This window comes from Sarcophilus harrisii, chromosome 5 (genome assembly GCF_902635505.1).
Source record: "Sarcophilus harrisii chromosome 5, mSarHar1.11, whole genome shotgun sequence".
Taxonomy (NCBI): Eukaryota; Metazoa; Chordata; class Mammalia; order Dasyuromorphia; family Dasyuridae; genus Sarcophilus; species Sarcophilus harrisii.
The window spans coordinates 93,031,206-93,103,294 of record NC_045430.1 but is presented as its reverse complement, the minus strand read 5'-3'; the positions used below and the strand labels follow the sequence as shown (position 1 = coordinate 93,103,294).

The 72,089-nt window shown below is 37.9% G+C and overlaps 2 protein-coding genes and 1 long non-coding RNA gene across 3 annotated transcripts in view; 2 read left to right on the top strand and 1 right to left on the bottom strand.

The window, feature by feature from the left end:
- Positions 1 to 47,436: 47,436 nt before the first annotated feature.
- Positions 47,437 to 60,201, top strand: AQP2 (aquaporin 2). Its single transcript, XM_003770874.4, has 4 exons — positions 47,437 to 47,899; positions 57,517 to 57,681; positions 58,803 to 58,883; positions 59,320 to 60,201. Exons 1-4 carry the CDS (start codon positions 47,540 to 47,542, stop codon positions 59,527 to 59,529), a joined length of 816 nt encoding a protein of 271 aa, XP_003770922.1. The 5' UTR covers positions 47,437 to 47,539; the 3' UTR covers positions 59,530 to 60,201.
- A 10,515-nt stretch (positions 60,202 to 70,716) lies between these two features.
- AQP5 (aquaporin 5) overlaps positions 70,717 to 72,089 on the top strand; it is a 3,713-nt gene continuing 2,340 nt past the window's right edge. The window contains exon 1 of the mRNA XM_003770875.4: positions 70,717 to 71,184. Coding sequence (XP_003770923.1) covers positions 70,822 to 71,184 — 363 coding nt within the window. The 5' untranslated portion in view covers positions 70,717 to 70,821. The remainder of the gene's footprint in view (positions 71,185 to 72,089) is intronic.
- The window catches only part of LOC116419214, a 1,956-nt gene continuing 1,064 nt past the window's right edge, over positions 71,198 to 72,089 (bottom strand). Inside the window, exon 3 of the long non-coding RNA XR_004229465.1 lies at positions 71,198 to 71,214. This is a non-coding gene — a long non-coding RNA (uncharacterized LOC116419214). The remainder of the gene's footprint in view (positions 71,215 to 72,089) is intronic.

Genomic DNA, 72,089 nt, shown 5'->3' with positions numbered 1-72,089 from the left:
GATAATGTTGTAAAAAATTACCTCTGGATATGTACTGTCAATAAAAAGTTATAATAAAAAAAAAGAAAAAAAAAGAAATGAACAGAACCAGGAGATCATTAGACACAGCAACAGCAATATTATATGACGATCAATTCTGATGGATGAGGCTCTCTTCAACAATGAGATGATTCAAACCAATTCCAATTGTTCAGTGATGAATAAAGCCATATATACAGAGAGAAGCTTGTGGGAACTGAGTGTGGACCACAACATAGCATTTTCATGTTCCAAGGAGTTGAGACAAAACCCATCCTCCCAGGATAAGAGAAGTAATACTATTCAAGCACAAAACAACTCCCATAGAAATTCTAAATTATCATTCAATTCAGAAATCCTGTTCTGATCAGTTTCGGCTGTCCCAGCCCCCACCAAGATACCCAATATAACAGCTTCTCTCAAGGAAGGTCTTTGCAGATGGTCCTACGTAGCTTGCTCAGCTGGCAGGACCCTTCTGCTCACTGAGAAAGCATTCTTAGCGCCCAAACTCCATTTCCCAATAGGTCTTTGCCACTTATAAAAGTCAGTCCCTTAGCAAAATGATTTCTATCCAACAATAAATTTTCATTTTGCAACTAATAATTTGGGAATAAGTGAATTCTTTCATTCCTAAACCTGCAGCCGATCTAAAGGGGATCTTTAACAGCTCTCTTATTGCCACTAACCTCTTGACCACCAGGAATTGAGAGCATTCAAACCGCATCAATACCAAGACTGTGGTAAGAACTTCTAATGGTTCTCCCTGCCTCAATTATCTCTCCAATCTTTCCTCCAAAGTGATATTCTTAAAGCATAAGTCTATCATATCCCTCCTCAAAGAAAAGGTCAAGATTCTCCTTTGCCTCCTTTGTTTAGATCAGTTAATAAGATAACTAGGGGGATCATAGGGAGGGACAATTGATAGAAAGGGTCTGAATTATGGTCCAAGATACTCCTTGAAGCAAACAGGGAAGAGTACTGACATGATTATTTCCTTAAGTGGGTTTTTGTTCTTAAATGGCCTTTTGTCCCTTGTCAAATTCCTTGCATTGTTACTGTATTCGATCAGATGACATCAAAATATGATGTCAACCCCCAAGTTATTTTTCTCCTATAAAAGAATCTGATTGTACCCCACTTCTTCTCTAATTTATTTTAGGATTAATCCTCCAGTCAATGAGGAAATCCCCCACTAACTTCTTTAAGAATTCACTCTACCTTCTGACTTCTTTAGGAATTCAGCCTGCCTAATGGCATCCCTTTTGTTATAGCATCTTATCCCTTGTTAATTGCTAAAAATCCCTTTTGGAAATTAGCCCCCTGTCATTAGTGTAATAAAATTTTTGTCTCTTGATTTGGAGATGGTCTAAACCCACAAATTCTTTTGAGACATCTCATGACACTAGCTCCAAACGCCAATGTACTTTTGGGGTTCAACCTGGCTCCCCAACTTTGGACCATATAAGAAAGTCTTAGAACCCCACTTTGCACCTAGGTACTCCATCAGTTTCACACTCAAAGGACTTCACAATCTGGTTCCAATCTACCTTTCCCAGCTGTTGGAATCTTTACAAAGTGTTAACTCATTAGAGTTGATAGAGACAATAATTCTCTAATTTAGCATGGTTCAGTATGATTGATCTGATCTTACAAGGAGATGTTATGGGTCAGAAGAAACAAAATACTAAGTGAAACTCATAGAAACAATACTTGTGTTCACACCTTTAGAGAGCTCATATAAGCAAGAAGCTCTTAGGGCCAGAGAGCACTCTGAGACAGACACAAAGCACTCTGGGAGCTTGAGAGCCAGGAGCACTCTGGGAGATACAGAAGCCCACAAGCCCTCTCTAGGAGGCAAGACAGATTCATTCCAACTTCCACCTTGGTGCTGGCTGTAGGCTAAAGAAAGCAGAGGCAGAAGCAAAGGACAAAGCTGCAAGAGCTCTTAGAACCAAGGAGAGAGAAGGCCTCCAGAAAACTAGCCAGGCCCCAAGTGAAGGAGATAAGATTTTAGAAGAGACAATAAAAGACTGTACTTTTATCACCTGGCTGCGTTTGAGGTGATTATTACTTTTAACTGAAACTGAGGCTGCCTCCAGAAAACCTCCCCAAGAAACCTGCTCCCAGAGAGAACCATTATATTTTAAAGAAGAAGAACACCACACCCAACTTATTACACAGTACTGCACTTTGTGTGGAGTTTTATCTTTTTATTTTAGCCAAATGGACTACTTGCTGTTCCATATATATAATATTCTGTTTCCTATTTGTTCCTTTGCACACAGCTGTGCCATCTGGAATGCACTCCCTTCCTACACCTTCCCCTGACAATCTCAAGTTACTTTCAAAGATAAGCAAGTACCCCCTACTATATAACAACTTATCTCATTTGCCTTCCCAGTTGTAAAGGCCCTCTCCCCACAATTATTAAATGTTTACTATGGATACATTTTGTATTTACTTATCTATGAGCATGTTATTTCCCCTGGTAGAACTTGAAATTCTTTACAGCAAAAACTGTTTCATTTTTGTACATGTACCCCAGCATCTAGCACAGTGCCTGGCTACTTAGTAGGCATTTAATAACAACTTTTCATTTGATTAGCCATTTTTCTAAGATCCAACAAAACCACCACCATCATCATCATCATCATCTTTTTTTCCTCTTTTAAAAATTCTATTGCCATCTACAGTTAAGGAACCATTGTTAGGTCCAAGAGGCTAACACACTGCCCTCTATCCCTCTCTCTAAAGGGCTTCACTTTATCCAGACCCATACAAGATTCATTCCTGGAGGTACCTTGACTTCTAAGAACAAGAAGGCCAGCTCTCTCTTCTCATAATCTTCAGTTTTTATTAAATATCCATTCAGGTCCCCTAGAGACAAATTATTTAAAGTTTGATTTTTGGGTCATATCTGTATCTCTCAGAAACATATTCAATGTACAATATAAGATCATGGAGGAAATATTAATTTCCTATACAGAAAATTAAAATTAAAAATACTTTGTAATTGCTTTAAATAACTTTAAATAATCAGAATTTAATAACTTATAACTGAATGGGGCTGATTGGATAAAGCTTTCTCAGTTTATGAGACTAAGTCACATGATCCCTATTCCCAGACCTGGGAGATCAGGCCTTGGACTCTGGGTCCAAGAAGGACCCAAGAAGGGGGGGGAGGGGAGGGGGTCACATGATCTCTGGAGGGTCAGGCTCTAGCTTGTAGGAGGTGACAGGAAGTTATAGGAATTGATGTAACCTGTGGGAAGCAGACAACATTGATGATCATTAGTCAAGGATGGTTAAGTCCTTTTAATGTATCCAGTGAAAAGGCTTAGGTCTTTTTCTATTTAACTGGGTGTTCTACTTCTGGTTGGTCAGATTCACAAGCACATGGCAGAAGCTGAGATGGCTCCCAGGTTCCTCTGGGCCTCTCCCTACAGGGATTAAATAAATGCCTTCTCTTTGTACTTGAAGATGTCTCTGATTAATTAATTTGGGAAAGGAGGCCAAGTACTTGTCCCACACATAACTAATATTACAGTCTCTCAGCAGATTGATTCATAAATCTCATCAGAACACAGAATGTTTTTCAGGATTGTTGATTAAACATTTTACATTTTTACCTCTGCTCTGTACTGTTCAAACTGGTCATTCTTCAGCTGATGGTTAATTTTTTGTAGTTATCCTTATTTTATAGATAAGAAAGCTGTGGTTAAATGATTTTTCCCAGGGTCACACAGCTATTAAGCATCTGAGATGAGATTTGAACTAAGATTTTCCCAACTTTGGGTCTAATGCTTTGTGCCACCTCACTCTTATAAAAAACAACAACAAAAACCATACTTCCTCTGCTACCAATTATCTCTACTCTAGGGACCTGATGGACCTCTCATTCAAAAGGTCATATATAGAAAGGTAAAAATTGAACTTATGGGAGCTAATGAGATTACAATAGAAACTGAAAAGAAGAGGACCAAGGATAGAGCCTCAGGATCCACTCACAGTCAGAGAGTAGAATATGAATATACAGCCAAGGAGACTGAGAAGGAGTGTCTTGATTGGTAGGAGAACTGAGAGAGAGGGATGTGGTGAAAATCCAGAAAAGAAATGTCCCAGAGAGTTTGACTAACAGTATCAAATAATGCAAAAGGGTCCAAAAAAATATGAAGCTGAGAAAAGATCATTGGATATGTTAATTAAAGAGGAAGCTGGGTGATACAGTGGATAAAACACTGGACTTGAAATCAGGGAGATTCTTCTTTTCAAGTTTAAATCCAGCCTCAGATACATATTAGCTGTGTGACTCTGGTTAAATCACTTAACCCAGTTTGTTTCAGTTCCTCATTTATAAAATGAGCTAGAAAAGGAAATGGCAAACCATTCCAATATCTTTGCTAAGAAAACCCCAAATGGGGTCATGAATAATCAGTCACATCCATACAAATGGCAATTAAGAAATCATTTTATTAGTAATGGAGAAAAGTATAGTTTATATTGAATGATGAAGTTGGAAACCAGACTATCAGAGGATTGAAAAATTACTGAAAGTATATGCAGTAGAAGAAATGAATATAGATAGGTCCTTCTATGAGGTTGGCTATAAAAGAAGAAGTAGTAATACAGAAGAATAGTTTAAGTTTTAAATTTTAAAGTATACAGAATAAATAAGTATTAGAGACTAATTCATAAATCAGTATTCATGTGAACAGATTGTCAGAATTTGGGCCTTAATTCTTAATAGAAAATAATTCAGTAAATTCTCTTTACTCTCCTTGCATTTATTCTCTATATTTATCTCTATTCTATCTCTATTTCCTTTTCTCCCTCATTAGAATGGAAACTTTTTGCTCTTTGACCACCATTCTCATCTTATCTCCTGCCTCATCTCCTACTGCCATAACCTTGGAACCATTTTAATCTCTGATAGGTGCACGATTTTACCTGGAACCAGACCTCTATTTCACTTTCTGGATACTATTTCCAAACTTAATACTACCATACCCTCTCCCCTCTTTCTAGTTCCCTTTCATATGTTATCTTTCCCTTATTAGAATAATAAACCCCTTAAGTTCAGGGATTGTTTTGCTTTCTTATATTTATATCCCTAGTATAACAGCATAGTGTGTGGCTCAATAATATAATAATAATAATAATAATATAATAAATACATTTCTATCTATTTTTTATTTCATTTATTACATTTGTACTCCCAATGACTAGCACATTCAGTAGTTTTTGACTGATAAATTTATTAAATATGTGATTATTCTTCTATTATTCAGCTGTACTAATTCTTGACCCCTGAAGTTTGTAGGGTATGCTTATGACTTTTTTGTTAATCAGGAAATTCTTTCTACATAATTGATTATTCATGGAAAAAAGAAAAAAGAAAAGCACCACGTTTATCGAAATATTTGTAGCTGTATTTTCTGTAGTAGCAAAGAACTAGGAAAAAAATGTAGAAGCCTTTCACCTGGGGCATGGCTAAAAAATTTGTACATGAATGTAATGGAATATTACTGTGGTCTAGGAAATGATGAATGCAATGATTACAGAGAAGCTTGGAAATATTTATATGAAATGATTCAAGCAGAATCAGGTTAACAACATATCCAGTGATTACAACAATGTAAATCAAAAGAACAACAAAAAGATGGTTGAAAAAGGACACTTCAAAAAGATAATGACTAAACTTTGGTTTGGAAGAAATATAGGAAGACACCTTTTTCAACTTCATTGCAGGAATAAGGGTCCATGGGTGTAGAAACACCAGACTTTTTGATTGACTGGTTGGTATTGCAGAACTTAAAAAAATTTTTTTTTATTATAAGTAATGATTCTCTGGGAGAATTAGAATTAGAAATTAGAAAATGAAACGAAAGATATTAGCAAAAAACTTATTTTACAAAATAGCTGTTTTTTTCCCTAAATGCTAGATGGATATACTATACTACTTCCAGTCCACTTATTTGAAATATTTTTTCCCTAGATCTTTCTTTCTCTAGGAAGTATTCTTGTGGTTAGAATGCTGAACTAGAGATTAGGTCTTCATGTGACCTTGGCAAATGAAAATATTGACCTTTATACAATTCAGGCTATTTCAGCAAATGAATGAGTTGTTAAAAGATACAAAGAAATCCTTAGAGATTGAGATTCTATGGCCTTTTAAATTTTGTTGAGGTTTTAAAATATTATTAAATTATAAACTCCTTAAGGATATCCTCTATATCTTACTCATCTTTGCATATTCTCTTTTCACTTAGTATAGTACCACAAAGAGTAGATACATTCTATTTCAACTGAGTAGAATATAATTCATTCATGATTTTTTTAGGACATTGCTTTAAAATATTTCAATATGTTCAAGTATTATTAAGAGCCTACTGTAGTGTCTACTATGTACTAGACTCTTTGAGGGATATAGATACAATCAGGTCAAATAGAATTTCTCCTACCTTTGATATTTTGTTAGTTTGAGTGCTTGAATGGAATCTTAGGATCCTTCTAGATACAAGTCACATTCTGTTTTGATGACATGAACCAAAAGGAATGATTATAGGGAGACCTCTGAAAGTGATTCTGGGTTCCATAGTTCTCTGCACTTGTAATGGATCACAGGTTGCACAGAAAAAAAAAATCTAAAGCATAGAACTATAGAGACAGACTGAGGAGAATAAGGTAATATTGGTTTGTACATCATAATCCCTAAAGTACAAAATGAATTCATACCTAGAAAGTGTCCAAAACTATCCAAGCCCACTCTAAAGCAGCCTAGGATTCTGGGTGACTCAATAAGCTACCAGAGAGAATACAAAGAGATATGAAGTATTTTTATGCATCTTCCTTCCTTCCTACCTTCCTTTTTTCTTTTCCTTTCTTTTTCTTTCCTTCCTTCCTTCCTTCATCCTTTCTTTCTTTTTCTTCCTTCCTTCCTTTCTTTCTTTTCCTCCTTCTCTCCCTTCTTCTTCTCCTGTTCCTCCTCCTCCTTCTCTTCTTCTTCTCTCTATTTCTCTTTTTCTTTTTCTTTCTTTCTTTTTTTCTTTCTTTCCTTTCCATACCTGCATATCTTAGTGACACCCAGTGTTCCCTTGGCTCCTCAGAGTTGGTCATTATATCAATCCCCTGAGTCATTTAGAAAGTCATCCTTTGTAGCTTAAGGGGAATATTTAGAACCTTATGATACTAATAAAATCCCAAATGGCCCAAATAATTGCTATCTCTGCAACTCAGCCAGATACCCAAACCATGTACTGAAAAAAAAAAACCCACGGTGGATTATAAAGGAATGTATTATTTAATAGTGCAATGCACTTCCTCTTTCTCCTTGCCCTACCTCAAACAGGGACCCATTCCTAAGCAGCAAAGCCTTACTATATCAGATGTCATACAAATATAAAACTATCCTCCATTCTCTTCTCATATGAGTATATGCCTAGCTGAGGATATCCTTCAAGTTCTAGCACAAAAATTCTAATTTTTCATGAAGCCTTCTCTGATTCCCCCAGCCAGAAGTGATTTATTATTCACCTGGTCTCAAAGAACTTTTCCCTATTCTCATGTACTTTCTTTACTTTAATTTGTATTGCCACATACTTATCTGTGCATGTTTTAATATCTCTACTAGATTACTAGATAAAAAAAATTTTTAGAACTTTGAGGCAGATCCTCTCTTATCTTTTTTTAATCTCACACAGAACACAGAAATAAATTACAGGTTTTGGAATAATGAAAATTATGGACCTGAACACTAAATCTGTTACCCTCAGGACCCTTTACAGTCAGAGAAAGCCCTATCTGGAATATAAGTAACTGAGGGAGAGTAGACATTATCCCTGTCCTCAGGTAAATCTCAGTTTGATAGAGGAGATGGGTAATAAACACACAAACAGACATGGACATAATTACGAACAACTGTACAGAGCTTTAGATACAGTGTTGGGAGTGACAGGGAAGAAACAACTTGGAAGAACTTATTCAATGATAGCTTCTTTAAAGAAGAGCTTCATCTGGAGCTAAATTAGGAAGAATAGGACTAAATGGAGAAGAGAAAGGATGCTATAAGACAGGACTTAAGAAAGAACTAGGGAAAATATTTGTGGAGTGAGGTAATCAGAAGTTATGACTCAGAAAAAAGTATGGGGTGAGAAGGTAGAGGAGGGGAAGAAGTAGATCATTGTTTAAGGCATCTTGGATCTCCTGACATAGGGTAAGAGATAGGACATATGGATCACCATGAAGTTCACAAGGAATTGAAAAACAAAATAATACTGGACTAACTACCTGAACTTTGTGTCTCCAAAGGAAAACTTCGATTAGAAGGATAGTTCAAGAAAATGGCTTTAGGGACAGGACTTCCAAGAAGACCAAAGAATGATTCCAATAGTCATTAGGACATATGCTCAGGGAGGTGAAAGGATTTCCTTTCCAAGGATTTTTCCTTTCCAAGAGGATTTTGGCAGCTGTTAGAATTTGATGAGTGATGACTGATTGAGAGTATAATATAATGGTGATGGTGAGATTGACAGTCTTGATTATGGTGATGGCAGCAGTTGTGATAATGATGATTAGGCTAGAGATGCTAATGATGGTGAAAGTAATATTGATAGTACTGGTGAAGATTGTAATTTTGTGATTTTAATAATAATCTTAGTTATAATGCTGAAGCTGTTGATGGTGTTCATGATGATGAGGATGATGGAAATAATCATTAAAACCCAAGAAAACTGGCACAGAAATTTTCCTTTTCCAATATTCCACACATCTTTCATTTCTTTTTTTTTAAGCTGAAGAAGAGAAACTGAGAGCTAATGTAATCAATTGTCAACATTTAAAGTCGCACAAAGAATGTTGTTCATTAATTTTCAGTTGTGTCTGAAACTTTATGATCCTATTTAGGATATTTGTGGCAAGAATGTTGGAGTGGTCTGCCATTTCCTTTCCCAGCTCATTTTACAGATGGGGAAACTGAGGCAAAGTGGGTTAAATGGATTTGCACAACTAGTGAGTTTATGAGGCCAGATTCCAACTCAGGAACATGAATCTTCCTAGCTACCTAGCTACCCCCCCCCAACAACAACATAAAAACATTATTGACCAGCTGCTCTATATTTCCATGGATGACAGAAGAGACAAATAAGATAAAAAAAAATTACTGAAAGATCCAGGTTAGATAGCAGAAAGACAGGAGGATTTAAATCTTAGTGAAAGATAATGAAACCTCTATCACTGGAGAATTTTAGAATTAGGACAACTGGCACTGGGTCATAAGATTTAGCACTAGAAGGGATTTCTGAGATCATCAGAGATAACTAAATGGCACAGTAGATAGAACTTGAAATAAGGAAGACCTGAGTTCAAATCCTACCTTAGAATTCTGGCAAGTCTTTCTAGCAGTGTGAAATAGGCAAGTTACTTCACTTCTGTCTGCCTCAGGTTCTTCATCTGTAAAATAAAAGTAAAGCTTTTGAGAGTATAAAATGTGATGATATTTGTAAAGCACTATAAAAACCTTAAAGTACTATGTAAATGCAAGCTATTATTATTGTTATTATCATTATTATTATTAATGTGGCACAATCTCCTCATTTGCAGATGGGTAAACTAGGACTCAGTGTCATGCCCCATAGTCATATAGGTATAGGTAACTTGCCCATAGTTATATAGGTAGTAAGTATCAGAATTATGAGAGTGCTTGCTCTTTGTAGATTAGGAGATCTTCTTGGAAACAGAGACTCGGACTTGATAGCCTTGGAAGTAGGGTGGAAGATGGATTTCCTACGAATCTATCAGGATCTAGAATTCTTGAGGGAAATCTTGGTCAAAAACAAAACTAAATGTACTCTCCTCTCTGTTGTAGCAAGAAAATGCAGCAGCAAAGTGCATGAAGTAAAAGCTGATATTGTATTGCAACAAATAAGCAAGGGATTAAGTGCCCCACCTGCATTAGGCATCCCCCATTGCCCAGGAAAATACCAAGCCATTGGGCCTTGCTCCCATGAGAAGCTGGCACTTTGAGGTAATCAGGCAGGAGATTAAGGAATCACGGCCTACTGAGCTGAAGTGATGATTGAAGAGGTGGGGCAGACCCAGGAAAGAAACATGTTCTATTTACGCCCTCAATTAATCTATTCCATCCCCCTTTTCCCTGAGTTTAGTTGAGTGCCTCTGTGTGGGGACTCCTGTCTTGGGTTCTGGGGGGAAACTTGAAGGGGGAAGGAAATAATTCCTGCCCTTAAGGAAGCTTCCTGAGCTAATGGAAAAGAGAAAAGATGGTATACAGATAACAAGAAAGATCAGATTAGGAATAGTTGGTCTAAAATCACTGGATATTAGTGCCAATGGATTAGGGAGTGCCTTGGGGGAATGGAACAAAAAATATTAGTTAAGGAAAATTTCTTAAAGAAGTAAAGAGTGCCATTTGGTTAGGAAAAAGGGAAATGTTTGGCATAGGGAGAACACAAACTAGGGTATTCCTGAATGGGGGAGAATTCAGAGGTAGAAGATGGAAACTTGAGGACGTCAGGAAAGGTTTGCTCACCCAGTGAAGACAATCCTAGCTAAGGTCAAAACTAAGAAGTTTAAATTTGATCAGATCTTAGGGATCCATCCCCAACTAGCCTGTCCTATTACCCAGATAATAATAAGCACTCTTATATATGTATCATCTCATTTCATCCCATAAACATCCTGTGAAGTAGATGATGTAAATATTATCATCCCCATTTTATAGGTGGGGAAATTGAGATTAGGGTCATTAAAGTAACCTGGCAAGGTCATGTGGCTGCTAAATTGCAGAAGTCTCAGGCTGGAGATCACGTTTCCTAACCACCTAGTACAATGTTCTTTCACCCCCACCACCTGAATTGTATATATACCACCTGTGTATAAAGTGCTTCTATAGAGTGGGTATGTAGATGCTCTATGTGGGCACTCAGGTCCCCACTGCTCCCACCCTTCCTCACCAAAGAACACCAAGTACAGGTCATCCAGAATAGCTTAGTTGGCTGGGGTGGGGTCAAGGTGGCTATGACAACAGAGAGGGTGAGGAGAATGCTGAACCACTTCAGAGTTCAGAATCAAGGAGTCAAACAGGTTTGAGTGAGCCTTGGGAGAAAGGCTATATGCATGAATAAATACTGTAGCCAGCAAATTTTATTGTTCATTATCACCTCCCTTACCCAATAATTGTCATTAAGAAGTTTGGAATGTATATTGCTCCTCTCCTGGGGCCTTACACCTTTCAGGCATTTCTCCCTTTTTCTGTCATCCAATCCAGAGACAAAGTCCCTGAGAGAGGTGGGAGTTAAAGAAAGGGGAATGGAGGAGGCAGGAAGTGAAAGAAAGAAAGGCAGAAGATAAGGGAGAGAGATGACACAAGATAGAGGTCCAAAGAACTTTGTTGTCAAGAATTGAAAACCCACAGACTTGGAGGACTATCGCCCTCCCAGCTTTACACAATGGAGGAACCCAGGGCGGAAAAAGTCAATGAGTACCCACACCTACTTTGAGTGAAGAAGGGCCCCAGTATCTATGGGACTGGAAAAAGTCCAAACTGAGTCAGGAGACCCAAATTCCATCTTAGCTCTGCCATTAACTTGCTCTGTGACTTTGAACAAATCACCCCAAGTGCATATTTTTCAGTTTCCTCATCTGCAAAATGAGGAAATTTGACTGAATTATTGTTATTGCAATTGGACTGAATAAATTGTTTCTAGAATTCTCAAGCCTTCTTGAACTACTCTAAGGAATTCGCTCAAAGGAGTTCACGCCTAGAAGATGCCAACCCTTTTACTCCTTCTGAACTTTCCTTCCCTTGTTCTGAGATGCTGAGTGGCTCCCAATTGTCTCTTCAATACAATCCTTTTAGTCGGTTTTAAGATTTTCCCACTCACTGACAATCCCTCCTACTCTGAACCTTATAATATTTTCATAGATTTGAAGGAAACTCCAGAAACCAGGAAGTACATGGCATTACAGGTATGGAGGACACACAATGATCTTGAGTATGTGAGACCTTTGTACAGGGGGACCGATCACACCTTCTGAGTCTGTGCACCTCTTGTCCCCAGCATCATGTCATCCCATAGATTCTCCAGAAAGGATCTCCCCCTCTCTACCATGATCAGCCCTGTAGCCCTTGCCCTTCCTATTTTCTATCCTTTGAACTTAAAACATAATCTGGCAACCTCCTCTCTTATCAAACATTTCCCCCAAGATGCCTTTCCTTCTGCTTCTCCTGCACATGTCATTGTTGATAATAAACTTTAGCTTCTTCACTCCCACCATAAATCTCTCTATTGATCTTGGGGTCATCCACAATTATTCTTTAGAGACTGTCGCATTCATTCCATAATTCATAGTCATAGAGCATCATGAGAAAAACACTGTGTTTAAAAACAATAAAAGTTGGGTTGTTATTTCAGGGAGCATCTTGGTATCATTGAAAGCTAAGCATAATTTCCTAAGCTTAGCTTCTTCATATGGTATGGTGAAAATAGCACTAGCTATGGAGCCAGAGGACCGACATCAGATACTATCTGTGATCTTTACTACTGAGATTTACTAGGATAACCCTGGAAGACAGGTGCTATTTTTCACAGAAACTGAAATTGGGAGATGTTAAGTGACTTGTTCAGGATGACACAATTCCAAAGTGTTTGAATCAGGATTTGAACTCAGATCTTCTCGAGTCCAAGTACTATCTCCCAGTCACTTAAATCTAAACCTTGTTTTTCTCATTTATAAAATGAGTAAGTTGGACTAGCTAGCCTCTAATTATCCCTCAGAACAGATCTTCCTGTTCAATTCTGGACCCAGCTTATCTTCCATTTTCTGTTTTAGTTCAAGAAATGGACAGTCACTCATTTTTTCACTCTCAATTCACACTATTCACACTCAAATGTCCATAACCTTTTTTCCTTTCTCACCATTCCTGACACTCTTTACCTTCTTCTACTCAGAACTTGATAAGCCAGAGAAAGAGAGTAAGCTTTCTAAATCTGCTTTCTTTTTTAATAGAATTTTCCAGTTATATATAAAGACAATTTTCATTATTCATTTTTACAAAATTTTGAGTTCTAGATTTTTCTCCCTCTTCTTCCCTCTTCTTAAAATGGTTAGCAATTTAATGATGGTCACATATGTGTAATCATGTAAAAACATATTTCCATATTAGTCACAATTGTGAAAGAAGAAACAGACTAGAAGGAAAAAAATGAAAAAAAAATAAAGGGAAAATAGTATGCTTCAATTTTCATTGAGAATCCATGTTCTTTCTCTGAATGTGGATACAATTTTCCATCATGAGTAATGATGGAATTGTAATTTGTGATTTTCCATACTTCTTCCTTCTGGCAAATCTGTATCCTTGGGATACCCCTAAAGAACATAACGCAAAAAGATTAATCAGAGTCTGCTATCTTGAACCATTTACCTTGCCTTATTGGTGTTATGATCATGCATTTACTTGGAGCAAGAAGACAAATTCTGATACATCATTCACTAATTAAAATCTCTGAGCCTAGATTCTCCCTGTAATATAAGAGATTTAAACTATGTAATTTTTATGTTCTCATCTAATGTTAGAATCTTGTGATCCAAATACATATTTTTACTCTGGGGTAAGACACAAGGAAGAGTTTCCTGATTTTGGTGTGATCGTTCTTGGATTTAAATAGGGAAAGTATTGTCAATCTATAATTATTTATTAAGTACCTACTTAATATGTCAGGCACTAGGATAAGTACTGGGGACATAAAGAAAGTTCTAAAGAAGTTCCTAGTCTAATGGGAAAGACAATATGCAAACAACAAAACAAAGAACAGAGGGAAGATACTAGACTTAATGAGGAATTGCTGAGACTTGATGGAAATTAGGTAAACCAGGAGGCAGAGATGAGGAAGGAAAGCATTTCAGGAATGGAAGACAGCCAATGAAAATACCTCAAGTAAGAAGATGGAGTCTTGCGGTAGGCAAAGAGTGCATCTAATAAAGAAGGTGAGGAAAGGGTAACAAGACTGGAAATGTAGGAAGGAGTTAGCTAATGAAAGGCAAAAAGAATTTCTTGCTGAACCTAGAAACAGTTTATTGAATGGGGAAGGGTAACATGGTGAGATCTACATTTAGGAGAATTAGTCATTTGGCTAAACTGTTTGGAGTGGATCTTTCAGGAATCAGGGAATAAAAATGGTCTCTTAAGGTCATAAATTCAATTCAATCCAATCCAACTAGTATTTATTAAGCACTTACTATGTTCCTCCTATTGGTCTATAGAGGGAGAGAAAAGAAGAGGGCCCAAGAAGAACTCTAAGAACATTCTCAAGACATGGCCATGACCTGGATGAATATTTATTTTTTGAATATTATTTTATATTTTGCTATCCACATTGAAAGAAAAAGTTGATAGAGTCTGAATGCAGATTAAAGCATATTATTTTCACTTTGTTTTTTCATAGCTTTTTTTCCTTTTGTTCTGTTTCTTCTTTCTCAACATGACTAATATGGAAAAAGTTTTACATGATTGCACATATTTAACCTGTATCAAATTGCTTACCATCTTAGGGAGGAGAGATGAGAAGGAGGAGGGGAGAAAATTTGGATCTCAAAACTTCATTTAAAAATGAATGTTAAAAATTGTCTTTACATTTGATTGGAAAACAGATTATTTAAAAGAAAAAAAATATTTTGTTTTTTTTTCCTGACATGTAAAACCAATTTTTAATTTTCATTTAAAAATTTTGAGTTTTAAAATCTCTATCTTACTCTTTCCTCTTTCCTCTCCCTGAAATGGTAAGCAATTTGATATACGTTATACATGTGCAATCAGGCAAAACATATTTCCAAATTAGTCATGTTGGGAAAGAAAACACATACCAAAAAAATGTCCCACAGAAAAATAAAATGAAAAATAGTATGTTCTGATAAGCATTCAGACTTAAGCAATTTTTTCTTTGGAAGTACATAATATTTTTTGTGATAATTTCTTGAGGATTATCTTGGGCCATTTATTGCTAAGTATAGCTAAATCATTCACAGTTAAGCATCATACAGTATTTCTGTTACTATGTACAAGTGTCCTCCTGGGCTTAATTTTATATCAGTTCATGTAAATCTTTTGGATGAATATTTGACAAAGGAGCCTAAAGAGAGGTCAGATAGGTTAGGAGAAAAAAAAAGAGAAAATTAAGTTTCAAAAACCTAAAGAAAAGAGAATATCAAAAAGAAGAGAGTGAACCAGGAAAACACAGTAATAGCAATATTGTGTGGATGATCAACTTTAATAGACTTTGCAATTCTCAGCAATACATTGATTTAAGACAGTTCTAAAAGATTCATGATGGAAAATGCTATCCACATCCAAAGAAATATCTATGGAGTCTGAATGCCTATTGAAGATGCTATTTTTATTTTGCTGTTGTTTTTTCTTTCTCTTGATTTTTTCCTTACATTCTGATTCTCCTTTCACAACACGATTAATGTGGAAATATATTTAATATGATTGCACATGTATAACTTATATCAGAATGATTGTCAGGTTGGAGAGAGGTGAGGATAGGGAAGGAGAAAAATGGAAAACAAAATGTTTTATAAAAGTAAATGTCAAAAGCAAATAAATAAATTTAGGGGAAAATAAGAAGAAAGATCACTACAGTGTCAAAAAGTTGCAGAGAGGTCAAGGAGAATAAGGATTGAAAAACCGTCTTTGAATTTGGCAACTAAGAAATACTGCTAACTTTGGAGAGTAGTTTTGGTTGAATGATGAGGTCAGAAGCCAGACTGAAGAGAGTTAAGAAGAAGAAAGGAGAGGAAGCACCTACTGCGGACTCTTAGGGACTGAGAATATTTGGCGAGAAGTCTAGGCTGTGATTTCATTGATTTAGGGCCCATATTCTCAAACTGTGGTTCAAAATCCCATCTGCAATCTTGTAACTGAATATAGGGTTCATGAAATTAGAAGTAAATGTTTTATTCGTGTATCTATTTTATATACCTATATACCCAGAGTCACATAAAAATTTCTTAGTCAAAAAAGGGTCATGATCGGAAAAAAATTCAATAAGTCCTGGTTTAGGAGATTCCCTTAGCAAAAACAAACAAAAAACCCAAAAACCTGACAGTCAATAACTTTATAGTAAAATATAATACTTGTATATTTCATTTCAAGCAGTAAGAGGTTAAAAGTCTTTCCTACAGATACACTAGTATGTGTCAGAAGCTAAACTTGAACCAGGTTTTTTTACTCAGAGGAAATTCACTGTTCTTCCAAACTTTTTTTAAAAATCCTTTTTCAAACCTCTTATTACTTGCTCTCTCCTCAGTCTCTCAACTTAGAACTTTGCCTCATAGTTTACTAAAAAGAAAAAATAGATCATTTGCCAAGAACTCCCTCTTTTTCCTTCTTTCTCATCTCATTCACTCAGTTTTCTTTTGCCATTATCTCCTCTTTTATCCTCAACTCACATAAAGAGATAGTCCTCCTGTCAAGATAAATTCCTTTACCAGCACAAAATATTATAAAAGTAAATGTCAAAAATGAATACATAAATTTAGAAAAATGAAAAGACTTCAGTGCTGTATCAAAAAGGAGAATGAAGCTTGAAAATGATCCCATTTCATTCTTATTCTCCCAACAAATGATCCTCTCTATCATTCCCCACTCTCACTTCTCTTCAGTCTCTCCCTGTCTCTTTAATGCTTCCCCATACTATCTTACCCACAAGCCACATCTCCCTCATCCTAACAGAATCCCCTTACTTAAACCATCCATCTCCTCTAACTGAGCCCCAAGTGAAGGAAACAACACTTTGAAGGAGACAATAAAGGATTTCGACTTTAACTCCTGGCTGCATTTGGGGTGATTACTGAACTGAAAGGAAGGCTGCCTCCAGAAGCCCCCCAAGAAATCTGCTCCCAGAGAATATTACATTTTAGAGAAGAATATTACATATTAGTATCAAGGACAACAGTATCCTCCTAGTTCCTTTAAGTATACAATATAGGTGTCATCTTCACTAATTCTCACCTCCATATCCAATTTATTACCAATTTGTTACCAATTTATTACGTCTGGCCACAAGTCTACTCCAATCCATCCTCCATTTTGTTGCCAAAGTGATTTTTTAAAATCTCAAGTCTAACCATCCTCTATTCAATAAACCCCAGTGGTTCCCAATCATTTATGAGGCATATAAAGCCCTTTCTAACCTAATTCCCACCCATATTTTCAGTTTCTTACACACACACACACACACACACACACACACACACACACACATACACACACACACACTGCCATGCAGTGATACTGGTTTCCATGCTGTTCCTTCACAAGACACCACACAGCTCAGCTCCAGGAATTCTCACTGGCTTTCTCCCTTGCCAGAAATGCTCTCACAACCTATCTCTACCTCTTGGCTCCCCTGGGTTCCTTTAAGTTCCAGTTAAAATCCATGTACTGCAAAACAGCCTTTCCCAATTTCTCTTAATTGATATTTCCCTTCTGTTGACTGTTTCTTATTTATGCTGTATGTAGCTTATATGTGTATAGTTGTATGCATGTTGGCTCACCCATTAGATTGTGAGATTCTTGAAGATAGGAATGCTATCTTGTCATTATTAATATTACTGTCACTTAGCCTAGTACATAATAGGCATCTAATAAATTCTTATTGACTGATTATCTACCTATGGGCCTGCAACAGAATTCAACTCTCTCTCCTCCTGCTTATACCAGAGGAAACAGAAAACTTACTAGCTGTGTGACACTGGGCAAATTGCAACCCATCCCAGCATTTTTGCCAAGAAAGTTCACATAGTTGGACATGACTAAATAACAACAAAAAAAATGGAGAAAAATAAGGAAAAAAAAAAAAAAAAGACTGCAATTACCAAAGATTTCAGGAATAAAATTGAGTTAAAAACCTTAAGAGTAAAAGAAGGTATTAATGACAAAATGGGGATATGGCCTCCATATCAGCCAGACATCTATAAATAAATATTGCAAAACAAGGGAAAATGAATATATAGCTGATGAAACAGGATTCTATGAATTCCCAAGAGATAGCATAGTAGGATGTTCCTGAATAATTTAAAAGATAAATAAGAATTGTAAAAAGCAGAATATATGGCCTGCACAGGAGAAATAATTGTCAGACTAGAAAAATGTGGATGCATATACAAAAAGATGAAGGACAATCTGAAAGAAGAGAAATTAAAATAAAATGTTATCCATGCAAGCAAAATACATTAATCTCTAAAATAGGACACATGAAGATTATAACTTTCCCAGATTGACATGACAAATCTAAAAACCTGAATGCTTTAATGCAAGAAGTAGTACAAGAAAACTGCCCAGAACTGCCAACCATGGGAAAAAAAAATGCCAATTGAAAGAATCTACAGATCTCCTTCCCCTCCCCCTGCCACGACTACCAACTCCACTAAAAAAAATCCTCTGCTGAAAACTATAAGATGCATAGTGATTAAATTAATAATTCCAATGACAACAAATGTTCTAAGTGACCAGAGTAAAGACTCTGGTCTTTCAAATATAAAGGAAAGGAAATTCAAATAACAAAAGATTTTTCTGCATTTACCAGAAACTATAAAAAGGAATAATGTTTCAAAGGAAAGGGAACTCAAGATGAAACCCAACAAACCTTAGTCTAACCTAATGAAAAAACCATGGAAATGTAATTTCTAAAAAAGGCTTTTGAAGCATTCCCACAAAGAACATCAGATCTGTACAAAGTGTATTCTTTGCAAACATCCAGCCAACAGAGACAACGAGAGAGGTGAGCAAATACAACAACCAAGGAAAACACAGATAATTAAATTATTCCAGAAAAAGAAAGGGAAAGAATTAAGAGAGAACATCTCTACCATAAAAGAGTTTATATTCTACTAGTTGAAATAACAACAAAGAAAGGAGTTTATAATTTTACAAATTAGGTAGATATATGTAGAATCAAGGGCATCTTGGGTACCCTGGGAAAGATATATATGTGGCAGACATCGTTTCTATCTTCAGGTTCAGGCAGAGAGAAAAAGATAGTCCAGTTACTCAAGCTCAAAACCTCAGTCATCTTTGATGCTTCCTTTCCCGACAATATACTAGATCTGCAACGAGAGGCAAGTTAACCTTCCTCTCTATAAACTAGAGATAAGAATATTTAGATAGTTGTGAAGAATGTAGATCCAAGCTGCTGTAGAAATGTGTACTTGACACTCATTCAGTAGAACTGATCCTCTTTACCTCTTACCCAAACTCTCTCAGCCTTCCCCTTCTTCTAGGACTTACTTCTAGCTATTAAAATCTTTATCTTCCTTCAAAATCTGTCTCAGATGGATGACCATGAAAGACACAGGCTGGAGTTCTGAACCCACTGATGGAGAGAACTTCTCAGTAAAGAATTTCCTTCTGCCAATGTAGGTCGACAACTCAGAATCTTAAAGGGTTTATTATGGCAGTGAGAGATTAAGTGACTTGCCCCTGCTATCACAGCCAGTATATGCCAGAGGATGGATCTGAACTTTGGTCTTTCTGATTCTAAGACTGGCTCTTTCTCCACTCACTATGTCATGATACCCTTCTCTCTGATGAAGACTTATGCTGTTCTCCCTAGCAGAAAATGTTCTCTCCCTCTTCAAATTTTCTTAGAGCATTTTGAATCTCACTTTTGATCTATTGCATTTTATTGAGTATTATACTCATTTATAAACATACCATATTCTCCTTATTAAAATGTAAGTCTCTTGAAATCAGGGATGGTATTGTTTTTAATATAAGCAACCACATGGTAAAATAGATAGAATACTGGAAAAACCTGCCTCCAACAGGATTTTAGTTATATGATTCCGGACAAGTTACTTAACTTGTTCAGTCTCCATTTCCTCAACTATAAAATGGGGGATAATAACAGCACCTATCTCGTATGGTTGTTGTGAGGAACAAATGAAATAATTTATATAAAGCACTTTGCAAACCTTAAAGCACTATGTAAATGTTAGCTCTTATTTTCATCTTTAGAACAGTGGAACTACATACGGAGGGCTCTAAATCAGAGGCTCTTAACCTTGGAGATTAAGATTTGAGGAAGTCTGTGAACCTGAGTTGGGAAAAATACATCTTTATTTTCACTAATCTCTAACTTAAATTTACCAATTTTTTCAATTATTTTGAGAAGGGGTCTAGAGGCTTCACCCAAGGTTAAGAAATGCTCTACATAAATGTTTATTGAATAAATAAGTGGATAATTAGAACTTATGATTCCCAGGTCTTTACAATCTATCTCTCTTGAGGCCAGGGAGATCCAAAGCTGGTTTCTGGACAAACCTTTCTAGATATTTCACATCTTGATTGATCGCTGTTTTAAAGATTAAAGGAAGGAGGAGAAGGATTTAAGGAAAATCCAGAAAAAAACAAGATGAGGTGCAATGGAGTAAGAGAGTACCCAAGAAGAGTTAGCCAAAATGTCTTATCTTTCTGTCCTCATACTTATTTGTGTCTGTGTCTTAGACACTTTCAGTAACTTCTCCCTCTGAATGTCATGTGCACACCTCCCCTCCCTACTAATACTTCCCGCCTTTAAGCAGTTCCTCTCTAAATTGAGGAGAGCCTGGGTATAGCTAGGGTATAGCTTCGAGCCATCCTCATTTGTAAATTAGATATGCCTTTCTTTTTCAGACAGATAATTTGGACCAGTGTGTGAGAAAGTCCTTCTAATTCTAAAAACACCTTCCCCACATTGATGTCCCAAATTCCATTATGAGCTCACCTTCTTGTACCAAACATTGTTCTCTTTCTTTAAAAAAAAAAAAAACAAACTAATTTAATAAATAAATAATATATAATAATCAACAATATATACTATAATAATAAATGCAATAATATAATATAATAAATTATATATAAATATTTAAAATATTATCACTCTTAAAAAAGCAAAACCTCTAACACCCAAGTATGAATGAATTTCATCAGATTTATCAACAGTTGAGGGTCAAAAGATATTTACTTGAAAAAGAAGAAAAGACATGGAACCAAGAGAAAGAATGCTAAAGACAAATTTGACCCACTTCATAGCTTTATCCAGTGCTGAGTTGTCCCTGGTGCCACAGACACAATAATCCAGAGCAAGAATTCTGAATCTAGATTTAGAGTCTATGAACTTGTTTTCAATATTTTGATAACTGTATTTCTGTGTTATTGGTTTCCTTTGCAATTCTGTGAGTTTTACTTTATGCATTTAAAAACATTATTTGGAAAAGAGATCCATAGGCTTTATCAGATGGATATCAAAAGGGTCCGTGGTAAGAATCTTTGATCTGGTGAAAGGGGCATACACAGTTTCTCTCCTTGAGGAGCCCCCATCTGATAAAGGATATGGGACAAATACCTGGAACATAAACAGATATAGGCACAAATGTAAACCCAATTATGGAAAAGAAAAGGAGTCTGGGGAAAGGCAGAACAGAGTGGTGGGAAGCTAGGAGTTATAGAAGTCTTTCTAGGAGAGAAGAGCATGAAGCAGTGTAGAAAAGAAAGGGAGAGAAATGAAATATGGAGATAGAAATAGTGATAGCTTATGTGAGAGAGGAAGAGAATAAATTGTACTGTCAACAAGTAAATTAATATGGAAAGAGGAGAGACTAAATTGGAGATTTTCAACAATGCAGTAAATCCAACAATTTCAACAAAGCAATTCCAATAGACTTGTAATGGAAAATGACATCCACATCCAGAAAGAGAACTATAGAGATTGAATGTGGATCAAAAGATAGTATTTTCACTTTTTGTTGCTGTTGTTGTTTGCTTATTTTTTTTTCTTTATCGTGTTTTTTCCGCTTTCATCTAATTTTTCTTGCACAGCATGATGAACATGGAAAAATATGTTTAGACGAATTGCAAAAATTAAACCTATATTGAATTGCTTGCTGTCTTGAGAAGAGAGTAAAAGGGAAGAGAGATAAATTTGGAACACAAAAATTTTGCAAAGGTGAATGTTAAAAACTACTTTTGCATGTATTTGGAAAAATAAAATACTACTAAAAAGAAAGAAAACCCAGTTCTGAGGCTTAGACACATGCTACAGTTTTGAAGGTAGATCAGCTGTGAATGGTTTTATTTTACTAAATGTTCTTTTGGACTTTGAGTTTGGAGGACAAGGAAACAGAGAAATGACTCTGACATGGATCTCAGCAGACCATCCCTCTTTTGTCTTCTGGGGATAGAGCATAGAGCAGGATGTAATTTGCTTAGGAATGACATAGAAAGCAGGAACTTAGAACATTATTTCAATGGGAAAATAGTAAGGCATGAACCTTAGGATGTGGTAGCAGGAGTGGGAGGAAACTCAGCTGGAATTTTAAATCCATAGAACCAGGTTATCAAGGGATCTTGGCTTCCCTGAGGCTGCACAGCTCACTAACTCGAAGAAATGTCCCAGCTCAGTTGCCCAGATAGGTCCAGGGATTGGAGGGTGGGAGGTGCAGGCATTAGGATCCTGGTCAAAAACCTTGTAATGTTAATGTTTGAACTATGGAGCAGCTTGGTGTACAGTTGGGAATTGATATTGGAGAGAATTTCCCCTCTATCTTCCAAGTATTAGAGCTTCAAAGAGCTTTTGAGAAGTCCTAGGAATATGGAGTTTAAATGGGGAAGGGACATTATGCATTACCTAGGAGAGAGAAAACCTATCTTAGTTGATAGAAATGGATGTGGAGACCTGCTTCAAATCCTACCTCAGATACTTAGCTGTGTGACCTTAGACAACTCACTGAAGCACTCTCCTTATTGGCTACTGATCAGGAAGAGCCAGAACTCAGTGACTCTTTAAAAAAGAATAATTTATAAGACAACTATTAGATACCACTACACATCTCTCAGATTGGCTAAAATGACAAGAAAAGATAGTGGTAAATGTTGGAGGGGATATAGGAAAACTGGGACACTAATACATTGCTGGTGGAGATGTAACTGATCCAACCATTCTGGAGAGCAATTTGGAACTATGCCTAAAGGGCTATTAAACTGTGCATACCCTTTGATCCAGTAGTGTTTCTACTGAGCCTGTATCCCAATGAAATCATAAAGAAGGGAAAGGGATCCCACATATGCAAAAATGTTTGTAACAGCCCTTTTTGTGGTGGCAAAGAACTGGAAATTGAATGAATGATGATCAGATGGAGAATAAGTGAATAAGTTATGTTATATGAAGATAAGGGAATATTATTGTTCTATAAGAAATAATCAGCAGAATGATTTTGGAGAGGTCTGGAGAGACTCACATGAACTGATGTTGAGTAAAGTGAGTAGAACTAGGAGATCATTGCACACAGAAACAACAAGATTATGTGATGATCAATTCTGAGGGAGATGGCTCTTTTCAACAATGTGGTAATCCAAGGCAATTCCAATAGACTTGTGATGGAGAGAACCATCAGCATCTAGAAAGAGGACTGTAGGGATTGAATGTGGATCACAACATAGTATTTTCACCTTTTTTGTTGTTGTTTCCTTGTTTTTTTTTTTTTAATTTTCCATTTTTTTTTCCTTTATGATCTGATTTTTCTTGTGTAGCATGTGGAAATATGTATAAAAGAATTCCACATGTTTAAATATATTGCATTTTTGCTGTCTGTTTTGCTGTTTGTTTGGAGTGGGGAGAAGGGAGGGAGAAAAAATTGGAATGCAAGATTTTGCAGGGGTAAATATTGAAAACTATCTTTGCATGTATTTTGAAAATAAAAATCTATTATTAAAAAAAGAAGAACAATTTAAGTGAGTTTAACCAGGTTTTCCCAACTACCTTTTAAATTTGTGCTTCCTTTCTTCATTGAGACAATGTTACATAATAGATAGAGAGTTGGCTTCAAAGTTTAAGTTTTATTTCTTTGCACATGTTTAACCTATATTGGATTGCTTGCTGTCTTGAGGAGGAGGAAGGGAGGGAAAAAAGTTTGGAACACAAGGTTTTGCAAATGTGAAAGTTGAAAACTATTTTTGCATATATTTGGAAACATAAAATACTAGAGTAATTGTTAAAAAGTTTTATTTCTAATACATATTGCCTGTGTCTGTCTCATTTGGGCAAGTAACTTCTTGGTACTCTTATCAACTATCTATTGACTATAAATTGCAAAAAAAGTTGCTAATCTGATTTAGTAAAGTAAGCTTTTCCACCTCTTGAGTTCTCTATGCTGATGAAATCCCAACTCCAGTTCCAGTGTCAGTCTGGTTTCTGAATATTAGTGTCCAAACAAGGTGCTGAGTATATGTCCCATTTAAGAGACAATCTTGTGAATCCAGAAAGTTGCTGATCTTGGAACTGACTGGTGACAGAAAATATTTCTGCATTAAAAAAAATACTACTAATAGTAAGGAAGATTCATTCTCTGGCCTGGCTTGTCAGAAGAGATAAATTTGGTGAAAATTATTTGGACAGTGTAGAGACAAGGTGAAATATAAAAATGTCTATTCAGTAGTCCTACAAAATGTTTTGTGCTTTGATTTTTTTTTTTTTAAGTCAATCTCCCAGAAAAATATAATGACAACTTGCTGAATTTTGTTATAATTTTTCTAATTCGATAAAGTAATCCTTTGGTATTATAATTGGTGTGATTCTTAATAATTAAATTAATTTAGTTTAATTTTATCATTTTTTAAAAATCATTTTTATTATTGTAACAGCCTATGGTGTGAGCAATTAATGTTTCTCCAATTACTTAGTTCTATCCTTATTTGTGTAAAGAGTTCATCTGGGTCTCACATGTGTTAAGCAATTCTTTTGGGTAAGGCAGAAGTTCTTAATTTGGTGTTTATGAACTTCCTTTTCATTGTATTTTAATAACTTTATAACTCTAAGTTATACATGTAAGAAAATTTTTCTGAAAAGTGGTCCATAGGATGCATTAGGCTGTCTCTCTCCCATCTCCTTTTATTTCCTTCTCCATCCTTCTCCCTTCCTCTCAGTAAAGTTTCTTAAACTGTGGGTTTTGACTCCATATGAGTTCTCATAACTGAATGTGGAAATCATGAAATTATGATTTATGCTTCATTTGTTTGCTTATTTTATATGTCTATACATCCAGGTTGTATAAAAATTTCTCAGACAAAAAAAGGCTCATGAGTGGGAAAAGCTTAAGAAGAAATAAATAACTATCCCATCTCTGATCCGTATTATACAATGAGTACCTTTCTACTTTGGATAGACTCTAGACATGAGTTAAACCTAAGGTGTAAGTAATGTTTCTTCAGAACTTTCCAGTGGAGTTTAGGCAGAAAGATCCCTCAGTGGAATCTCTAACTGGTGACAGTCCTCTCCTTAGTTGAAAGGGAGAGGGTATATCATTCCAGCAGTTCTAATTGTTGTTATGGACTGGGTTTATTTCAAGGAAGAAATAGGTAATTCAGAGCCTCCTAAATGATCTTGTTGCTTCGATCTCCTCTCTACTCAAATCCATCCTCCAAATGACTGCTAGAATGATTTTCGTTAATCACAGATCAGACCATGTCATTCTTAATAAATTTCTGCGGCTCCCTATTTCCCTGTCGTCAGGAATTTGTTAGTTATTGTTTATCTTTCAAAGGTCTTCACAACTTCTCCTCGACCTATATTTCTTTTTTTTTATTATAGCTTTTTATTTTCAAAATACATACATGAATGATTTCTTAAGGACCAAATTCAATGGTCTTTGACAGGAGTTCCTAAATTCAAATCCAGCTTCACACAGTTGACACTTTACTAGCTGTGCGACTCTGGATAAGTCATTTAACTCTGCTTCTCAAGGGAAAAAAAAGAAAGAGCATTAAAGCATATAGCTTCAATTAAGTGATGAGATAAGAAGTCAGATTTCAGGGAGCTGATAAATGAAGAATTAGGGAGAAAGTGGAGATAACTAGTTTAGATAGCTTTCTTAGGCTTAGATTTGAAAAGGAAAGTTATGGGAAGAAAGATAAAAGGGATAGTAGGATTAAATGAAGGATTTTTAAATGTGGACAAGGTGAGATCAGGTATCTGTCCATTGTGACAAGAAAGGTCACCCCTTCATCTTCAGTAAGTGAAGTAACTAGAGTATATGATAAATGTAGAACTAGTCAAAAATAGAGTAAAAGAGGGCCATCTGATCTATATTTTGTAACTACAACCAGATAGCTCTGGAGAAAAAAGTAGGACTGGTGACTTTGCATAGTCCTCCCTCACTTAAGTTCAATTCACTTACATATTATGGCAACACCTCCTAATGTTATAGTTCTCTTCAAAGGACAAACAATAAGAGGAATTCCTTTGTTGAGAAACAAGGAGGAAGAATGGGAGACTTGATTAAAGAAGAGAAGATGTGTTGGGGGAGTTTTTGAGGAAATCAGGGTAAAATGACTTGCCCACAGCTAGTAAGTATCTTAGGTCAGATTTGAAATTAGGTACTCCAGACTCAAAGGCCATTCAGCTGCTCAAGAAGAGATGTGGAATAGCTGCTGTGAGGAATCTGATCAAAAATCAACTAGGGAAGAACTAAAGGATTGCCTTTCTATGGTAAAGGCCTAGCTGATATCAAATCACATGAATTTGAAGTAAACCTAGCCAACATTTGGGTTCAAGTTCTATTTCTGACTATATATAAAACCTTAGGCATGTCACCTAATAGGTAAGTGCCCCAGGTAATTTTCTATAAAACTATAATTTGCTGAAGAGTTGTTAATCAGCAATGACAGATAAAGTTATTTCATCAGACTTGCCATTGAAATCAAAAGTCCAATCCTTCCCCTTTCAAATTCACATAAATAATAAGCATATTAATATTAATATAATGGATAGGCTTGTTTTTCATTGCAAAATTTTTCTAAATATAATTTCAGTGGCAAAATTGTAATTCTTTTTCAAACACTAATCAAGATTAATATTTTGTCTTTATAATAGCAGTAGCAGAAAACTACACACACACACACACACATACCCAAAATGTTGCATGCATATGGTGATAAAATTTTTACTTTGGTAAATGAAAAAAAAATCTTTTTCATTTTTAACCAAGACAAATGAAAATTCTCAGATGCTTCAACCTTAAACAAGTTAACTTAAATCTATGAACTATTACAAGTCTGTTATTACAAGATTATTAAATGTTCTTGTTCAAACAGAATAAGATCAAATACAACATATTTATCCATGACAAATGACTTCAACATCTACTTATATTTTAAAATATCTAGGTATTTAAAACAAAATAAGATATATGCCAAAATATTCATCACAGCATTTTTGCTGTGGCAAGGAATTAGAAATGAAGTAGAGCTCCCACTGATCAGAATGTTCTGCAATTAAACAAATTGCAGTACATAAATACAATGGAATATCACTTATCTGTAAGAAATGATAAAAGTGATGAATTTAGAGAAAGATGAAGTTATATGAACAGATGTAGAGTGAAGAAAGCAGAAACAATAAAATGATATATACAAATACTATGATATAAATGAAGGGAAAACCCTGAACTGAATACTGTGTGATTATGATGACCTAGTTTGATACCCCCTCCAAAATAAAAAGCACTTCTCCCCTTTCTTTGAAGAGGTGGAGGACTGTGGATACAGAATATTGCATACCTTATCAAAAGAAACTAAAAGGTGCAGTGGATAGAGTATTGGGGCAGGAGTCAGGAATCCCTGAGTTCGAATCCAACTTTGGACACTTCTAGCTGTGTGACTTCGGTCAAATCACTTAACTCTTTTTGCTCAGTTTCCTCATCTGCAAAATGAGTTGTAAAAAGAAATACAAACCACTTCAGTATCTTTACTGAGAAAACCCTAAATTGAGTCCTGGAGACTTGGGCAGGACTGAATGACTTAATAACAATACATTATCAGACTTTATTTATAGACTTCCTAACTTTGCTGAACTGCTTTTTTCTTCTTCTTTGTGTCTCTTTTTGAAAAATTCTTCATTACGACTTCTGGGAGCAGAGCCAAGCTGGTGGAGACAACACACATTTCTTTCTAAACTTCTACAATCCTCAGACTAATTAGAAAATCCAGCCTCTGAATTAGCTCTGGACCAGCAGAATGCACCAATATTAGGAGTGCAACAAATTATTAGCAGAAGATAAACAGACCAGAAAAGGTCTGTTTCAATTGGAAACAGGAGGGAGGCAGCCAAGCACAAGCAACTGAGCACAAAAGCCAGCATAGACAGTGCAGAGTCCCGGGGCAGTGAGGACTCTGCCAGCTGGTGCAGACTCCATGTGGTGGAGAATCTATGGGGAGATATCTACAGGAATCTACACGAGTGTTGGCCACTCTGCCTTGCTTGCAAGCTAGTAGATGAGCAGAAAAGTTATAAAACATCCAATACAAACACAAAAGGTAAATAGTGAACCCCAAAACACAGTAGTCTCACAGGACCTGGCCACACCCACCCAGCACCAGGAATTACGCAGAACAGCCTCAATGGCTTATAGAAGAAGCCACAGCTTGAAGAGGAAGCTTGGAAAACCTCCCGTGCCCTAAAAGCAGACCTTAATTTTTTTTTAATGATTAAAAAAGTAAAGATAACTCTGATGATAGACAAATTTTTATGGTGAAAGAGAACAGATATCAAAGCCAGAGGAGACTAAAGGCAAATTGTCTCCAGATAAAGCCCCAAAAGGTGATATTACATGGTTCCCCACCACACAAGACTCTTCTACAATAAATTAAAAAAGGATCTTTAAAAAGAGCTAGGAGAAAAATGGGGAAAGGAAAGGAAAACTTTGCAAAAGGATTTGGAAAAGCCATATAACTCATTAAAAGATAGATGTGATAAAATGGAAAAAGAAAACAACTCCCAGAAAAACAGAATTTGTGAAACACAAAAAGAAAATAATCTCTAAAAAACAGAATTTGTGAAATGGAAAAAGAAAATAACTCTCTAAAAAACAGAATTTGTGAAATAGAAAAAGAAAATAATTCCTTAAAAAGCAGAATTTGTGAAATGGAAAAAAATTCCATAGAATAAAATAACTCATTTAAAAATTCATTTGGAAAAATACAAAAAGAAGTAAGAAAAGTAAATGAAGAAAATAATTCACTAAAATTCAGAACTGAACAAATGGAAATGAATGACTCAATGAGAAAACAAGGATCAGCCAAGCAAAACCAAAAAAAATTAAAAAGTAGAAAAAATGCAAAATACCTAATTGGGAAAACAACCGATCTGGAAAATAGATCGAGGAGAGAAAATAAGGATTATTGGACACCGTGAAATACATGATGAAAAAAAGAGCCTAGACACATTTTTTCAGGAAATCATCAAAGAGAACTGCCAGATGTCATAGAATCAGAAGGTAAAATGACCATTGAAAGAATTCACCATACACCTCCTGAAAGAGACCCCAAAATTAAAACCCCAAGGAATATTGTGGCTAAATTTCAGAACCATTGCATCAAGGAAAAAATATTACAAGCAACCAGAAAGAAACAATTCAAATACCAAGAAACCACAATAAGGATTACTCAGGATCTAGCAGCTTCTATTTTAAAGGATCGAAGGGCCTGGAATCTGATATTCCAAAAGGCAAAGGAATTTGGAATGCAGCTAAGAATAAATTACCCTCCTAAAGTGAACATTTGCTTTCAGGGAAGAAGATGGAATTCATGAATGAATTAAGCGAAACTGGTGAACTCCATTTATTTTTGATGAAATGACCAAAGCCAAACACAAAATTTGGCCTCCAAATATAGGACTCAAGAGAAGTATAAACAGGTAAAAAGAAAAAAAAATTTTTAGAAATATTTCTGTTATGGGTATATATAGAGAATACATGCATAATCTGATTTTACTGTTACAATATAAAAAAAAAACTAGAGGTGGAAAAGGGATTGTAACAAAAAAAGGAGGGTAAAGGGGAGGTAAAATGAGGGAAATTATATCTCACAAAAAGGCAAAGAAAACTTATTATAATTGAGGGAAAGAAGGGAGGGTGACGAATATTGTGTGAATCTTACTCTTATCAGATTTGGCTCAAAGAAAAAATATTAGATATATTTGGTTTCACTGAGAAACTTCTCTCATCTTATAGAAAAGTGGGAGGGGAAAGGGGAAAAGGAAAGAGGTAGGCTAAATAGAAGGGAAAAGAGAAATAATAGGGGAAAGGTATAAGAAAGGAGGGATCTCTAAAGGGGAAAAACTGCTTGAGGCAAGTAGTGCTCATAAATAAAATACTGGGGAGGAGGGAAAGGGGAAAAGGAAAGAGAAAAGCATAATTTGGAGTTAATAAGATGGCAGGAAATACAGAATTAGTAGTTTTAATTGTAAATGTGAATGGGGTGAACTCTCCCATAAAATGTAAGTGTATAGCAGACTGAATTAAAAGTCAGAATCCTACAATATGTTGTTTACAAGAAACATATTTAAAGTACAGCAATACATACAGAGTTAAGGTTAAAGGCTAAAGCAGAATCTATTATGCTTCAGGTGAAGTAAAAAAAAAAAAAAAAAGCAGGAGTAGCATCCTGATCTCAGATCAAGCAAAAGCAAAAACTGATCTAATTAAAAGAGATAAGGAAAGAAACCATATCTTGCTAAAGGGTACCATAAATAATGAGGCAATATCAATATTAAACACATATGCACTAAGTGGAGTAGCATCTAAATTCCTAAAGGAGAAGTTAAGAGAGTTGCAAGAAGAAATAGACAGCAAAACTATAATAGTGGGGGATGTCAACCTTGCTTTCTTAGAACTAGATAAGTCAAACCACAAAATAAATAAGAAAGAAGTTAAAGAGGTAAATAGAATACTAGAAAAGCTAGATATGATATATCTTTGGAGAAAACTGAATGAAGACAGAAAGGAGTACACTTTCTTCTTGGCCTGTTCATGGAACCTATACAAAAATTGACCATATATTAGGACATAAAAAACTCAAAATCAAATGCAGAAAGGCAGAAATAGTAAATGCATTTTTTTCAGATCATGTTACAATAAAAATTACATTCAATAAAAGGCCAGGGGAAAATAGACAAAAAAGTAATTGGAAACTAAATAATTTCCTCCTAATGAATGAATGGGTGAAACAGCAAATCATAGACACAATCAATAATTTCATCCAAGAGAATAATGAGACAACGTACCAAAATTTGTAGGATGCAGCCAAAGTGGCAACAAGGAGAAATTTTATATCTCTAGATGCTTAGTTGCATAAAATAGAGAAAGAGAAGATCAATAAATTGGGCTTGTAACTAAAAAAGCTAGAAAAAGAACAAATTAAAACCCCCCAATCAAATCCTAAACTTGAAATTCTAAAAATAAAAGGAGAAATCAATAAAACTGAAACTAAAAAAAACTACTGAATTAATAAATAAAACTAAGAGTTTGTTTTATGAAAAAACCAACAAAACCAAACCTTTAGTTAATTTGATTAGAAAAAGGGAAGAGGAAAATCAAATCATTAGTCTCAAAAATGAAAAGGGAAAACTATCCATTAATGAAGAGGAAATTAGAGCAATTATTAGGATTTATTTTGTCCAACTTTATGCCAATAAATTTGACAATCTAAATGAAATGGAGGAATACCTACAAAAATATACATTGCCCATAGTATGGCAGAAACTAGGCATTGACCCACACTTAACACCGTACACCAAGATAAGGTAAAAATGGGTTCATGATCTAGGCATAAAGAATGAGATCATAAATAAATTGGAAGAGCATAGGATAGTTTACCTCTCAGACCTGTGGAAGAGGAAGGAATTTATGACCAAAGAAGAACTAGAGATCACTATTGACTACAGAATTGAAAATATTGATTATATCAAATTGAAAAGTTTTTGTACAAACAAAACTAATGCAGGCAAGATTAGAAGGGAAACAATAAACTGGAAAAACATTTTTACAATCAAAGGTTCTGATAAAGGACTTATTTCCAAAATATATAGAGAATTGACTCTAATTTATAAGAAATCAAGCCATTCTCCAATTGATAAATGGTCAAAGGATATGAACAGGCAATTTTCAGATGATGAAATTAAAACTATTACTACTCATATGAAAAAGTGTTCCAAATCACTATTGATCAGAGAAATGCAAATTAGGACAACTCTGAGATACCACTATACACCTGTCAGATTAGCCAGAATGACAGGGAAAGATAATGCAGAATGTTGGAGGGGCTGTGGGAAAACAGGGACACTGATACATTGTTGGTGGAATTGTGAACACATCCAGCTATTCTGGAGAGCAATTTGGAACTATGCCCAAAAAGTTATCAAACTGTGCATACCCTTTGATCCAGCAGTGTCTCTACTGGGCTCATACCCCAAAGAGATACTAAAAAAGGGAAAGGGACCTGTAAGTGCCAAAATGTTTGTGGCAGCCCTGTTTGTAATGGTCAGAAGCTGGAAAATGAATGGATGCCCATCAATTGGAGAATGCTTGAGTAAATTGTGGTATATGAATGTTATGGAATATTATTGTTCTGTAAGAAATGACCAGCAGGACGAATACAGAGAGAATTGGCGAGACTTACATGAACTGATGCTGAGTGAAATTAGCAGAACCAGGAAATCATTATATACCTCAACAATGACGCTGTATGAGGATGTATTCTGATGGAAGTGGATTTCTTCAACAAAGACAAGATCTAACTTAGTTTCAATTGATCAAGGATGGACAGAAGCAGCTACACCCAAAGAAAAAACACTAGGAAATGAATGTAAACTGCTTGCATTTTTGTTCTTCTTCCTGGGTTATTTATACCTTCTAAATCTAATTCTCCCTGAGCAACAAGAAAACTGTTCGGTTCTGCACACATATATTGTATCCAAGATCTACTGTAATCTATTTAACATGTATAAGACTGCTTGCCATCTTGGGGAGAGGGTGGAGGGAGGGAGGGGAAAAATCGGAACAGAAGTGAGTGCAAGGGATAATGTTGTAAAAAATTACCCTGGCATGGGTTCTGTCAATAAAAAGTTATTTAATAAAAATAAATAAATAAATAAAATGTGAAAATATATATATATATATATATATATACATTGCCCAGATTAACATAAGAGGAAATAAATTACTTAAATAGTCCCATTAAAAAAAAAAAAAAAAAGAAATAGAACAAGCTACTAATCAGCTCCCAAAGGAAAACTTCCCAGGACCAGATGGATTTACATGTGAATTCTACCAAACATTTAAAGGACAATTAATTCCAATACTATATAAATTATTTGAAAAAATAGGGAATAAAGGACTCTTACCAAATTCCTTTTATGACCTAGACATGGTACTGATACCTAAACCAGGTAGGATGAAAACAGAGAAAGAAAATTATAGACCAATTTCCCTAATGAATATTGATGCAAAAATCTTAAACAAAATATTAGCAAAGAGATTACAGATAATCATCCCCAGGATAATATACCACTACCATGTAGGATTTATGCCAGAAATGAAGGGCTGGTTCAATATTAGGAAAACTATTAGCATAATTGACTATATCAATAACCAGATTAACAAAAACCATATGATTATCTCAATAGATGCAGAAAAAGCATTGATAAAATCCAACATCTATTCCTATTAAAAAAACACTAGAGAGGATAGGAATAAATGGACTTTTCCTTAAAACAGTCAGTAGCATCTATTTAAAACCATCAGCAAGCATCGAATGTAATGGGGATAAACTGGAACCATTCCCAATAAGATCAGGAATAGAACAAAGTTGTCCATTATCACCATTACTATTCAATATTGTATTAGAAATTCTAGCTTTGGCAATAAGAGAAGAAAAAGAGATTAAAGGAATTAGACTGGGTAATGAGGAAACTAAATTATCACTCTTTGCAGATGATATGATGGTATACTTAGAGAACCCTAGAGAATCAACTAAAATACTATTAGAAGCAATTTTCAACTTTAGCAAAGTTGCAGGATACAAAATAAATCCACATAAATCATTAGCATTCTTATATATCATAACAAAATCCAACAGCAAGAGATACAAAGAGAAATTCCATTTGAAATAACGGTCAATATTATAAAATATTTGGTAACCTATCTGCCAAGGGAAAGTCAGAAACTATATAAGCAAAACTACAAGACACTTTCTACACAAATAAAGTCAGATCTAAGCAATTGGAAAAATATCAAGTGCTCATGGATAGGTTGAATGAATATAATAAAGATGACAATACTGCCTAAACTAACCTATTTATTTAGTGCTATACAAATCAAACTCCTAAGAAACTATTTTACTGACCTAGAAAAAATAATGACAAAATTCATCTGGAAGAACAAAAGGTCAAGAATTTCAAAGGAATTAATGAAGAGAAAAGCAAATGAAAGTGGCCTAGCTGCACTAGATCTAAAACTATATTATAAAGCAGCAGTCATCAAAACCATTTGGTACTGGCTAAGAAATAGAGAAGTTGATCAGTGGAATAGGTTAGGTTCCAGAACAAAATAGTCAATCATTATAGCAATCTAGTATTTGACGAACCCAAAGGCCCCACCTTTTGGAATAAGAATTTTCTATTTGACCAAATTCTCTATTGAAAAATCAAAAACTTGATTAAAATCAAACTTGATATAATCGAAAGGAAAGGGACACATATGTGCAAAAATATTTATGGCAGCCCTCTTTGTAGTAGCAAGAAACTGGAAACTGAGTGGATGCCCATCAAATGGAGAATGGCTGAATAAATTATGGTATATGAATGCTCTGGAATATTATTGTTTTGTAAGAAATGACCAGCAGGATGATTTCAGAGAGGTTTGGAGAGACCTACATGAACTGATGCTAAGTGAAATGAGCAGAACCAGGAGATCATTATACATTGCAACAGCGATACTATATGATGATCAGTTCTGATGGACGTGGCTCTCTTCAACATTGAGATGATTCAAACCAGTTCCACTTGTGCAGTGATGAAGAGAGCTATCTACACCCAGAGAGAGAACCATAGGAACAGCGTGTGGAATACAACATAGCATTCTCACTCTCTCTATCCTTTGCTTGCATTTTGTTTTTTTTCTCAGTTTTTCTTTTTCTTCTTTCTTGATCTGATTTTTCTTGTGCAGCAAGATAACTGTATAAATATGTATACATATATTGGATTTAACATGTATTTCAACATATTTAACATGTATTGGACTATCTGCCAGCTAGGGGAGGGAATGGGGGGGAAGGAAGGGAAAATTTGGAACAAAAGGTTTTGCAAGCATCAATGTTGGAAAAATTACCCATGCATATGCTGTGTAAATAAAAAGCTTTAATAAAAAAAATTCTTCATTACAAGTGATGGCTTAGTGTTGAATGTGGAAATATGTTTAGAAGAATTGTACATGTTAAATCTATATTAAATTGTGTGCTGTCTTTGGGTGGGAGGATGAGGGGAAGAGAGAGAGAACAATTTGGAACATAAGGTTTTGTAAAAGTTAATGTTGAAAACTATCCTTATGTATTTGGAAAAATAAAATATTATTTTAAAAAAGAGATGGCTCATTGGGGAGGGGGACATATATATTTCAAAATGAACATGATATAAAAATAAGATATGTCAATAAAAACTTTTAAAAATCAAATATTCCATTCACAGGGCTGACATTAAAAAATTGAAAACTATATAAAATTTTATTTTATTAATTTATTACCCATTGTTCCCACTTTTCCATAAATTCCATTATTTTGTCTTTTTGAATTCTAATACTCCAACAAGGGGCCTTAGGTTTATAAGGATGTAGGCTCAATCCTGAGTAACCTGACCCTAAAGAACTTATTAACCATGGTAATTTAAAATTACTGTTGTACTCTTCTGAGAGGATCATACTTAAAACACGCAAATGTGAGACATTTTGAGAGGTGGCTAAATTATCATTTCATTTTCACTTTGGCTTAATACTGTCTAAAAAAGCTTCATGAAATCCATGTATTCTCATAATCCAGACTAGGACTCCTTTTCATAGTAATCATTCAAAACCAATGTTATTTCAAAACACTTCTGCTAATACTGCTAATAAGTCAGCTTTGTCTAGCCACATGTTACTAACATCTTGAACTCATGGGATTGACTCCAAAGTTGGATATGTTTATCTCAAGATCACAGCTCAATCACCTATACTCAGAAATACAAAATAGATGAGGCAGTTAGAAGCCCCAGGTCTAGAGTCAAGCTTGCTTTAGCAGGACACATGACCTTTAGCATCTGCTTGAGGTCGTCAAGATCCAAATTTGCCCCTCTTTGATATCTCAAAAAGAAGTCCTAGAGTTATTTAAGCCATGTGTATTGGAGAAAGAAATGAAAAGAGAGAGTGGAAGTTGTTTTTCATTTTAAATTGACACACTGCCAAAAAACATTTGATAAAATCCAACATCCATTCCTATTAAAAACACTTGAGAGTATAGGAATAATTGGACTTTTCCTTAGAAAAGTCAGTAACATCTATTTAAAACTATCAGTAAAAATAAAAATTAAAAAAAACTATCAGTAAGCAGCATATGTAATGGGGATAAACTGGAACCATTCTCAATAAGATCAGGAGTGAAACTAGGTTGCCCACTATCACCATTACTAATCAATATTGTATTAGAAATGCTAGCTTCGGCAATAAGAGTTGATAAAGATATTAAAGGAATTAGAGTGGGTAATGAGAAAACCAAATCATCACTCTTTACAGATGATATGATGGTATACTTAGAGAACCCAGAGATTGTACTAAAAAGTTATTAGAAATAATCCACAACTTTAACAAAGTTGCAGGATACAAAATAAAGCCACATAAATCCTCAGCATTTTTATACATCACCAACAAAATCCAACAGCAAGAGATACAAAGAGAAATTCCATTTAAAATAAGTGTCAATAAGTATAAAATATTTGGGAATTTATCTGCCACAGGAAAGTCAGAGACCATATAAGCAAAATTACAAAATACTTTCCACACAAATAAAGTCAGATCTAAACAATTGGAAAAATATTAAGTTCTCTTGGATAGGCTAAGCAAATATAATAAAGATGACAATACTACCTAATCTATTTATTTAGTACTATACAACTCAAACTCCCAAGAAACTATTTTAATGACCTAAAAAAAAATAACAACAAAATTCATATGGAATAATAAAAAGTCAAGAATTTCAAGGGAATTAATAAAAAAAAAAATCAAATGAAGGTGGCCTAACTGTACCTGATATAAAACTATATTATAAAGCAGCAGTCACCAAAACCATTTGGTATTGGCTAAGAAGTAGACTAGTTAATCAGTGGAATAGGTTAGGTTCACAGGACAAAATAGTCAATAACTATAACAATCTAGCATTTGACAAACCCAAAGATCCCAACTTTTGAGATAAAAATTTACTATTTGACAAAAACTGCTGGGAAAACTGGAAATTAGTATGGCAGAAACTAGGCATGGACTCACACTTAACACCATACATCAAGATAAGGTCAAAATGGGTCTATGATTTAGCCATAAAGAACGAGTTTATAAGTAAATTAGAGGAACATAGGATAGTTTACCTCTCAGACTTTTGGAGGAGGAAGGAATTTGTGACCAAAGATGAACTAGAGATCATTATTGATCACAAAATAAAAAATTTTTATTATATCAAGTTAAAAAGCTTTCGTACAAACAAAACAAATACAAGCAAGATTAGAAGGGAAGCAATAAATTGGGAAAACATTTTTACAGTTGAAGTTACTGATAAAGGCCTCATTTCCAAAATATATAGAGAATTGACTCTAATTTATAAGAAATCAAGACATTCTCCAATTGATAAATGGTCAAAGGATATGAACAATTTTCAGATGATGAAATTGAAACTATTTCTACTCACATGAAAGGGTGTTCCAATTCACTATTGATCAGAGAAATGCAAATTTAGACAACTCTGAGATACCACTACACACCTGTCAGATTGGCTAAGATGACAAGAAAAAATAATGATGAATGTTGGAAGGGATGCAGGAAAACTGGGCCACTGATGCCTTGTTGGTGGATGAATGGATCCAACCATTCTGGAGAGCAATTTGGAACTATGCTGAATGAGTTATCAAATTGTGCATACCCTTTGATCCAGCAGTGTTACTACTAGGTTTATATCCCAAAGAGATATTAAAGAAGGGAAAGGGACCTGTATGTGCAAAAATGTTTGTGGCAGCCCTTTTTGTGGTGGCTAGAAACTGGAAGTTGAACAGATGCCCATCAATTGGAGAATGGCTGGGTTAAATTATGGTATATGAATGTTATAGAATATTATTGTTCTGTAAGAAATGACTAACGGGATGAATACAGAGAGGCTTGGAAAGACTTACATGAACTGATGCTAAGTGAAATGAGCAGAACCAGGAGAACATTATAGGCTTCAACAACAATACTATATGGGGATGAATTCTGAGGGAAGTGGATATTTTCGGCAATGAGAAGATCCAATTCAATTCCAATTTATCAGTGATGAACAGAATTAGCTATACCCAGAGAAAGAACACTGGGAAATGAATGTGGACTGCTTGCATTTTTGTTTTTCTTCCCAGGTTATTTTTACCTTTCTAAATCCGATTTTTCTTGTGCAACAAGAGAACTGTATAAATATGTACACATATATTGTATTTAAGATATACTTTAACATGTTTAATATATATGAGACTGCCTGCCATCTAGGGGAGGGGGTGGAGGGAAGGAAGGGAAAAGTAGAAACAGAAATGATTGCAAGGAACAATGTTGAAAAATTACTCATGCATATGTTCTGTCAATAAAAAAGCTATAATAAAAAAATTTGACACACTGCCCATGTACCACAGCTATCATGAAGTAGAGAGGAGTGAAATTGAAGGACTGCTCAGGATTTATTATGTCATTATAAAGCATCAAGTTCTTCATAGCTGAGCATGTTTCTCCAGAAGGAGCCAGAAAGCATATTCAGCATATGTTTCAAGCAGGTAGACCACAGGAGCCTACTATGTATTTTCATTATACAAGCACAATGTTTTTTTTATCTCTATCATTAACAGTACTTGTGAATCCTAATGATAACATAATGGATTGTATCTTCTGAATTTAGGTTTTCTTTGTGTTTTTGTAATTCTGTACTTAAACTGACTATTACTTTTGCTTGTGTAATATTGCCTTCAATAGCTTCTCCTACAGAAACCATAGTTTCATTATTGTATCATTAAAAAAAGCAATAAAATCCTGACTTATTTCCAAGATGGCTTCTTGAATAGGAGGATGACTGCCCAACTCCCATATCACTACTATAGCAAGACCCTAAAGTTAGAACCAGACTGAATAATGATCAAAAAATTCAATAAGAAATTATGTTTCCTCCAATTTAGAATTACACAAAAAAGCCAACCAGAAGTTCACAGAAAATAGTAAAGAGCTCTTGCCATTGTACAGTACATTGTACAATGGTACAGTACTCTCCCGTTCTGGCCAGGGACACATGTAGTCTGCAAAGCTCAGTGTCCAGAGGCAGCAAGAGCAGAGTCCTCTGAAAAATCTCCAAAATTGTTCTTTGTCCTTGATTCTTGAAAAGAACAGGAAGGTGATGTCATGACTTGCAAGTGAATTGGATTTAAGTGGGGCACAAGTGACTTGTGCAAAGTCACTAGCCTCATTCTCCCCTCCTGAGCCATCCACCAAAGTAAGGACTTTGAAAGACTCAGGCAATTACCAATATGATATATTAATACTCAGGGCAGAAAACCCCTGACCCAGTGGCATTAAAGTTCCTAACAATCCCTTTTGAGATACCAGAGATGGTTTAAAATATGCAGTGCTCTGAATCTGAAAGATCCAAGGAGAGAAGGGAGGGCAGGAAGTAAGGGTCAACATAGGAACCTAGGGGATCTAGAAACCAAGTTTGATTGATGAATTCACCCAAAAGCTCAGCAGAGGGAAGAACCTAGCCATGGCACAAAGACTGAATTCAGGAACTAAAGCTGAAGAGATGAATAAAGCAAAGACTATATTAATCAATATGAAAAATTGTTGCAAATCTAGCGATGTCAAAAAGAGAGTAACTGTAAACATTGCAAGCAGAGACTCAAAGAAAAAAATGAATTTTCCACAAGAAAACTTACATGAATACCTAGAAGAAATAAAACACAAAATAGAACATGATTTAAAGGCTCTGGAGGAAAGAACTGTGAAGAGGATAAGTCATTTTGAAGAGAACAAAAGGTACTCAAGAAATGGACTCCCTAAAAACTAGGAAAAACCAAAAAGAAAGAAATTATTCCATGAGGTGGCAATAAATGCCAGAATACAATAAAAAAGACTAAAAAAAAAATACAAGAAACGTGGCATCAAAAACAACTGGCTTGAAAACATATCAAGAAGAAAGAATTTAAGACTCAATAGACTTTCTGGAAAATATCAAAAAAAAAAAAAAAAAGCAAAAGTCTAGACACCATATTTTTTAAAATCATAAATGAAAATTGCTGAGGTTTATTAGAATCAGAGTGAAAAATAAAGGCAGAAAGAATCTATCAATAACCTGAAAGCCAATAACCTAAATGCCAAAAGAAAAACACTCAGGAATATCATAAGAACTCCCAAGTCAAAAAAAAAAAATACAGCAAGCATACATATAGAAATTATTCAAGTACCAACAAAGTAATCAGGGTCACACAAGACCTGGCAGCATCTATTTAAAATGAGAGGGAATCTTGGAATACAATATTCCAAATGGCAAAAGATATGGTCTTACAACTGGTTAGCTAATTAGTGTTTATTAAATGCCTACTATGTGCCAAGTATATTCTCTTATTGGACTCTATGAATAAAAGGGTCACTCTGATCTCTCAAAATAAGTGAGACAAAAGAAAATATTGTTTATGCTGATTAGCTTTTTTGAATGCCTCTGTAGTTTGTTCAATAGTTCTTCAAGTCAATCCAGGGTTAGTTAACTAGAATCAGTTACAGGATGTCTTCACAATCTCCACAGGTTTCCCCCAGGTATTTTCTGTACACATTATCAAGATTCTTCTGGAATCAAGGTACTTAGCCTCTCCACAAGAAGAAATGATGTCACAGGCACTCTGAACATGTGCCAGACTTCCAATTACAAGTGTAATTATATATATATATATATATATATATATATATATATATATATATATATATCTTGCTTGTAGTTTCATATACATTAAAACAAGAAGTATAAAATGGGAATTTGTGGTTTATATAAAATTCTCTTATTGTATTTTGTTATATGTATGGAAATGCTGAGGGATTTTGGTGCTTAAATTCAAAATAAAGTGTTTTTTTAAATGGGTAATAGAAATTTGAGAAATTGGCATGCTAGAAAAATTGTAACATTTTATAGCTGATGAGAGATTGAGTGAAGTACAAAGAAAAAGCAAATGAAGGGAACTTTTCATCTGTTTGTCCTTTTAATATTTATCTTGTGTAGAAACACAAAAAAGCAGCATTCTAGAAAAATACTAACTGCTATCCTGATGATGTGGTGCAGCCATTAGGAAAAAGTATAGCAATAACCTTAAGGTGAAATGGCCTTGGAAGTGATGTAGTTGGAAATGATATATTTCTTCCCCTTGATTATTCTGTCCCAGTTTACTCTATAAATTACTCTATATATTTTACTAGGATGCTATGGCCACAAATATTTCTGGCTATTAGATAACAGTCTGTTTGTTGATCAGTGATTACAGAATTTCTGAGACTATTGAGCAACAATAATGAAGTGTTTAAAGTTGACACAGGCACAGAACAAAATTGGGTATCCACCAGTTGATCTGATGACATTTCAGGCCTAAAAACACACCTCTGAAAAGTTTCCCTCATGAGCTCTGCCCAGAAAGTTACAGAAACTATACTTGCATACAAAGTCAGAACCAGACCACTCCTCAATTCTACCTCTAAGCCATAAAATTGGCATATCAGTAACATGAAGCATCTGCTCTAATTTTTCCCTATAAATTTATCTTCTTGCTCCTGGTTCTTTGCTAACTTCTTTTGGAACTTAGCTCACTTTAATTGGTGAAAAATTATAACAAACTTTGCCCTTGACCTGGAGATGGGTACAAGTCTGCAAATTCTTTTAAAACTCTTTGTGATGCTGGTTTGGAACCCAAGTTTTGGGGGGTACCTCTTGATCCCCAAACCTAGACTGAAATAGTGAGATGATGTTCCAAAAGCAAAGAGAAATTAAGAGTGATGGTTAGAGGCAATTCTAAATATGATATTTCTCATGGCTAAAACATTATAAATAATTATATCTTCATTTCATCCTACATTATACTATTAGTCAATTACATCACCAGTAACTTTAATGTTTAAGACATTTTTGATGCATATAACAAGATGAGCAATGTTTATAGACAAAGGATTTCCTTAGTTCGTTAAATAAATAATATTTAATACAATGAGATGGGGTTTCAGAGTTAATTGATTGCAATTTTAGCAATTGATATGGAAATATCAGGACACTCTGCTTGATTATTATATAACCCAGGATAAGAGAATGAATATGATAAAGAATCATATAGCAGAATGAATAGTGATCATCTCATATAGGTTATACGTGAGTATCTTTGATCTTAAAATTCTAGTATACTACTTTCAACTAGTATACTAGTTTCAATTGTTACAGTAGGTTTTATAACTTGGTTATGTCTTTATTAATGAATGAATGGAAAAAGCATTAAATATTTATTATGTACCAAGCACTATGCTTAGAAACAAAAGCAAAAATCAGTCCATGTCTGCTCTCAAGGAGTCTATATTCTAATAGGGAAGTTAGTACACATTAGAGACTATTGGTCAGAAAGGAGTATTTTGTTTTAAAGTATAAAAAGGGTAGTGAGGAGAGTCATAAAATAGCTATGTGCATACCCCCTTATCATTAGCAGTAGTAGTGTTGATTTGATTATAGTTTCATAATTGGAAAGTGAAGAGAGGGGGAGGAAGTGTTGAACCAGCAAAGTAGCTAGCAAGACAATGGCTGGGAGTAGAGTGAGCATGACTGGTTGTCTCAGTCAGTCACTAGTTAGGACCTTAAGGGCCTCAGGGAGGGACTCCTGGAGTTTCAAAGATTAAATTCTCCAGGTCCAGGCAGTAAAATAACTGGTGAAGGGATGATGAAGAAATAAAGTGAAGTATGTCTGAAGCAATCAGCCTGATATAATGGGCTTTAATTGAGTTACTCACTTATCAGGATAATGGAACCTCACAATAAGGCTCAGAACAAAGAAATCTTATTTCACTTTTTTAAAAATTAGAGATAGAAGGGACAAAGGGAGGAATATAAGGGGAAAATAATGCAATATAAAAACAAAAGATATCCAGCAAAACTTTGTTTTTTTTTAATTAGAAAGAGAAATCAAAGATAATTAATTTAAACCATTTAAAATTTGAAATAATTATCCATAATTACTCTGGACTCATTTTCATTTTTTTTAAGTTGCAGATTTTTTTGGAAACTAACTTATTATATTATGTCATTCTCTTCTTACATGTAAGGCTCTGGTTTTGGACTTCATCAGACCAGATTCAGTCTTGGGTGAGCCTGACTTCAAAGAAGGGAGTGGGCTTTTTTAATGTTCATATCATGCCCTGAGGAAAAATTTCTTTAAAAAGAAAACAACAAAAAATATGGCTTATGTCTAGAGTTTCCCTAAAAAGAATCAGAACTGTCCCTTTTAGAAAAGTTATTTTAATGTACAAAGTAATAGGTATCAGGAATAGGATAATGATCTATTTCCTCTACAACAAAATAAATGCTTTAAACACAAAGGACTATAAGCACTCATTTACAAGTATTTAAAATATGCACCATAAGACTAATATATATGTATTAACACATATTTAAAACATACATTATAATCCCTCACCTCTAATTAAGTCTCCCAGGCATTAAAAAACTCCCAGAAAACTTGTGAATAGGTATTGCAATATTCACAGTAGATTTGTACTATGAGTAGCAACTCAAGGTTCATATCCTCTGGCCAACCAAGCATGTGTGATTTACCTTCTCCAAGGAAGGAGCACCCCCGGCTGGGCAATGCAATTCAGGGAGTCTTCTTTATTTTTCAAACTCACATGGTAGCCATCTAAAACTGGAAACATGCATTTCTCAAGATTGCTATTCTAGGATTAATAGTTAGAAAAAGAAATTCAAAACAGAAAAGGTAGCTATCCTGGAATGACTCTGAAGTTCTGTTTCAGGCTTTGCTAGGCAAGTACCTATTGGTCATTATTATAATGTATTTAAGCTGTGGGTTTCTATTGCTGTTGGTTTTGGACAAAAGGAGTGAAAACTTTTCCACTGAAGTCCAAGGGAGAACTGATGTTGACTATATCTTAACAAAGAGGCTACTTCAAAAGGAACCAAAACCATCTTTCCTTGAAGTCCAAAGAGTGGGCAGCACTTCCTAGCTCAATTGGCAATCCTCTTTGACACAGTCCTTTGCCCATAACAAAGACCAAAAGACCCAACATCTATTAATCATGTGTATTCTTTAATAAGGTGCTGGAGCCCATCTGGTCCCTTCAGGTTGAAGAGGGGACCCTGAAACTCTAAAACTCCTTGAAAGAGAAAATCTTCAACTCTGCCTCAGTGAGGGACCTTGCCCGAGGGAAACAAGACAGTTAGTTTCATTCCGTTATCTAGGTGAGGTTGGTTCAGCAACCCTGAGCAAAATAATTCCAACCCTATTGAATTAAAGAAACTCATTCAATTCTATTCAAATTCCAGCTCAAGCTGAAACCCAGCTTGTAGATGAGCCAACTTGGGCTGTCCCAGCCCCCACTGGGTCTGACCTGCTTGGGCTGTCTCAGCACCCACTGAGACCCAATATAGTAGCTTCCTTCAATGAAGGTCTTTTGCAGATGGACCTTGGTAGCTTCCTTTGCTGCCAGGACTTTTTGTCCTCTGAGAACTGCATTCTCAGTGCAAAACTCCATTTTCCATAGATCTGCCACTATAGTAATCAGTTTCTTGATAAACTGATTTCTATCTAACAATAAACTTTCACTTTGCAACTAATAATTCGGGAATGAGTGAATTATTTCACTCCTAACACCTGTGGCCGATTTAAAGGGGGTTCTTAGCAACTCTCTTATAGCCACTAATCTAGACCACTCAAACAACATCATATTTATGGTTCTCTGACTGGGAAATCGACCCCGGGCCCTTATGGTGAGAGTGCTGAATCCTAACCACTAGACCACCAGGGATCTAGACCACTCAAACAGCATCAAGGTGACGGAGACACCGACCCAGTCCTGTGTTATGTGTATGCTTCATGAGATGACTCCTGATAGAATTGTATTTATCAAGGTGAATGATATTGAGAAATAAAACATATACTTTTACAAAAGATTGTTTAGTTTTGAGATTATGTACTTCATACTGAAATGCTACAGATTGCATAATTCATCTGTGCTACGAGCTTAACAAAAACTGATAATAATGGTGACAGGCTGTACCGAAGTCAACATTTAAGATTCAACAAACTCTGACTAATCAACCTCATTTCACAGACCATTTTAAATAATAACTATACTGCATTCACTGTCAGTAGGAGAGAATTCATCATATTAGTCTTGCTTTTACTGACTTTGAACTTTGTTTTCTTTGAAATAGTGGATCTGCAATACAATGATCCATGACAATTCCAAAGGATTCATAATGAACAATACTATCCACTCTGAATACAGATTGAAGGATGTCTTTTCACTTTATTTTTCTTGGTTTTTTCTTTTTTAGCAACATGGCCAATATTGAAATATGCTTTGCATAATTTCATATGAACATAATGCTTGCATTCTGGAAGTAGCTGGGGGAGAGAAAAAAAATTAAAACTCAAAATTTAAAAATGAATGTTAAAAAGAAAAAACCTATGCAACCACTGACAAAAGGAAAGAAATCTGTTTGTGTAAGAATTATACCATGAAATATCCTTCATTTTAGCTATTTTTGTATACCCTCTTGGATCCCTTGTCCCCTGTGTTCTACTGTCAATCAAACCTTGACAAACATCAACTCTTGGTCATCCCAAACATCATCCTTCCCTTGTCTCATTCACTGCCACAGAATACCACTACAGAAAATTGCAAAACATTGCAAACTAGAGCCATTATAAATTTATATTACCTAATCTCAGCTAGGTCCTCACAGATGGAAAACAATCCTTTTATTCTTCCCTAATTATCTAATACACTTTCCTCAGGGACTCTTACAAACTCTTCTCTCCCAAGTCTCTCTATACTATCCTTTTCTTACTTCCTCAGTAAAAAGACCACATTGCTACTTGCTTGTAAAAAAAGAGTTGATCCATCTCAAGCTCTTTTTTTGTCCCTCAAAATCTGCTGTCATTTCCAATTCTACCCTCTTTTGCCCTAATTTCTAGGGGAAAAGCTCTAGGCAGCTATTTTTCCTTCCCAAAGTCAATACCTTTACTTTTATTCTTGATTCCACCTTCTCCTCTCTTAATCCCCAATTGTCTAGGAACTTGCCTTGTGGAGCATCTTCAATACATCCGTATTCACTTTCCCTGTTGTCTATAAACAAGTATCCACCACCCTTAAAACAAAATTAAAAGATAATTTACTTCACCTTATCATTATTTCTCCTCTCTATTTCCCAGCCAAACCACTGGCAAGGATCATCTCCACTCATTGTCTCCATTTCTTTCCCTTCCACTCACTTTTTAATTCCTTGCCATATGATTACTAAACTACTCTGCTAAGTCTGCTTTGTTTGCGGTTTCCAAAGTTATTTTAAAAGCTAAATACAGTGACTTTTTCTCAGTCCTCATTCTACTTGACTTCTCCAGTTTTTGACACTGTCATAAAAAGGATTGGGAAGATATCTTCCGAAATCTTTTTTCTTTGGTTGGCTTCTGTGACACAACCCTCTCCTCTAGGAATCTGGCTCCCAGGATGTAGTAGGATTCTCACATTCCTGCTATTGCTTTGTATTTATTTGTCTGCATAAGTTTAGAATAAGACAATAAAGTCCCTTTGCAAATTTTAAATGTGAACCTATTAAACTCTGTGAAAGAAGGGACTGTTTGTTTTTGTCTTTCCATCTAGAGAGCCTAGTACAGTGCCATGCATGCAGCATGCACTTTTCAAAAAATGTTGAATTGAATTGAATTGAATGACCTCCAGAGTTTCTCCTTCACTGGTATGTACTGGGGAGGAGGGAGTGCCCAGGGAGAGAGGGCCAGAGGCCATCCAGGGCAAGAGAGGAGAACAAACAAGGAAAAGGGGGAGATATTACAGTGATCTAGGACTTATTAATGGGGAACTTTAGTCAGCTGTGAAGGCTAAGATGAGGTGATAACCATGCTGGCAGGAATCAAGGGGTGGGGGGGGTGACAGTGGCTACCAAAAGGCCAGGTTATTGGGTACCAGCTTTATTTCCCGCCCCTTGTGTTTTCCCCTGTGCCCATACTTGTGCTTTAGATGGCTCTATAAATGTCCCAGTCACAGTTTTCCCAGGGACTGGCTAAAAAGCTTCTGTTGTTTCATTCCTTCTGCGCCTCTTGCTACCTCCAACTGAGGCTCCAGGACAAGGATGTGGGAGTTGCGTTCCTTAGCCTTCTCTCGGGCTGTCTGTGCAGAGTTCTTGGCCACACTTCTCTTTGTCTTCTTCGGCCTGGGGTCAGCCCTCGACTGGCCTCAAACTCAATCCTCTGTCCTGCAGATTGCCCTTGCCTTTGGTCTGGCCATTGGCACACTGGTGCAAACTTTGGGGCATGTGAGTGGAGCTCATATTAACCCAGCTGTGACTGTAGCCTGTCTGGTGGGTTGCCACATCTCTTTCCTCCGGGCTACTTTCTATGTGGCTGCCCAGATCCTGGGGGCTGTAGCTGGGGCTGCCCTTCTCCATGAGCTTACCCCATCTGATATCCGGGGGAATCTGGCCATCAATGCGGTGAGTAGTCCAGAAGCCTTGCTCCTAGGCAAGTGATCTCATCGTATAATAAAAATAATTCTAGAATAGGGATCAAGAATTTCAAGTCAGCTATTTTACTAGAAAAAAACTATTTCAACTAGAAAACAGTTCAGTATAGTGGAAACACAAGGGTTTTTGAATTTAGTAGAGATTTGGGTTTGATATTCACTAGCTATGTGATCATGGTCAAATCATTTGACTTCTTTGTTCCTCAGTTTCTTCATCTGTAAAACAAATAATAATTCTCATAGAATCTGTCTCTCTGAATCATTGTGATGATCAAATGAGTTAATATTAAGTTCTTTGCAAATTTCAAAGGGCTTTATAAATGTCAGATGACACTGGGGTAGTTACTTTATATCTCTAAACATATCTCCTCATTTGTAAAATTAAGACAGCCATACACTATTGACTTCCTAGGATCTAGGATCTTTTTAAGTTGAAAAATTATTCTTCTTCTCTATCTCCAGTAACAGAAAAAGTCCAGGAAAGGCTTCTGCTTTTTATTGGGATAAAATAGTCTAAGATTCAGGATTCTGGGTTTGCCTCTGAGACTCTAGATTTGTTGTTATTGTTATTTTAATAGAAGTAACTAGAACAGTCTACGTTTAGTGAGAAATTCAAGCCCCAGGTGGAGGCTCTAGCCAAAATCAAAACCAGGGTTACAAATATAATTAAAAGCTATCAAAGGTCTAAATTATTCTTAAAGATGAGGTTAGTGACAGATGCATAAATTCAAAAGTGTTGTCCTCCAAGGAACAACCTTAGCAATGAGCAACTAGAGACAAGATTCTTAACCTTTTTTTCCCCTTCCCATTCTGGCCTCTGTTGGCAACCTGGTGAAGTTATCTAACTTCTTCTCAGAAAAAGATTTTTAAATGCATAAAATAAAATATGAAAGAAACTAGTTATATTGAAACCCAATTATCAAAATAGTATTGTTGTTGTTTAACTCAAGTAAGAATTCCTGTTGTAACAGAAAACGTGCTAGATTGTTCAGTTGGCGAGCTGGGTTCTAGTTCTAGTCCATTTAGAACCAAGGGGAAGGAGGTAGATATATGGCTTCTGAGTAATCCTGATGAGGACTAGTGGAGGTTACAGGTGGGGCAATCTGGGAACATGAGAAATCTGGGGACTCTGATTTTCCCCTCAAGAGTCAGGTAAGGGAATCTACTAAGCTGCCCACTACAGCTCTTCTGCTCCTTGCTCTTCTTTCTCTGAGTTCATCCCTTGTCCCAGTCCTTCTGTTTCTGCCTACCAGGGTGTAACATCCCTCCTCTCACCTTCCTATGCATATGTCTACTGGCACAGCCTAAGTAGGAATCACCCATTTGCACCAGATACACAGGTATCTGTCAGGGAATCAATTTCTTACTTTAGCTATGTGTAACCCCGTAGAAATCACTAAATCTCAGTTTCTTCATTTATCAAATGAAATTAATAATACTTATGCTACCTAGTTCAAAGGATTGCTCTTAGGGGCAGGTAGGCCACATGAGAGATTGAATGCTATTCCTATAATCAAGAAGACTTGAGTTCAAAACCAACCTCAAATAATTACTAGCTGTATGACCCTGGGCAGGACACTTAATATTTGCTACAGTTTCCTCATCTGTAAAAAGGGGATTGATAATAGCATTTGCCTCCCAGGGCTGCTGTAAAAATAATATTTGTGAAATGCTATATAAATGTTAGTCATTATTATTGAAGGCAATATAAAAATATGATGTTTTTTTTATTTTAGAAATGAGCAAACCAAAGCCCAGAGCGTCTAGTTGGTGACAGAGCCCTGTTTTCACTATGTTTCATACTTCTTGCTAAATTATTAAAACTAATAAGAAATGCAGGCTACTTTTGTATATGTAGTACTGCTTAGCTGTGGGGTTTGTGAGTAGAAATAATTTGTGTAGTTGGAACAGATGCTGGCCATCATCATCTGGGGAACCCTAAAAAGCTCGAGTGCTACTTCCAGACACAGCCATAGAAAAAGTCCCAGAGAAGGTCTTAGGGTTAATAATAGCTTGGAATTGCAAACTTGATTCTATTAAAGGCACTGTGAGATGTTACAAAGGGCTCTAGCAATAGAGTTAGGAGCCCTGCATCCATGATTTCAAACAAATACAGATTTTGTTGAGGTCTAGATTTGGGGTACCTAAATGAGATTAGGGTTTAGTTGAGGTCTAGTGGCAGGTTTGGGGTACAGGGAGTCAAACAGAGCTCCCTTGCAACCCCCTTGGATTCAGTGCAAGGATATGGCGGTAAATGAGGTCTAGTAGCTGTGCGAGTCCCCAATAAAAGCATTTATTGGCCCGAGAGCTAGATTGATAAAAGAGGTTTATTATTGGGTTTGGAAGTAAGGAGATAGGTGAAGGTAGAGATAAGGAGGGCACCAGACAGAGGGTCCAGTGGACAGAGGGTCCTCCCATGGCTACCATGTTTGGAATCTCTTCAAAGAGGGGGTCCCAGCATCTCCCTTTTATAATGGGAGATTTAGCTCGAGGGGCTTTTGGGTGTAGCCCCCAAATTGTCTCAGATCCGGGTGGGGCTGGGACAGGTCCGGATCTTCTATTGGAATTCAAAGGGACCAGGATTTGTGAGTTAAAGGGTAATTTACATTAACTAGGAGGAGGTCGGAATCTAGAAAGTAATTTTTTCCAAATCAATTTCATTATCTTTGGAAAGTAATTGAACGTCTATGAATTCCTCATCTGTAAAAAATGTATATAATAACTATCTATCTCACAGGTGATTGTAAAGAAGGTCTTTATGAGCCTTGAAGATATGTAAAAATGTGTGCTATTATAATATAGTGATTGGTTCATTTTCAGACATGGAGAGAGCCAGTATTGGAAGAGCCCAAAATATGCCAGGCACACATGCTACCCCTCCCCACATACACTGGCCACAACTAATGGAATGTAATCTCCTTCATGGCCAGGTCCCCAGATTTCCCAAGGCTTTCCATTAGTATCTGACTCAGAGTCCTAAAGTAATTCATTGTGACAGTGGAAAGAGCCCTGGATTTGGAGGCAGAAGAGTCAGATTTGAGACCCAATTGTTGTTTACTTCTTATATGATCCTCAGCCAATTCATTCATCTGAGGTTTTTCTTCTGCAAACTGAGGGGCTTGAATTCTCTGTCCACAGGAATCTAGGAATTGGCACATAATTCTCTCAGGATCCCTAACCACAGACTCATTGTTAGAATAGAAACAAAATCCAGGTCATTTAGGTTCTGCTTCTCTGCCTCAATTTTCTCCAAGCAGTGATACTGGAATCCACTTTTTGGCCCTCTCTGGACCAAAGAGATAAATGGGATGCTCCCAAGAAATATCCGCAAGACTGGGCCCTAAGAAAGTTTGCCCCTTCCAGCTATCATTTGCAGAGAGCACAAAGCCAGGTGGATAGCTAAATACCCTGAATGACAGTATCTAAAATGTTCATTATGGCTTAGAAAATTAAGCCAAATCTAATAAGATGGAATTTAAAAAGGAAAAGAAAATGTTTTACACTCAGGTTTAAGGAGTTGACTTTGAAAGTCATAGGGAGACATAGTAAGACAATGGTTTATTTGACAAAAGTCTTGGACTTTTTAAAATGGACTGCAAGCTCAACATGAGTTAATAATGTGAATTTGATTATAAATGGAAAGGAGAGAGAGAGGGAGAGAGAGAGAGAGAGAGAGAGAGAGAGAGAGGAGAAGAAGAAGAAGAAGAAGAAGAAAGAAGAAGAAGAAGAAGAAGAAGAAGAAGAAGAAGAAGAAGAAGAAAAGGAAAGAGGGAAAAGAGGGAGGGAAAGATGGAAATGAAATAAAGGAAGAAGAGTGGAAGAAAAAGGAAAGGGAAAGGAAAAGGGAAAGGAAAAAGGAAAGAAAAAAGGGAAAGGAGAGGAAAGGGAGAGGAGAGGAAAAACTCAAGATTTTAATGACCCACTTTTGCCTCCAAAAGATAAGAAAATGAATCTCTCTAGTTTCTTTGTAAAGAAGGAAGACTATGAGTGTGAAACATTGTATACATTGTTAAATTCCAATAGTGAATTGGTTAGTTTTTTTGAAGCTGTGCTGTCTCTGTCTCTGTCTTTTACTCTTTTTCTCCTTCTCCTCTCTCTGTCTCCCTCCCTCCCCCTTTCCCTCTCTTTTAATTTTTCATTTGCAAGGAATGTCTCTGGAAGGACACAAGGGAGAGATAACCTTTGAAAATAGAAGTGATGTAAAAACAACAGTTATTGACACAAATTTTTAAAATGTGATTGACAGACCTACAAGCTAATAAAATATTGGACTGTTTGAAGGGATAGAGCTTCTGGGAATTAGGAGACAATAGATTCCATATAGTGTAGTGTTGTCTGATATCATGGAAGCATCTAGGTCATTAGGTTAAGTTCCAGGCCCAGAGTTTTGAAAGAATGCTGATAAACTAGAGGGGGCCCAGAATATAACTCAGAGAAAGACCTTAACTCCATGGCTTGTGATTAGTTGAAAAAATTGAGGCTACTTAGCCTGAAGAAGAAAAGGCTCAGGGGTGACAAAATAAGAGTCTTCAAGTATTTGAAGGGCGTCTTAGAAGATGGATTAGAGGAGTGATATCTGGCCCCAAAGGGCAGAATTAGAAGGAATGGGTGGAAGCAGAAAAGAGGAAAAATTAGGCTTGAAGACAAACTTCCCAACTATTAAATCAGCCTCAGAGTGAGCCAGGCTGCTGCCTAAAGAGCAGAGAGGAAAAGGGGAGATATTCTCACTGGAGATTTTCAACCAAAGGTTGAATGACTACTTTTTAGGCTTGGTATACTGGAAATTCCTTCTTGGATATGGATTGGATAAGATAACATGAATAACTAATACATAGCATTTTCAAGTTTGCAAAACCCTTTACATTTTTTATTTCATTTGATCTTCACAACGTCCTTGGAAGACAGGAATTCTTATTGTTCCCATTTTAGAGATGAAGAAACTGATATAGTCAGCGGTTGTGATTTGCTGGTGACTCAAGGTCAAATATGAACTCAAATTTTTCTGGCTTCAGGCCCACTGCCCTATCCACTGCATCACCTATACTAGGATGTTTTTAAATTTGAAATTCCTTGATTCTGTGAGTTTTCCCTTCTTTTATGCTCACTAGATCCTCCCTCCTCTTTGAGGAGTAGGGGGAATATTTTTCCTTCAAGATGGAAATTACTATGAAAAAGGATGATTACCCTTCTACTGAGTGATCTGGGGAAAGAACTCTCATCCAAAAAAGAGATAGGGGTAAAATTGGATTAAGCATTATCTTCAACTTTTAGGATACTTAAGATGAGGAGCATATTATTAGATTTATTTGTATTCTCACCAAAGTGAACATTTTTCCAATTCAGCAAACATTTATTAAGTGTCTATTATATACATTTCAGGAGTTACTTGAAGCTGGGGTTTGAAATGTTTTTCATCATTGTATCCCCAAGGGCCTAACAGAGTACTTTGTATGCAGTAATAACAATAACAATTATTATTGAATGATAATAGCTTACATTTATAAACCAGTATTTATATGTTTGCTTAAGCTGTAATTGATGTACAACAAAGGAGGAACTTATTTAGTGCATTTATTAGAGAATAACAAATTAAGATCTCCTAATAAAGGAGAGTTGTATGGAATCAACTTTAATAAAAGTATTAAATACTAGAGGAAAGCTTCAAGTGGCCAGAATGGCTTAGAAACCATCCTGACCCAAAGCAGGATAATAGATGCTATAATTCTTTCCAGAGATTCTGAGGAGTCTAGGAGTCTCCGTATGTCCAATAGTGACTCTGATCACCAATAATAAATTAAGAAACTAAGTTCTAAATAGCCTTAGATGCTCAGGTGGCCCACTGTAACCTGGGATAGGAGAGGGAAGAAAAGAAAAAGCAGGCTGAAACTCAAAGAAGCATGGGGACCTCTTACTGGCAGTTTTTCCATCCAGACCAATGCCCAATCCCTGGGGGCAGGGAGAGGCTTGGCAAAATTAGTGGCAAAAACTAGGCTAGGCATTAGGTGTGGCTACGTTATGAAATCAACCTTTAGCTCTTCTGCCTTAGGCTGCCCTGTTGGCTCCCACCCAGTTTGGCACAGGGGTGAGGTCAGTGCTAGGAGCTATACTAGGATGGATGGGGAGACAGCATAAGTAGAGAAACCGAGCTAAGAGACAGAGTGGATATAGGACAGGAGTACATAGAGGAATAGACCAACACTGGGAAACAGAGACATACAGTACCAGGATAAAATCTTAGTTCATGGAAATATTTAGGGAGTCAGAGTAACCTTCCAAAAACTTTTCTCCTTACCATAGAAAACTCTTCCAAACCTGAGATCTCAGCAGTCAACCAGTTTCCCTAAAATCTGGGGAAAGAACTATAAGTTTAGCTTGTAAAGAAGTTATAATTCTAGGGGCAGCTAGGTGGTGCAGTGGGTAGAGCACCAGCCCTGAAGGAGGACCTGAGTTCAAATTTAGTCTCAAGACGCAACACTTCCTAGCTGTGTGACTCTGGGTAAGTCACTTAACCCCAATTGCCTCAGCCAGAAGAAGAAAAAGAAGAAGAAGAAGAAGAAGAAGAAGAAGAAGAAGAAGAAGAAGAAGAAGAAGAAGAAGAAGAAGAAGAAGAAGAAGAAGAAGAAAGTTATAATTCTAAAAAAGTATAGACTTAGGTGCCAAACTCCCCCAAAACAACTTACCCCCTCCTCCTAACCTTCCCAAAAGTAAATCTCAGAAGGAAATGCTACACAAGGTCCTCTGATTTCCATGATAGTCCAAGTTTTTTTCCTTCTGTCTAATCCAACTCTCTTCTCCTGCATTGGAAACCCTGTGCTCTCTTTTCCTATAATAGAGAGATCCCACAAGAAGCCTGTACTTGTATCATGATCCCAATATAGGCATAATTTGGAGATACTGCAGGTTCAGTTTCAGATCACAGCAATAAAACAAATAATGCAATAAAGTAAGTCACATGAATTCTCTGGTTTCCCAGTGCATATAAAAGTTATGTTTACACTACACTGTAGCCTAGTAAGTGTGCAATAATGTTAAGTCAAAGAAAACAATGTACATATCTTAATTTTCAAATACTTCATTGCTAAAAAAAAAAAAATGCTATCATCTCAGGTTTCAGTGAGTTGTAATCTTTTCCCTGATGGAGGGTCTTGCCTCCATATTGATGGCAGCTAACTGCTCAGATTGTGGTCATTGAAGGTTGGGGTGGCTATGGCAATTTCCTTAAATAAGACAGTAATGAATTGTCTCATCTATTGATTTTTTTCTTTCATTTAAACATTGTAGGGTTATTAATTAGCTGAATTTCAATATTGTTGTTTCTCAGGAAATAGGGAGGCTCAGGGAGAAGATAGGGACTGTTTGTCAGAACACACATAGAATTACTCGATTAAATTAGATCTTATATGGGTGTAATGTTTGGGTTAGCTTTCTGGAGGTCTTCTGGAAGGGCCTTGGTCTCAGCAGGATAGACACCATGAGAATGGACAGAATAGAGTCCAAAGTCTTTATTGTCTCTTATACAGTGTGCCTCTGTCCCTATCTCAGTTTTAGTGCAGGAGGCAGGAGGCAGGAGGCAGGAGGCAGGAGAGCCACCACAAGGATGGTCAAAGATAGAATGTCTCTCTTCCAGTCCTTCTTAGCCCTTATATACTTTATTGTAATTACATCATTACAGCATATGGATTATGTGTGAACTAGAGAACCATGACATCACCATACTAAGTACTAAGTTCAGCCTCTCTACATATGGGATTAGCTTGTGGTGTCCCAAAACAATTACAATAGGGACATCAAAGATCACTGATCATAGAGCATCATAAAATAATGAAAAAAATTGGAATATTGTGAGAATTATCAAAATGTTGGAAAAAATGGTGCCAATAGATTTACATGATGCAGGGTTGCCATAAAACCTTTTGCAGCAACAACAAAAAAAGCAGTATCTGCAAAATGTAATAAAATGAGGTATGCCTGTATCTCCCACCCCTACTCTCTTCTCAAGCCTATACAATATCACTTTTTATCACTGTTCCTATTCACGGTCTAGCTTCCAAACATTTATACTATGAAAGTTATTGCCCTTTGTTTCATTGGATACATCCCTACTCCAGGTAGGGACACAAAGTAGAGAAAAATTATGAGCTTGGGACTAGGAGGATCTAGATGTCTCCTAAGTATGTATCATTCTACATTATCCCTGAATAATGGTAGCAGGGCAGAAGGAATAATATAGTATTTTGGAAAAAGAGAACTGGACTTGGGAGTTCCCACAGGTTTGAGATCTATTCCTTTGAAGCATCTAGGTGGCACATTGGATAGAGCACTGGGCTTGGAATAAGGAATCCTTGTGTTCAGATCCCACCTCAAATAATTATTAGTTCTGTGAACTTGAACAAGTCAATTAATCTCATTCAATCTCAGTTTCTGTTATTTGTAAAATGGGGATAACCTACCTCACAAGGTTGTTGGGAAAATAAAATGAGACTATGTGTAAAGTTTTTCAAATTTTAAAATGCTATATAAATGTTAATAACTATAATTTTCTTGCTTAGTGGCCTTGACCAAACCAAAAAATATCTGTAGGTTTTATTTTCTTTTGTTGTGCCACAGTTCTCTTTAATTGTCCTGACTCAGTTTCCTTAAATTGTTCTGCCTGTTTTCCTAATTGTTCTGCCTGTTTCCCTAATTGGTGCTGCCTCCGTTTCCTTAATTGTTCTGCCTCCGGTTCCTTAATCGTTCTGCCTCAACCTCCTTAATTGCAACCCCCCAACACCGCCCTCTGGTTTATAAAGACTGATATAACTCATGGCTATTTGCTCTAGGGTTATAAATTGTCAATGTGTAAACTCAGAAAGGGATACTCCAACCATATTGTCTGGAGTCTGACACAACTCCCAGCTTGTTAGAATTTATGGTCCTACCCCCCAACCTGTCAGAGCCAAGTTGATGGTTCCTGCCTGGAGATTCCCACTCACCAGAGTTTGGACTCTACCCCCCTGCCTTTGTTTAGCTACTGTGTATAAATATGTTATGGAGAACTGGCATTGGCTGCTGGATGCTGGCTGGATTCTTGGAGATGATAGCCTCATTCAGCTCTGGGACCAAACCATGGATCCATTTGATCCCAGTATATCTCTCCCATTTAATAAATTATTTAAAATTCTCTAATCTTTATCTTGCCTTAGTTTCTCTGGCATTACACTCTATTTGTATAGGAGGACCAGAACTCTCAGGTCCCTTCCAGTTACAAAGCCTTGTAAACTTTCAAGAAAGAGGGAAGGAAGGAAGAAAGAAAGAAGGGAAAGGAGAAAGGGAAGGAAAAAGGAAGGAAGAAGGAAGAGAAGGAAGGAGGAAAGGAAGAAGAGAAAGAGAGGGAGGGAGGAGGAAAGGAAAGGAAGGAAGGAAGGAAGGAAGGAAGGAAGGAAGGAAGGAAGGAAGGAAGGAAGGAAGGAAGGAAGGAAGGAGGGAGGGAAGGAGGGAAGGAAGGAAAGAAAAGGAGGAAAGGGTGCCTGCCTGCATTGGTGTTTAGGGCCCTACCTCTTCAGTTTCCTTCAGGTCACCCTTTACCCCCTGACTGTTCTCTTTCTCCAGCTCAATAACAATACCACTGCTGGCCAAGCTGTCACCGTGGAGCTCTTCTTGACCCTGCAATTGGTCCTATGTATTTTTGCTTCCACTGACAACCGTCGAGAGGACAACATTGGCTCTCCAGCCCTCTCTATTGGCTTCTCAGTGGCCCTGGGCCACCTTTTGGGGGTGAGTCATAGCTCAATTCAGACCTCCTGATAGAGGGTAAACACAGAGATAGCCTTCTCAAGGAAAAAAAAAAAAAAGACATGATCCATACTGCCCTCCCTTAAAATGTACTCTGTCCATTCCAATAGACTTTTTATGGAAAGTGCCATCCACATCCAGAGAGAGAACTATGGAGACTGAATGTAGATCAAAATCTATTATTTTCACTTTTTTTGGTTGTTATTACTTGCTTGTTTTCTTGTGTTTTTTTTTTCCTTCCGATATGGTTTTGTGTGTGTGTGTGTGTGTGTGTGTGTGTGTGTGCGTGCACACACACACAAGTGCACAGCATGATGAAAAAGTATGTTTAGAGGAACTGCATGTGTTTAAGCACTATCTGATTGCTTGCTGTCTTGGGAAGGGGGGAAGAGGGGAGGAGAAGGAGAAAAATTTGGAACATAAGATTTTGCAAAAATGAATGTTGAAAACTATCTTTGATTGTATTTGGAAAAATAAAATACTATTAAAATAAAAAAATTACTGTGCCTCTCCCCACTATCAATTTCCTGTTGGGAAATAAAAGACTATAACGATGATTTAAGAATAACTGGCATTTATAACTTGGACTTTAAAGCTTACAAAGTATGTTATTCATACCATTGTATCCTCACAGTTTGACCTTCCAAGACGGGCACTGTAGTACCTACATTACAGTGACATATGGTTTGGAGCAGGGGTAGTAGTTCCATGAGTGCTGTATGTTTTGAAAGGGGAATTAAAACTTAGGTTTCTCCTACCTAGAAATCTAGTTCTCTTTTTATGACAGTTCCCCTTCAACAGATTTCATAGGGTGAGATCTCTATTCTTTATCCTGCTCTCTCTGTGCCTATATACACATACACCTGCGTTGGCTAACTGGAGTCAAAGTGATGGATGCGGGGGGAGAGGGGGGAGGAGAGGAGGGGGAGGATACCAAAGAGGAGGAGGGAGAATAGCAACAATGAGGAATTGAGGAAACCCTTAGTGAGCTCAGGCTGAGGTCAGACATGAAGGGAAATCCTCAATCTTGCTGCCTTATAGCACCTATTTAAATCCTGCTCTCCTTTTACTGATCAGATTCTCCATGTTTTTTTCTCCTCCAGATCCACTATACTGGCTGTTCCATGAATCCAGCTCGTTCCCTAGGTCCTGCAATCATCGTGGGCAAATTTGATGACCACTGGGTAATAGCTAAAAGCCTAGCCCTTCCCCACAAAAAATCCAGAGATCCATGCAGGCCAGTGTGTGGAACTTCTGGGAAAAGGGAATTGGTTGAGCACTAAAGGATTAATGTCATGGGGATTTCCCAAAGGAGTAGGACTCAACTACTCCCCAAGGGGCTCTGATGCTTCTTGAACATAGAACCAAGTCAGGTCTAGATGGTTCAGTTAGTTCAGATCTGTCAGTCATTTAAGAAGTGGAGTTCTGAAGGTTCACCTTGACATCCAACTGGAGAATCTTTCAGGATCTTTGTCTAACGAGTGTCTGAGGTGAGAGTAGGGAAGAAACAAGATAGTAGAATCCTGCAATTCCTCTTGAGAATGGCTTAGAATCATGGAACCACTCCCTTCTGCTGGTGCAACAACTCCTAAACACTCTCCTCTCTCTATTTTCTCTTAGGTCTTCTGGATTGGACCTCTTGTTGGTGCCATTCTGGGATCACTCATCTACAATTATCTCCTCTTCCCTCATGCTAAAAGCCTCTCCGAAAGGCTGGCCACCTTGAAGGGGAAGGAGCCAGATGTAGACTGGGAGGAAAGGGAGGTGAGGAGGAGACAATCGGTGGAACTCCACTCCCCCCAGAGTCTGCCTCGGGGCAGCAAAGCCTGAGATTCCTTTGGCCCTCCACCTTCCCTCGCCCCACCAGGCCTTCTGGGGCAAAGAGAATGAACCCCAGAGATAGAACAGCTAAAGGAACCTGGAGCTGTTGACTGGGGGGGAAGGGTCAGCGCTTATGCCCTAAACTGGAGGGGGGAATCTCCCATCCACACATTACTTTCCTATCTGGATAGGAGACAACCTGCCTGCTCCCACCTGCATTCTCATCCTTCCAAGGCCAGAAGGTGGCCCCAGTAAAGGATCAGAAAGTTTACTGCACAGGATACATATTGGGGATGAGGGAGGAGAGCAGCAGGTCCTGGTAGGTGTAAAAAGAGGGATGAGGCAAGGGATGAGGTCAGCAGAAGAAGTAGCAAGAGCTGCTGAGTTATTAGTGAAAAAGAAGCTTGATAAGTTCCCGAATTTGACCCTAGAAGGCAGAGTTAATTCCCACCTATTTCTATAATTCTCCCTGCTTTCCTTAAGATGGCTCAGACCCTACAAATCCATCTCCCCTCAGTTCTCCAAGTATTTTGATTCCCTTAACTACAGCTAAGAGCCCAGGGGCAGAGGGATATTAGAAGCTAAGTCATCACCTTCTGGTGGGTTTGTGTTTCTGGGATTATGTGTATGTATATGTATGTGTCTGCACATTACTTATGTAATATATGTGTCTGCACATTACTTCAAAGTGCGTATTTGTATTTGCACGGGCACATTTCTGTGCTCATTCGCATGTGTTTGCACATGTGACTGCGGTTCTGTATGAGTGTGTGTGAGTGTACACAGGCATATTTGGGTGTGCCCAGGGATAAGTGTGCATTCTTGATTGTGTATTTTTGAGGGTTAATGTCAGAGTCCCAAGTGCCAGTGCTTGCTTCTGGAAGCCTCTCTGAATGGGTGTGAGTCAAGGACCCCTCCCTCTTTCACTGATTTATCTCACCTCATCTGCTATTGCCAGACCTTTGACCATGCTCTTTGGGCTCACACCAATCCCCTGCAATAAACCAGATTCCCCCTCTCCCTCTCCCCCTGCCCCCCCCCGTTAGAATCCTTTGATGTTTTATATCATCCAAAAAGGGACACCAAGTAGAAACTAAATAAGTTGATGCTGAATGGGGTGAATAAGTCAAGAAAAAGTTGGAAAGACCAAGAAGGTGGGAACGGTTAGAGATCAACTGGGTGAGAAGGAGTGAATCGGTGAGAACTGAAATAAATTGGAGAAAGGCCCTGAATTTTACCCACTTTACCTAGGAGATTGTTCTGACTTGTCTCAGGTCCCAAACAAGAAGCTGCTGATCTGGGTCACCCACCTGCTGGAACTGCTGATCCAGGCTCCTCAATGACCAACCACAAAGTAGGCACTCAGCCAGCAAGCATATGGAGTTTTCTTCCCTAAACCTGGCCCCCCCGGACACAGAGAGGCTCTGGGAGGGAGGGAAGGAGAGATGGAGAGGGGAGGATACTAAGAATATTATCCCAGATTCCTTCCCTTTCCCCAGCATTTGGCATTCAGCTCCAGTTAAGGGGTTAGATGGAAGCTCTTTTCTGAGGGCTGGAGTATGCATGGATGTACGAGTATATTCATCACATAGGTCCCGTCCCCCAGATAGGAAACTCGAGGAGTTTCGGTGAGAACAAATGCATTTTTGTGGCCCCTTGGCCTTTGTCTTGAGGGAAGGGGGTTGGTGGTGAAGGAGGAGGAGGGAACCTTTGCAAGGAGACACTTTTTGAAAGGGGACACTCATTTCGCAAGGAAGCTCTCCCGCCCAGCACACACACTGCTATGCTAAGGAGAGATACTGGCACTAAGCAACACCTTCCTGTTCCTCCCAACCCTTTTCATCTACCTGCCTCCTCCATCCCCCAAGCACCCAGCCTCCCACACATAAACCCAGTGGCCCCTCCCACCCAACAGTCACTTTGGCACCTATCTCTTCCGGTCTCAACCTCTTTCAGCCTCCTCTCCTCAAGCTCTCTCCATTTCTTAAGAGGGAGGGAGAGAAAGCATGACCATCTTCTGAGCCCAGTACTGAGATTTTATTTAAGGGAAAAAGAAGGGTAAAGACTGAGAGTCCTGGATCCTAAGGAGGAGCAAAGTAGTAGTTGTTCTCTATGTGCTTAACCCCTATGCTGATAGGAATTTCAATGACCATCCAGTCCAAGCCCCTCATTTTACAAATGGAGAAATGGGCTCAAATGACTTGCCTAGGGTCAAAAAACCTCAGAAAAGAGTTCTGACCTCAGGTTCTCTGACTCCAAGCTTATTATTATTTTGACTGTATATTCTTGCTTCCAAATTTCAGCCAGAGCAATGTGCTGATAACCCCTCACTCACACTTTGATCTTTGATCTGCACACAAGACTATTTCTATCCCTGAGGTATGGCTGTTCTTACCTCTTCTCTTATTAGCTCTGATCATACTTTTTCTACCATTTTGTTCCACTCTCTTAGGAAGTTTTCTAGATTTAACCTTGCCTCATTTTGCTCATTTTTACCTTCTCTGTGATCTTAAGTCGCTTAACTTCTTACAGCCTCATTTTTGTTCTCACATTTGTAAAATGGATCATCTCCAAGTTTCTTCTGGGTATGATAGGCTGGGATTCCTTCTCCCCTGGAAATACCCCCCCACCCCACCCCCACCTCAAAACTCAATAAAGAATTCTGGTCATCAAGGATCTTTAGGACAAGATGAGAATAAGTGACCTGCTCTTTGTTTCCTCACATGCTCAGTATATACAGAGAGGGTTCTCTTCTGACTTGGAAACAGCATTATAGCCACTCTTGATTGGTATCTCACACATCTCACACACACACACACACACACACACACACACACACACACACAAGCTTCAGGGATCTGAAGTTTAGCCTCCCTTTGGGGGACAGAGAATGCACTACTCAGTGGCAGAGATGGGGAGACACATCCTCAGGTTTTCTGGGCAGTTGTATCAGCAGCCAAGGCCCCTTGTGAATTCAGATTTTTATAGAGGGCAGGTTCAAGTAGAAGTCAGTGTGATCTCACCTTGACACAAGCTATTGGGTGTGCTGCCTAATTTGCTGAGTGACTGAATAGTTCTAAGAAAGCAGCTGAGTTCTAGATGTTCTTTCCTTAGGGCTCCCAACCCTTCTGGGTTCCTGGCATCCTGTCAAATTGATGGGGACTCTCCTAGGTGCTGACGCAGAGCAAACACCAAGTTTGGTCCAAAACTAGTCTAGTGCTCCCACCTCTTCCTCCTAGGAAATGGCCCTCATCTCAGTTCCCTTGCCCAGAGCAGGAGGCTCATGGAAGCTCAGAGGTCAAAACCAGGAGAACAGGGAACTAAACTTGGAATGGGTCATAGAGATCATCTAATTCAACCCATTCTTGAAGTACAAATCCTCTCAGGAATCAGAAATCCTCAATTCCTCCAATTCCTTTTCATAAGCAATACTATCTTGAACCTAAAGAAGGCCTTGAATCAGATGGAGATGGAGGAATAAGAGGTGGTAGCTAATCCTACTTCATCAATCTCCACTTCCTCTCCATCCCCTTCACAAACCCCTAAAAAAGTCAACTGTTCACTGTTCTCCAATTTACACCTCTCTAAACTCTCTCCTTTATCTTCTTTCTTTCCCTCTCTCCTCCTCACACACTCTCTTGGCTCTTTCAAAGGATCAGGCATATCCCGAAGAATCCTCTGGCCACTGTTTTAAGACTGCTTCCTTCCCAAAATAAACTAGTAACCAACAGAGAGGAGAGGCATAACGTTCTGGGAACAGCATTCAGACATATACATAGGAGGTATATTCCTAAAGTGTGACTCTAATAATTGAATTGTTGGGAAGGGAGATGCAAGTAAAGAGGGCCTGGGTCTGTAGAGACCTCTTGTTGTGCCACAGGTCTCTTTTATTGTCCTGACTCAGTTTCCCTAGTTGTCCTGAGTTTCCCTAAATTGGTCCTGTCTCAGTTACCCTTATTGTTCTGCCTCAATCCCCTTACTTGCAAACCACCCCCCCTCTGGTTCACAAAGATTGATATAACTCAGGGCTATTTGCTCTAAGGTTATAAATTGTCAATGTGTAAATTCAGAAAGGGGGATTCTAGACATTCTGTTTCTAGTCAGACACTTTCTTAACTCCCAGTTTGTTAGAATTTATGGTCCTACCCCCCAAACCAAGAGCCAAGTTGATGATTCCTGCCTGGAGATTCCCAATCACCAGAGTTTAGACTCTACCCCCCTGCCTTTGTTTAGCTACTGTGTATAAATATGTCATGGAGAACTCGCACTGGATGCTGGATGCAGGCTGGATGTGGCTGGATGCTGGATTCTTGGAGATGATAGTTTCATTCAGCACTGGAACCAAATCATGGATCCATTTGATCCCAGTATATCTCTCCCTCTCTAATCTCTATCTTGCCTCACTTTTTCTGGCATTACACTCTAAGCCCACAGAGTCCCCTTCCCCATCTTCTAGAGCAATCCAGAATCACCCTGACCTGAAAACTCCTGACTTGCAGAGTCAGTCATTCAGTCAAACAAACATTTATTAATATTTACTGTAGAATAAGCCTGTGCTAAATGCTGTAAATGTACAAAAAGGAAAGGAGGAGAAAAAGCAGCATGTGCTCTTAAGGAATACAAATCTAACAAACAAACATGAGGCAGATAGAATAATTTAGAGAAAATCTTGAAATTGCTAGCATTTAGGATTCCAGGAAGGGTTTGAATTGGGATCTGAGGGAAGCCAGAGACAGAAGTAAGGAGAAGCCCATTAGAGATTCTGAAGTGAGCCCAGGAGGAGTAAATAAGTCTCTGCTTTGAAGCAGCCCTCAATCTGATAGGGAAGACTGGTGGATCCTACACCAAGGTCACAAACAGACACTTAGACACAGAATTCAGCAAGACTGGCATAGAGCCTTGAATATTATTAGTACCCTGGGCTGAGGATTATAGGAGATAAAATTGAGCCAATAATGATCAGGAGGAGTCTGTTCCTTTTTGTACCTACAGATGTTTTGAGTCATCCTAGGTCTTTTCATATATTTACGGAACCTCCCCCAGCTAGATTATTCTTTGAGAATTTTTTTTTTGTCTGTACTTCATCCCTAATCTGCACACTTAGAAGAATGAACCTGGAGTCAGGTAGATCTGAGTTCAATATGGGCCATACTAAATATCTTGTATGACTCTGGGCAGATTACCTAATCTCTGTTTCCCTCAATTTATTCATCTGTAAAATGGGGATAAAAGCCCTTATGTCACAGAATTGTTGTAAGGATTAAATAGTATTTGTAACATACTTAGCACAGTGTCTGGCACATAAGGTACTTCATAAATCCTTCCCCTTTCATAGCAAGACTTTGATAGATGGCTTTTTGATCTATTGATGAATGCTAGTCTTTCTCTCAATTTAGAAAAAAGTCAGCCCATGTGGGTCACTTATCAATTTGCTGAATGAATGTCCTCCTACTGGTGTAGGTCTTCTCTACCCCCTGAATCAATGAAAGAGAGACAGAGACAGAAAGACAAAGAGAGAGGGACACAGATGTGGTGTTCTTTAAAATAATAAGATGATTCTCTCTGGGAGAAAGGTTTCTTGGAGAGGTTTTCTGGAGGCAGCTTTAGTTTCAGTTACAAGTAAATAATCACCCCAAATCGCAGCCAGCTGATAAAAGTTTAGATCTTTTATTGTGTCCTTCAATATAGACCGGTTAGGTCAGAGGCCTATCTCTCTGCTTGGTTCTAAGAGCTCTTGCAGCTTTGTCCTTGGCTTCTGCCTCTGCTTTCTTCATCCTCCAGCCAGCACCAAGGTGAATCTCTCTTGCCTCTGAGAGAGGGCTTCTGGCTCTCAATCTCCCAGAATGCTGAATCTCTGACCCCTGGGAATGTTCCCAAGTAAAAAAACTCTCAAGTGGTTCACTGAAGCTGTATTTATGCTGCTTCTCCTAGAGTGGGATTGTGGGATATCTCCCAGCATGCTCTCTGGCCCTAAGAGCTTCAAGGGAGGTGTGAATTCAGATATCTCATACTAAACCCTGAAATCTCCCAAACGTGTGAACTCCAATGAGTACTTAAATACTTCTTGCTTATAAGAGCTCTCTAAAGGTGTGAACACAAGCATTATTGTCTATCAGTTGTACTTCTTACCTTGTTTCAAGTTCTGGCCCATAACATCTCCTTGTAGGATCAGATCACTCATACTGAACCATGCTAAATTAGATAATTATTGTCTCTATCAACTCTAATGACTTAACAGTTTGTAAAGATTCCAACACACAGAGACAGACAGAGAGAAAATGAGACAGAGAAAATGAAAAAGATAAAATGAAAGGGATGAGACAGAGACACACAGAAAGGAGAGAGACAGAGAGATGGAGGGAGAGGATGACAGAGACAGCGAGATAAATATAGAGAGATAGAGAAACAGAGAGGGACAGAAAAAAAGAGAGAGAATGAGAGAAAATGAGAAAAATGAGAGAAAGGAGAGAGAGATAGAAAGGAGAGAGACAGAGAGAGGGGGAGAAAAAAAGAGAGTGAGAGGAAGAGAGGGAGAGAGGAAAGAGACAGAGACAGAATCATAGACAGCAACAGAGAAAAAAAAATGAAAGACACACAGAGAGAAAGAGAGACAGACACAGAGACCTGCTTGAATCCCAGGGAGGCCTGGGGTACTCGGGCATCATCAGTACTCACTACCATGTCTTGGGGCTTTCCTCACCATATTCACCAGGACCCCCAGCTCCCAGTCCCCTGCTAAATTACAATCTATTCTCAAACAATTCCCTGCACTCTCTGGACTTCAGTATCCCTACCTGTAAGATGAGAGGGTTGTACCAGGTGGTGTCCTGGATATCTGCCAGCTCTGAAATTCTAATTCTATTGTACTTAAGTAATACAGTTGGTTTATTGTACACACCAGATAGTGGTATAAAGGGAAGGAGAAAACAGTAATGCAATAGAGTACAGAGTTCAGAAAATTTGTCTTCTCCATTTCCTGGCCATGTGGTTTTAGAAAGTTCTTTGGACCTCGGTTCCTCCGGTTCTCCATTTCCAAAATTAAAGATCATCCATTTAAAAGAGATGGACTTACAGGTCTTCTTCCCATTCTAAAATCTTGCTCTTCTAATTCCTAATCTTTTTTTTTTCTGAAACAATTAGGGTTAAGTGACTTGCCCAGGGTCACACAGTTAGGAAGTGTGTGTCTTGAGACCAGATTTGAATTCAGCTCCTCCTGACTTCAGGGCTAGTGCTCTATCCAGCACCACCTAGTTGTCCCTCTAATTCCTAATCTTGAATTTCCTTTCTCTGGACCTTAGTTTCTTTTTCTGTAAACTGGAGGTGGGGGGGGGGGCGGGAACACAAAAGGTCAAACTAAAAGATGTCAAGGTTTCTTACATTTCTAACATCATGTGGTGCACACTGAGATTGTCTGAAGCCTTCCAGTCCTACCAACAAGGATAGCTCCTATCCTATTCCAGATCAAGAGGCCTTTGGAACTGGACAAGACTGGCCTGGGAAGGGAATCTTGCTGAGAGCCATAAAGATCTCAGAAAGATAGCAGAGCATGATTCTGAGGTGGCTCTCTACTTGGGATCATAATGCTGTATGAAATTTCCCCAGGAGACAGATGAGAATCTTAAATCTCTACAGGAGGGACTGATTTCATTGTTGTCTTTATTAACCTCCGCACCTAGCATAGTACCTCAACATAGTAGGCATTTAATAAATACTTGTCTGATTGAATTGAAGATTCAATTGAAATGAGACTTTTAGATCCAGAGAGGCTCAAGAGATTTCACCTACTACTGATATTTCACTGTGTGATCATGAGAAATTGATTCCCTTCCCTACTTCTCACCTGATTACCCTAAAAATAAGGGCGCCGACACCATAAGAATGGGATCAAATGATTTTCATCTTTCCTCCTCCCCAAAGATTCCTTTATTTTTTACCTCCTCTGGAATGCAAGGTGTTCTCTAGGATCTCACCCCTATGTCTGACCCTGAGGAAGAGTCAAGAGGGTGGGAGAAGAGAGTTTAGACTAATCTAAATGAACAGGAGGACAAGAAGAGTTGGACTGTTTAGGGATTGTGAGGGGGATGGAAAGGAAGTGGAGACTGATGGAGTGGGATTAGCTACCACCATTTGACCCTTCTCCCCAATCTGACTAAAAGTCTTCCCTAGTTTTAAGATGATGCAGTTTACAAGACTTGAGGGAATTGAGGATTCCTGATTCCTGAAGATTCCTGCTTTGAGATCAGGAAAGGTAAATGCTGTAAGCAATTGAAGATGAACTCTTTGATATCCCAATGACCTGTATAACCTTCTTGAAACTGGCCATCAGCTTCACTAGGCAGTGTCTTGGCTCCAAGAAGTTTGACGGGGAAGTGAGGGTGGGGAAGGAAGCTGCACGAGCCCGGAAATGCCAGGACAGTAGGAACAATAGTGGGGTTTCATGGGCCTATGTTTTCCTTGGCTTTTTCTCTGCCACATGTTTACACCCAGGCTCCTCCCCTCCCCCTGGCCTCCTCCTCTCCCTCCCTCTATCCCCACTCCCAGCCTCTTTCTGTCCACTGGCCAGAAAGTTGGTCTCCAGCCAAGGAAATCTGTTCCCTCACCCATACCTCTACCCTCTCTGCCAAGGCTGGCTCTCTTTCTGTTCCGTGCTCCAAATTGCCAGCTGTGAGGGGCAGCTTCTTGTTCTTTTGTATCATACTGTATCCCTATCCTGAGGTCACCAGATGTATGAGGGTATCAGGGATGAGAGCTAGCTCAGAACACAATCCACCATGAAGTGGCTAGAAAATAGGAAGAATCCCACCATCAACAACAGCTAAATGAACTTCAGTGACATCCCCCACACCAATCCAGGGCCCTGGGGGCCATCCTTCCCAACACTCCATTCCTGGCTGAATTCCCTGCCCCACCCCTACCCTTCTCTAAACTCTAGAGATCAGGGCACACACACTAGAACTTCATTCCCCACATGCCTGGCCCTAGGTAAAAAGGAGAGAAGAAGGCAGGGAATGGAAGATGGGGGAAGAAACATATGGAATCCTAACATGTGTGAGGTTATTTGCAATAACTATTGCCAAAAAGTCTACTTTGGGGAGATTTGGAGGAGAGGAGTTATTGAGAATTTGAGATCGGAAGAGTAGGGAAAATGGGAGATGACTAGAAGAAATAGAAACAGGATGAGAGAAAAGGGATTAACAAAAGAGAGATGGGAAGGTCAAAGGAAGAAATGGAGAGATTCAGGGAAGGAGAATAAGAAGAGATTAGCAATTAAAGGAGAGAAAAAGAAACTGAGAGGAAAAAATGGGAGAGAAAAGTATATTGCAAAGAGAAGAGGGAAACTGAGAATGAGATTTAAGGGGAGAGAAAGGAAGAAGGAAGAGAAGGCTGTGGGAACCAGTAGCTAATCAACAGCACCTCTTCTTTTTCACTAAAAGAGAAAGAAAGAATCTGAATGAATTGAGAAACTCGGATTTAAGGTCTGAGCTGTTGATTTCCTCACAACAAGCCTCTGAAGCAGATAATGTAAGAATTATAATCTTCATTTTACAGATGAAGAAACTGAGGATATATATATATATATATATGGCAGCAAAAGTCAGGATTTGAATTCATAGCCTCCAGATTCCAAATGTAATGCTCGTTTTACTAAGCTACATTGTCTCTCCAATAGGGAGAAATAGAGAGACCAAGAGGGAAAACGGAAAAATGGGGGGGGGGGGGAGGAGGGAGAAGAAATTAATTGAAACTAAGAAGAGGTTGAAGGTGGGGAATGGGAGAAGGGTTGGGGCATGGACAGGGTCACTCAGCTTAATAGTAAAAGCTGGATCCAAATCCAGGGTGGGTCCTGATCCTGCTGTTTCCCATCCCATGCTGTTTCTCATCCATTCTTAGACAAATAACAGCAATACACTCACACCAGGCCTCATACAGACATTCATTCATTCCTACATAGAGATCAAGTCTCTCCATCTCTACCTCACAAGGCTCCTTCCTCTAAACCCAACTCAAAAGCAGAACAATTAAATCTTCCTCTCTCATTCCCTTCTCTTTGCTGGATGAAAAGAGAAAAGGCCAGCCCCCCACCAGTGAATAATGGAAAGGAACTCTAATGTACTGACTTGCTAGTCCCAACTCACTCATGAAAGTGGGGAAGGGAGAATCGGGATCCAGAACAACCTAGCCTTCTTTCCTAGCCTCCATAGGAGGGGTAAGAAGCAACCACCTCAGCCCATACCTTAGGTAAGCCAAACTCTCCCATGGGGTTAACAACTTTCCTACTCATGGGACAAAGAGCCCTATTTAGTCAGCACACCATAGGGAGATCGACTTGCCAAGTAGCTGGTGGGCACAGTGCCTGATGTTGCCAGAGTGCCCTCGTGCCAATTTCAACCCCTTGTAGAAAAAAAACAAACAAACCCAGACCTTTGAGGACCCGATGCTTGCCCTTCCCATGCCCAGGGTGGGAGAGAGAGGAAAGAAAAGACAGGGTTCCCTGAGGCCTGCAAAAGGCAAGGGGTCTGGGTGCCTACTTGGCCAGAATAACTATCTATGCCTGCCCTTTCCAGTCCCACTATCAGAGCCAACTCAGGCAGGTGAGATGATTGGGAAGCAGGATGGCTGAATCCTGAAGGAGAGGAGTCCAGGAGTATGCTGCCTTATGGCGAGAAGCCAACCTGAGGAGAGGTTGCAGAGGAGAAAGATTGAGATTGATGAAGAATGCTGATAATAAACAGGTAGAGAAATGAGACAGGGATAAATCAAGGGGAAGGGGGGGGAAGAAAGATTGATAACAGAAAGAGGAGACAGAAGACAAAGGGGAATGGAATTGAGGGGAGGGAAACAGAGAGGGGATTAGCTCCAGAGTGGAGCTTGGAGGGTGGTGGTGGGAGCTGGGGATCAGCGAGAGCCCCACATCCCACTTATACAATTCTGTGTGTAACCTAGCAGGACTTGTCACCAGATCCCTGTCAGTGGTAGATGGTGAAAACTGTCTCCGAGTTCAGGCAGGTGGGAGGGAGCTAGGGGCCAGCCCTAAATGGAAACTTTTTTCCCCCATTCACAGCCCCAGGGTGCAGGAGCCGCCCAGTTCTACTACCCCACCTCCCTTTACCCCCTGCCTGGACTCCCGCCTCCTATATATCCTTATCCTCCTCCTCCTTCTCCTCCAATACCAAGCAACCGGGAGGAGGTGGAAAAAGGGAATGAGAGAGCAGACAGGTTGGATTCAGCATAGCAACAGGACAGTGACCCCAGCACCAGAAGTACCCCTCAGGACTGTCAGAGAGGGTGCCTTTCGCCACTATGAAGAAGGAGGTGTTCTCTGTGGCATTCCTGAAGGCGGTGTTTGCCGAGTTCCTTGCCACCCTCATCTTTGTCTTCTTCGGTTTGGGTTCAGCCCTGAAGTGGCCCTCAGCACTACCCACTATCTTACAGATTTCCTTGGCATTTGGCTTGGCAATTGGCACCTTGGCCCAGGCCTTGGGTCCTGTCAGTGGTGGGCACATTAACCCTGCCATTACCTTAGCCCTCTTCGTGGGCAATCAGATTTCTCTGTTACGAACTGTCTTCTACGTGATCGCTCAGCTGGTGGGTGCCATTGCTGGTGCTGGCATCCTTTATGGACTTGCTCCTGTCAATGCCCGAGGCAATCTTGCTGTCAATGCTGTGAGTCCTTGGCCCAGAGCCGATTGAATTCTGAGGGGGATGGGGGAGAGACAGGGGGGATGGGAAGGAGGTGTTGTGGGGAAAGGAGTGTCAAATCTTGGAGCCTTTTTCTCTTTACCTCCTTCTCTAGAATGGGCTTCTAGCTTTAGACTATAATGTAGACCTTACTTTCCCCTTTAGGAAATGATTAAGAGGGCTGCCATTGTTGAAAGGTAGAATGGAGGGACCTCAACCTGTGCCTTGGTCAGTCTGTTACCCCTGTTCTTTGTCTTCTCTTCTCTTTTCCCTTCTGCCCTGTTCTGTACTTCTGATTGCTCTTTTTATTCCTTTTTCTTTCTCACCCCCTTCCCTTTCAATTCTGTGTCTTTGCCTGCATTCCTCATTCATACATTTCTCCTGCCTTCCAATTCCCAGTCTCCATTCCTGGATCCTGTGCTTTTATCTACTCCCCTTCCCTGAATACTCCTTCCACCAACACCCCAACACCAGTAGTACTGATGGAAATCTTTTTCCTAAACCTCAAATCTGGCCTGTAATGTCCCTTATAGTCTGGATTTGTTAATCCATTAATTTGAATACAAAGAAGGATTTTCTTGGCTATTGTGAGGCAGACTCTGCTACACTGGAGAGACAGGTTTAGGGTTGGCACTGGCATTTGGCCAGGTGTGGGTGTGGGGCGAAGGGGGATAGTAGGGCAGCTCCTCACAGAGGGGGAGAGGAAACTAAATAAGTCATTTTGGATTTAACCAGGACAGAGCTGTCCAGGGTACATACATGGACCTGTCAGAAGTTCTGTTTCAAGGCCCAATGATATTTTATGATCAAATGAGATCATATTTGTAAAGTGCTTAGCGCAATGGCTGACACATAGTAGGCACTTAATAAATATTTGTTCCCTCCCCCCC

Bases quoted from the DNA above. Each gene is read 5' to 3' on its own strand.
- AQP2 (XM_003770874.4), top strand. From the start codon at position 47,540: ATGTGGGAGTTGCGTTCCTTAGCCTTCTCTCGGGCTGTCTGTGCAGAG. The intron at 57,682-58,802 runs GTGAGTCATAGC...TTTCTCCTCCAG, and splicing joins CCCTGGGCCACCTTTTGGGG to ATCCACTATACTGGCTGTTC. The intron at 58,884-59,319 runs GTAATAGCTAAA...ATTTTCTCTTAG, and splicing joins GCAAATTTGATGACCACTGG to GTCTTCTGGATTGGACCTCT.